At 42.2% G+C, this 71,138-nt stretch overlaps 2 protein-coding genes across 3 annotated transcripts in view; both read left to right on the forward strand.

Annotated features, from left to right (window-relative positions):
- The first annotated feature begins 2,186 nt into the window (after positions 1-2,186).
- On the forward strand, positions 2,187-57,610 carry LOC121340333 (neural-cadherin-like). Its single transcript, XM_041413026.1, has 34 exons — positions 2,187-2,918; positions 2,950-3,205; positions 16,185-16,379; positions 16,801-17,026; positions 18,334-18,538; positions 18,924-19,035; positions 22,127-22,376; positions 23,295-23,437; positions 23,781-23,953; positions 24,301-24,469; positions 26,198-26,368; positions 29,677-29,849; positions 29,953-30,120; positions 31,062-31,311; positions 32,548-32,675; positions 33,873-34,059; positions 34,196-34,339; positions 35,984-36,267; positions 37,203-38,820; positions 40,608-40,701; positions 41,470-41,654; positions 42,237-42,469; positions 43,448-43,725; positions 45,432-45,646; positions 45,936-46,063; positions 46,899-47,026; positions 47,250-47,382; positions 47,465-47,645; positions 50,483-50,649; positions 51,325-51,589; positions 52,448-52,628; positions 53,849-54,102; positions 54,993-55,147; positions 55,578-57,610. Exons 1-34 carry the CDS (start codon positions 2,238-2,240, stop codon positions 55,977-55,979), a joined length of 8,532 nt encoding a protein of 2,843 aa, XP_041268960.1. The 5' UTR covers positions 2,187-2,237; the 3' UTR covers positions 55,980-57,610.
- Positions 57,611-59,945: 2,335 nt separating this feature from the next.
- Positions 59,946-71,138, forward strand: part of INTS8 (integrator complex subunit 8) — a 21,729-nt gene continuing 10,536 nt past the window's right edge. Inside the window, exons 1-12 of one of the 2 annotated variants that reach the window (XM_041412653.1) lie at positions 59,946-60,151; positions 61,357-61,531; positions 63,506-63,646; positions 64,067-64,138; positions 65,323-65,374; positions 65,605-65,787; positions 66,352-66,459; positions 67,101-67,256; positions 67,761-67,861; positions 68,204-68,345; positions 70,120-70,190; positions 70,327-70,502. In XM_041412653.1, coding sequence (XP_041268587.1) covers positions 60,022-60,151; positions 61,357-61,531; positions 63,506-63,646; positions 64,067-64,138; positions 65,323-65,374; positions 65,605-65,787; positions 66,352-66,459; positions 67,101-67,256; positions 67,761-67,861; positions 68,204-68,345; positions 70,120-70,190; positions 70,327-70,502 — 1,507 coding nt within the window. In that variant the 5' untranslated portion in view covers positions 59,946-60,021. The remainder of the gene's footprint in view (positions 60,152-61,356; positions 61,532-63,505; positions 63,647-64,066; positions 64,139-65,322; positions 65,375-65,604; positions 65,788-66,351; positions 66,460-67,100; positions 67,257-67,760; positions 67,862-68,203; positions 68,346-70,119; positions 70,191-70,326; positions 70,503-71,138) is intronic. The other variant, XM_041412655.1, reaches the window with a different exon arrangement.

Below are 71,138 nucleotides of genomic sequence, written 5' to 3' on the forward strand. Positions count from 1 at the left end.
AAAACATGGCTACACTCAACTGTGTTTGCATTTCTTTAAATGGTAGATTAGGATCTGTGGCCATAAATATCTGTACATTTGTTTTGTTGTCACACAGGTTTTGTGTAATTGGGTGTCGAAAATAACACAGTTGTGCTAGTGAGTATCCACAAGGTGAGCTTGGCTCTGGTTCTGTTCTGTGAGGTGCCCTAAATTCTGGCAGTGGGAGTGACATGCAGGAGAAGCCTGAATTTCCATCACCAAAATGCTGTGTTAATGTAATAGGAATACATTAAGTTCATAGGTGTTCATAGGGTGGGAGGGAATACTGTGAATAAAATGTAGTTTATATCTTCCCAGGCTGTAGGGGAAACTGCTTGTTTCTTCTGAGTGCTTGAATAGAAGAGAATAGAAAAGGTAGTGTGTCCTTTAATGTAGGCTAAAAATGGGAAATTGATTTTGAGAGGATTTAATTGGCTTGTTGAAAGTTGTGTAAGGATGCAACACACTTCAGAAGAGGGAATGCTGTGCTGTGTCTCCGTACAGAGCTAAGCTTGTCCTAAACTGAACGCTTGTTTACATGGTCTAGCTAGCTCATTAAGTGTTTTAAATTAATGAGCCTTCTAGTGTCTTTGTGAAGGAAGGAATTAGGGCACAAAGAGCAACCATAGCATATTCAAAGCTTGCTACAGCACATTAACCAGGCATGGATCTCTGGGTGGTTACTTTCATGTTGTTACTGGTAAACCATTCTGTAAAACTCTGGTTTTACTTTTTGCCTTCCCAGTCTGAAATCTTGTATTGTGCCAGATTTTAGAAGCTATCATCCCTTCACCTTGAGGGGGTAAAAAAATAAAGGTTGACAGCTTGTAATAATGGGATGTGATCTCCCAACAATTACCTCTCCTTAAAACTGGTAATTCCCCGGCTGGCACAGGTGCAGGTCTAGCGGTTGGTTGTCACCTTTGGCTGTTGCCTGTAATATTTGACTAAAGACGAGTGAAATGGATTCTGGCTTTCTTGAGCAGAGCTTCACTTCCAGCCTAGATATGTCACCTCTGAAGTTACAACACAGCTGGCAACACCCCTTCCTTCCTAACAACCTTCTGGTAAAACTAGCGAGCCTGTTTGAAGCAGGAAGAGGGAGCATTTCTGATGCACAACACCTAACACAGTTTGACCAGCTGGATGTGGAGACTCCGCAGAAGGCTGAGTTCCTGCTGTTACCATCACTCTGTGAAGGGAGATACTCCTGTTTATTAACAAGAACATGCTGCTGGGAACTCATGCTTGGAGTGATGAGCAAATGAGTGCTGTTTGCTTTGATGAGCAGTGGTTGGCACTGGAGTGGTCTGGCTGTATTCACACTTCCATTGATCACAGACTAACCACAGCCGTGAGTTCCATGCCCAGATTGTTTTATGCATATTTAGTGGGACTGATGTGTTTGCTCAGTATGTTCAGAAGGACCATTTCAGTCTTGCTCTCAACAACAGCATGCACTGTTCTTGTCCCAAAAATATTGCATCTTTTCTGAAGGAGCAGCAACCTGAATGTGCACTTCTGAGAGGCTGTGCTTCCAAGACAAACCCAGCTTATGACCGAGAAGCGTGTCTGCTGGGTGAGAACTACTCTTATGACTCAAGTGTCCCAAGGTCCATTCTCCTTTATGCAACAGTGGTTTTTTCCTCTTTTATGGTGGTTCTTGTAGCTTGGCTGAGTGGATTTTTTCATGCAGGCTCAGGAGAGGGGGAGGAGATTGCCCATTTTCTCCCAAGTCACCCCCCCAGGAAGTGTAATTCATCCTGTGTCTTCTCAGCTTGCAGGAGACCTGGAGGGAGCAGCTGGATGCATGTGGTGGTTTGGCCCCTGCTGAATGCCAGGCACTCACCAAACCTGCTCTGTCACTCCTCTCTGCAACTGGACAGAGGAGAGAAAAAAAAACAAAAAGTTCACGAGTCGAAACAGGGACAGGGAGATATCATTCACAGATGCCCCTCCCGGCCAATGTGAAATGGGGGAAGATGAGGAATTTGCCAAGCAACATTGAGCACTGTGCCACAGAATAGGGGAAGGTGAGGAATTTGCACCTCAGTGCTGTGCACTTTGCCACGGGCGGGCTCCCTGCTCGACCACGCGGGGCGGGCTCGGTCCGTCCCCGCCCACGGCTCTGAGTGGCCGGGACGGGCCGGGGCTGCCGTGCCGTGTGTGCCCGCGGCGGGAGCGGCGCAGAGCCGGGCTGCGCTCCGCTCGGCGGGATGGGCAGGAGCGGCTGCGGGCAGCTCCCGGTCCTGCTGCTGCTGCCGCCGCTGCTCGGCGGGGCGGCGGGGCCGGGGTGCGGTGGCTCCCCCCGTCTGCTGCGCTTCTCCGGGCAGGTGCCCGAGAACAGCCCGGCGGGGACGCGGGTGCGGGGTTTGCGGGTGCCGCTGCGGAGGCTGCTGGGCCCCGGGGAGCCGGCCGGGGAGTGGGCGCTGGAAGGCGACGGCGCCTCCCGCTTCTCCCTGCAGCGGCGGCCGGGCAGCGGCGGGGGGCTGCTGCTTCTCCGCACCGCCGAGCCCCTGGACCGGGAGACGCAGCCCGAGTACGGGCTCCGGCTGCGGCGGCGGGCGGGACGGTCCTCCCGGGAGGCGCTGCTGCGGGTCCGGGTCCTGGACCGCAACGACCACCGGCCACGAATGCCGCCGGCGCGGCCGCTGGAGGTGGACGAGCTGGTCCCGCTGGGCACGGAGGTGGCCCGGCTCCGCGCCTCGGACGGCGACGAGGGCGCCAACGCGCGCCTCACCTACCGGCCCTGGCCGCCGGGCGCCGGCAGCCGCCTGCTCTTCGTGGTGCCCCGCAGCGGGCAGGTGCTGACCGTGGGCTCGCTGCTGGGGCTGCGCCGGCTCCGCCTCTGCGTGGCGGCTCTGGACCACGGGCGGCCGCGGCCGCTGCGCAGCCCCGCGCGGTGCCTGCGCCTGGCCGTGCGAGCCGCGCTCGCTGCAGCCGCCCGCGCCCGGTGCCCGGCGCTACACGGCCCGCCTGCCCCCCGGGGCGCGGGTGGGCGACACCGTCTTCACCGTCCCGAGGAGCCGAGACCGGGCGGCGGGCGGCTGGTTCGAGCTGGCCTCTCCCGGTGCCACCCCCGTGGGGGTCGACAGGACGTCGGGGCGGCTCTACCTGCGGCGGGAGCTGCGAGCGGGCGGCCGGGCGGAGGTGCTGGTCAAGGTGCACCGCGGCGGCGGAGGAGGTAGCGGTCCGGGACGGGACGGGGAGAGTGACGGGATGGGGTCGGTTCTCCCCGCGGCGCTGCCGCGAGTGGGTCGGGATGGCCGCAGAAGGAACGGATGGGCACGAAGGGCTGCCCCGAAAGAGGGGGATGCTGACCAGGCACAGGCGTGCCGGGCTTTTGCCATTCGAGGAGATGAAGCCGCGGTGATGCTGCCCTCCGTGGGGCGCGCAGAGCCTCAGGCGGCTGCGGGAGCTGCCCCCCGGGAGCTCGGTGGGTGGCGTGGGAATGTGCCGGCTCTTCGCCGGTACCGCCCGCAGAGCTTCTGCCTCTTGCCTTTGCAGGAGCAGCTGGAAATGCAGGGAATGGTGTTTTGTTTATGTTGTCTTGTAAGGAATTGCTGTCACAGTAGGTTCACTTTTGTGGGGCCAGAGGCGTCTGCTCAGGGGTTAACAGGCAATTAGGGCCCGGTAAAGAAGGGGCCACGCCACAACAGACAGCTGGTTTCATAGTGGGGGCAGCTAGCAGGGAGCCTCTCCTGCCGCTGTGGTTCTGCTGGAAGGAGCTGGGAAGGAAGAGGTGACCCTGTCCTGGGTGGGCACTTACGGACCTGCAGCTGCAGCCCACCCTGAACAGCACCGAATGATGCTGGGAGTCAGCCACAGCACGGGCAGAGCAGCGAACAGGAAAGGAAAGGACTCGTTACAAAACAGATGTCAACGAGCCTAGGACAAGAAAAAGAAAAAAAAATCTGAATCAGGAGTCCTAGGAGTTGGTGTAGAGAACTAAATGGAGATACTGTAGTTATACCTCAAGAGTTCATATACTGTTGTGTATGGTTTTCCTAATAGGACAGAAAAGAGAATGGCTAGACTTGATAAACTTCTTAAACCACAATGAGCTTGAGGTGTGTTATGGTTGCAAGAGCCATCCTCTCCACGTCTTACTTTCATCTTAGAGTAAGATTTAGAGTAAGCGTTTGTAAGTACAGCTCAGGTCGCTAATAGCATAACTGGTTATCATTTGCTTGGGTTTGTTTTGTATTGTTTGCTTTCTTTTCTTCGATGCTTGCAACTAAAAGAGGGAATACTTACCAATTTTCATCAATGAATTTTACAGTCTAGTTCTCAGGAAATGTGAAGCATAGAGCTGGGAGGAAAACCAATGTGTTGAAGCATGCCAGGGGCTGTGATCTTCACCAGACTGCTGTGTGCAGTCTGTGAGCCCGGAGCTGCCTGCCTGAGAAACTTACTCTTGCAGGAATGGGATGTGTTGTGCAAGTGACAAACATTTAACATTAGAAAAACTCTGCACAGTATTTCCAGCTACTAACTTTAAACAAATCACCTGATGTTTAAAGTAGAACTTCTCATTCAAGCTAAAGATGGAGCTGGAAAGGGGACACACAGCTTGACTGTCTTGCTAATTTATAATGAAAGCAAATAACCTTGCGAACAGTGTCCAACATATGATTGTGTTGTCCTCTCCAATGTGGCGGTGCACATCATGTTTTTACCACTGTCTGTGTGCTAATAATGTATTGACAACAGATGAGCCTCAGGGAGAAAGGAATTCAATGATCAAGTGGGACAAGGTCATTTAGGCACTCCTTTAAGCTACTTTGAAAACCAAAACTCTCTCATAACTTTGTACTGCAACAAACTTGGGATATTCTTCTGTCTGCTTATTTTACAAAAGTATGGTGAAATAGTGAAAGGATTAGAGCATCCATTTTTTTAATATGAAGAGACCTGATGAACTGTCAAAAGTCAAACAGAATTGACTTTGGTCTGCTCCTCATTTCTCCTCATGTCTCTTACTAAATGTAATTAAAAATCACTCACAAAGCAATCAATATTATGGAACATGTGCCAAACTTTTAATAACCTCCTTAATTGAAAAACAAAGCTATCAGACCTTTATTAATTGCCGTCTCTTATGTAAAAAACAGGAATGGACTTAGGCATTTCACAGGTGCTCCTTCTCCAGGGAAGTGTGTGTCTTGGGGTTTTGGATGCATTTGTCTTTTTTTTTTTTTTTCAATAAAAGAATAGCTTTTTAAAAAATAAGCTTAAAAAAATTAAAGAGTAGGTCAGATAGTATCTTAGAGCACAGTTTCCTGCAACAATAGTCCTAGGAAGACAAGGTATTTATTTCTGTGTGCAGTTGAAATACTGAAATAAACTGAGTGCAGAGTACAATAACCTTGTGAATCTTCCCAGTTGCTCAGTAGCACACAGAGCAGTGATAGGGAGGGAGCTGCCATCTGTTTTGGGGGGACCCTGTAGCAGGCACTGTGAAAACACAGCTGTTCTCCTGTTGAATATACACGTGGTACGTGGACTGTGCATCGTAAAGATGTTTGCACAATTTCTGTGGCTTGTCTTATTTACCTACACAGAGCAGTTTGCATCTTCTTTAGGAATCTGGCAGCCTCCATCTGTCTGTCAAAGCCTGGCTGTTCTGGGCTCTGTGCATGGAGAGTTATGGATTGGACCTGGAGTTTAAACAAGAAGTCCCCCCCTCCTAGATTGCTTTCTTCAATTCACCATTATTTACACTTTTTGGGTCTGAAGCTGCAATGGTGTCCTTTCTTCTCAGGCTGGAAAAGGATTGTTTTGTCTAACTAAACTGTGAGGAGAACTTGCTAACATTTATATGAAGTTCACAGTTACGCACTAAAGCCGTACGGAATCTGAAAAGTATGAAAGCTAAATCTTAAGGCATCAATACAAAGGTATGAGTTGCAGACCAACATTTCTCATCCACATTGTCTTTTGGGACATTTCACATCCTGGAAACACTGACAGCACCATCAGAACAGTGTGTGGCTGGAGCATGGAAAGGCTGGGGGTGGTGAGGAGGAGGTGAAGCTCCCTTTCTCTTCCATGTCTGCCTCTGTTCATGCACACCTACAAGCACCTACACAGGTTTTCATCCTCCTCATACCAACTTACACAGGGTAGGATGTACAGGTGCTGGTTCCTCTTCTGCCCTCTCTGGTGCTGGCAATAGCTACTGGTGCACTCTGTGTAGAAGTTTGAGATTTAGGACTTTGTCTATCATGCTTCAAAAAGCAATTTCTTACCCCTGTTCTCCAACTCTAGAAGACTTTTAGCTCTCTCTTTGATTTGTTTTGGGGTCTTTTCTGGTGTTTTGTTTTGTTTTTTGGTTTGTCTTTGTTTTTTGGGTTTTTGTTTGTTTGTTTGTTTTGATTTTTGTTTGTTTGGTTTGGGGTTTTTTGTTTCTTTAAATTTAAGAACCTGTCACAAAAGGCTTACAGGGTGCACACTGCCTCGGCTTGGAATAGTGAGACCCAGTGGGAGATGTCCATGTTCCTGCACACACTCACAGTGCAGATACACTCCACGTGCTGTCTAACTGAAAGCAATTGTGGAAGAAGTCATTCCATTATCTACAGAGGATAATTTTGTTTGGCAACAGCAGGAACTCAAAAAAAGCATGGCAAGAAAAATCTCTTCCCCTCCCATGTGTCTGCAGTGCTCTGAAGGGTTAAAGGGATGCCTCAGGACATCAGAGAGAGTGAACAGCAGCAGGTAGTTTTAGACTGGAGTGAGTAAAACAGTCACAAGGCTGTTCAGTATTGTCCTGGATTTGGAGGTGAGATGGATATCTCATTCCCTGCCCTCTTTCAGGTGGGATAACAACTGTTTACTACTGTAAGTGAATTCCTAGGAGATAGATCTTAACTCTGACTGAGGCTGTAGCATAGTGCAGTTCCTTCAGTGCAGTGTCTTATGGTAGAATATGATCAGTGTTGAACTCTTATGACTCAGTGGAAGCAAACTGCATTTTAAAAAGACATGTCAGATCTTGACATTCCTGTAAATACTGCACAAGGAAGGAATATGTGGTTTGAGTCCCTTCTACTTAAGAATCTTCCATGGGATGCCTGCTGGGAAGGGAAACATTTCAATCCAAGTAATACAGCTTTTGTAAAAGATGACAAGTAATTAATGTATGTTGCTGGCTGTGATTTCAAAACAAGACATAGCTTAGGTTTGGGTGTTTAATCTTTTTTTTTTTTTTTTTTTTTTTTTTTTTTTTTTTTTTTTTTTTTTTTTTAACAGAGCCAGAAATATCCCACTGCTTCCTGGCACCTCCTGCCATTTTTATAAAATAAGTCTCACTTCAGAAACAGAAACTTGACTTGATCAGTATTGAGGTCACATTATATGCTGCTTTTTTTTTTTTTTTTTTTTTTTCCTGGGTGAGGGGGGTGTTTCCTCCTGGTATCAGACTGATTAAAACCATCTGTGGATGCCATTTTTGTGCCTCCAGATTCAGGTACAGACAGAAAAAGCTTGTTTCACTTGACCCATGAAACCACTTTAATGGCCAGGGCTCACTGGATGAAAGAGCAAGCTCTGGGATGAAGGTTATTACTTTACCATGTCTGCAAATACCTTTGGAAAAGCCTTTGAAAAAAAAAAAAAAGTAAACACACATAATCATCCAGAGGCTATAAATTAGTCTTGAGAATCTCTGACAAAGTAGTTCATTTTGAGAGGCCTACAACAAGCTTAAAACTGAAGAGGTAAATGTAAAGCTTATGTTACAAGTATTCTTGTAAGTTACACAAGCTATTTAAACTCTGAGAAAACCTCTATCCTAACAAATATGAGAGAAAAGCAGTGGGAGACCTTAAAAATAGAACATTCAACTCTTTATTCTTAAGATTAGCATCTTGAATCCTTTTATATGGACTATGATTTAGTATTTCTGAGTTTTCATTACATTTCAACAGCAGGAAGGCATTTAAAAATCTGGTTTTAGACCCAGATCAAAGCTGCACCATGCCAGAAAGAGCCCTGCATGCTCCTGGTGCTGCCTCACCTCCAGGAGTGCCCAGCAGTGTTTGATTTTCATTTCCTGGCAGGAACTGCCTGACCTGGGGCTGCCTTTACACACCTGCCTTACACATGGGAGGCCCAAAATTCCCACATGCCACGTTTGTACAGGCAGTTTATTCATATCAGCTCCCCATGGCAGATGTGCACGAAGCCTTCTCTTTGGGACTGGGACTGAAGTGGAATTGAGCTTGCTCCTGCTCGTGACAATACAGGCTGATGGAAAGGACTTGGAATTCTGCTCCTGTCATGAATGTTGCTGATGGAATGCCCTAAAAGCAGTGCTTGATGATAACGAAGTGAGGAGCCATTGGTTCCTGTGGGTGGCTGAGCTTTTCCTGAGTAAGCAAGCCCAGTGTGTGACACAGACACTGGCCTGTGAGAGAAGCAACCGAGGGCTGTGCCTGTGGAAGAGGATCTGTTTAGGAATCTAGCACATAAGGAGAACTGGCAGGTAATCTAGCAGCTCTACCTTTTCATTCTCAGGGCCCAGCAGAGCAGCAGCAGCCAGCTCCCTTGGAGGCTGCTGCTCCAAGCCCCCCCTGGTGCTGCTGCCCAGCTTCACCAAAGGAGCCTGGGCTGCTGGATCTGAGCTGCTTCCCACAGCTGCACCCAGGGCTGAAAAGGGGCAAAGCTAAGATTGCTACAGTGCTTTTTGGCATCTTTTTGTACATATCAAACACATTTGCTGTCCTAAAATGATTGTATTTTGCTGGTGACATTAACTTTTAAAGTGTTGGGAAAGAAGCTAATGGACTCTAAGTATGGTCATAGGAGCAGCTCTTACTGCATGAAGCCTCAGCAAGAAACTTTTTATTTTAAAAATGTTTGAAAAACCTTCAGGGAGAAGAGACTTAATTATGTTAAAGGACAACTGATAAATGCCTGTAGTTTTTCCACAGAAAGAATGAAAATCAAAGCAAAGTAACTCCTAACCACTGAAGGAATCAGACTCCGCTACAGTCTCTCAGGAAAAAAAAATTATGTCCCACACAAACTACTTTAACCTTAATAAGTGCCACTTCAATGAGGAAGAGCAAGTGCTGTGCTGGGTAGGATGACAAGAAGACATGATTGTAGCTGTGTCTTACTGCACTTTCCTTCTTTAAAAGCCATAAAAAATCCCCCAAATGCCCTCTGTGCTGTTGACTCCTCAGCTACTCTTACTACATTGGTGTGATCTGACTTCCTCATCAACTGATGTGCCTGCAAATAACTATTTTTTGTATAGTATTTAATGACATTTTTACTGAGGATTAGTCAGCTGTTAACATGGCACACTGTAATAAAAACTTGTTTTATGTGGAATTCTGCTATATGGAGGCTTTTGAGATCCTGTAAATTGTTGTTCCTCCTACCTTCTCTGTGGTGCTGTGTTTCTAATTCCCCTGGTTGTGTGGTAAGGAGCAGCTGTTGGCAGATACAGTACATTTAAGGGTTGAGGCAGAAATGCTACTCCTATAATCGCAGGTCTGAGAGTGCTTCAGAGCTTTCCTCTGGAAACAGACAACACAAAAGTAAAACAGATTTTAAAAACTGCAGGAGAACGCCACAGGCAAAATGATGTGATAGCAGTGAAAATGTGATGGATTTCGAAGTCCTGTTCCTATAACTGCCTGAAGCTTTTCCTGTGGTGTGCAGTCATCTGCCTGAGGAAATGTTCTTTGCCGCCTAACAAATGCTGTGGTTCTCAGACACCCCGTGTGGCAGAGGTACCCACTGTAGCTGTGCATTCACACAGAAAGTGAAAGACTGGCTGAAGACTTTTCTTTGCTGTCCATGGGTGCAGTGGCACCTGCAGTTGCCTCTTAGCTCGATGGTCCCACTGGGTGAGTCCAGAGGTAGTACTGAGGAAAGCAAGACCTTGCCTCCTAAACCGTGCGAGGGTGTGTGTACATAGAAAATGAGTGCTGGTGTATATTAAGAAAAATGTAATAGATATAATGCAGAATGATCTCTGCAGGCTGCTTTTTCAAGCTTGTCTGTTGTGGTTAACTGAGGAGAGAAAATTGAAATTAGCAAAGATTTAGCTGAGGCAGTTGGCACTGTCACATTGCCCAGGTACACTGTGGCTGTGGGCTCTTTATCCCAAGCTGCTGCAGGGGTTTGTGGACTTCCAAGGGAGTAAAGAGGCCTATTTCCACAGCTGATGGTGAGGCTGTTACCTTGCCTTCAGGATGCTGTACTCACTGCTTGGTCCAGCATGAGTCCAGTCAGTGCCCTAGGATGTTGCAAAGGAATATGATACTCCTGGGCATTGTACCCAAACCTTAGGAGTATTTATGAGACACCAAATCTCTTAATTAATGAAAGCATCACACTCGGGAATCTCTCATCAATGTTTGAGCTGGAGCTGACCCATCATGTTCATGATAGCAGGCTAGCTGGACTAAAGGTGCTCCCACACAACTTTTCTTAAGGGAGTTGGAGAAAAGAAATTCATCAAAGTAAGCCTGCATTTTTGAAGGGGAGATCTGTGTTGTGAAGGCTGTCCCCACTGTAAGAGCTTCTTGATGCCCCTGCACTTGTCCCAGTGGGGGTGACAGCCCCTGCTCTAGCTGGGGCAGAGGCACGAGCATCGTAGGTGCTGCTGGCTGGATTAGTGCTCAAGACCAAGTTAAAGCTGCTTTCTCTTCTCCTTTACCTCATACCTTCATTGGGGGTGCTCATTTTCTGGCCAGCTGCTGATGTTCAAGCTTGCAGGAATAATTTACCATCAGATTCAAAAGCCCTTGGGCAGGACAGAGTGGCACAGTGGACAGCATGACTGTGTAAATATCACTAATGATATCATTAAAATGCAAAAAAAAGGCATTTCTGAAAGTGATGATGAACTCTGGTTAAAGATCAAGTACTGCCACAAGAAATTTGGTTTAAGTTTAAATATGCCCAAGTAGATTATGCCTATGGTCCTGAAGATGCCAAGGGGGGTTCAGCATTTAACCATTTCTCAGGTGTAGATTTCCTGGCTATGGTTCCAAAGCTCCTGATGTCCTGCCCTGCCCTGAGGCTGGCGGTGTGTCCTGGCAGCACAAAGAGGGGATTATAGCCATCCCACCTTGGTGTCCTATTTCAGGCTGGGTACTGCGGGCACTTCTTCACTTACCACACTCTCTTTTCAATTCAAGTGATTCCTTTTGCCTGAGGGGATAGAAACAAAACATAAACTACCATTTTTAATGCACATTTTTTAGTTTTTAATTTTCCAGCATTAGTCCCCTCAAACCCATATCAGCCAGTGCAGCTCTAATCCCAGTCTTAGGAAAAGATTCTCTTCTCTTATGTTTCTTCTTATGGTGAGGGAGGAAACTAAATGATGAAAGGAGTGAAATTGATACAGGCTTGCAAGAATAGCCACTTGCAGTTTCAAAACCCTCCCTTTCCAGTTCTTTCTTTGCTTTCATATTATTGTCCAAGGAAGGTGTGCGTGTAGGTGCTCTGATCTGCTGAAGAGTGTTAAGCCTTCCAAGACACAAACTTAGCATCTCTTCATTCCCCTCACTCTTGCACTTGCTGCATCCTAACAATTTTACTTAACATGCCCTCAACTGATTGCCATCCCTTTTGTTTACATGTCTTTTTGAGATGTAAACAGGAGGTAAAGCTGAAGCTTTGGCGATACACCAGTATCTCCAGGAAAATCAGCACTCCTTGATATTCTCTTCCAGACTGATCTTACCAAGACTCTTTCCAATGCGTGGTGCAGAGCTCGGACTGTCCTCTTGATAGTCTGGTTTCCTGATTTCGTTCCTTGCAGTGGATAATTCATATTGATAAAATTGAGTGAACTGCAACATCACTGGGTGAAGCTGCATTTTGATTTAATAGGATGCTGTGGTTGTGTCAGGAACAAAATAAACCACTATTGATTTCAGAGACTTGATCTGCTAATGCCTTTGCAGCTATGACAGTTGAAAACCCAAAGCATTCCTGGGGAAAAATTCTACTTTGTCAAGGCTGGTTTTGTTTCACCGACTCGTTTCAAGACAGTGTGATAATTTTACACTGTATCTGATTGCCATGTGTCTGTAACACCTTAAAATCCTTGAATTTCTCTCACCTGGTGTGTGTGCAAAGGGCAGTGACCAGAACAGAAATGTCCCTACTCATAGTGCTGCTTCTGAACAGCTCTTTCTGGATGATAGGGGAAATTAGTGCTGTTTGACTGACCTCCTGTTAGTCTCCAGACCATGTTCTACACTGCTTTTTTAGGGTTTTGGACTTGAATTGGTAAAATCTGTTCTTTGTATCTTTCCTTCCATTTATGCCTTGCTAGAATTAGAGCTCTGATCTATATAGACATAACCTGGACTGTTTTGTCAGCATGCTTGCAGGTTGCTTCAATTTAAATTTTGTTTACTTGTATGGAGAAAACAGCTTCAAGTCTGAAAATCTGAAATAAATGTTGAGGGCCTGAAGAAGTGAGCCAGTCTCAGCTGCAGAAAGATATTCCACCCTATAGTTGAAGTTTATTACCCCTGCTGCTGTACTACAGCCCTCCAAGTTTGGCTCCATCCCATGTTTTTCCTTTCATGTGTGGTGCTGGTTGTTTCTAGACTGCCATTCACTCCTTTTCTCCCTTCTTACCCTTAAGCAAACAGCAAAGATAAAACACAAAGCCCAAAGAATGTTTATGTTAGAAGTTCCTTGAAGCTGCAGGGGAATGAGTGACATGTGGACATATATGCCTCAAAAATCAATGAGATGCACAAGCTGAAGGGCAGGGAGATTAATGTGTGATGGAAAGGATTTAACAGTCTTGCTGGTTCCATGCCCCTGCCTAGAGGCAGCTTTTGTCACAACAAAGTGATTGCCAGCAGATATTTGTCTAGTCAGGTTTTAAAGATCTCAGTGGTGGAGGCTGTCTCACCTCTCTGGCCACTATCAAGGGCTCCATTGTCCTTACAATTAAAAAGGTGCTGAGGGATTCCACGCCCAACATCTAAGGCCAGTCTTTTCCTTCGCAATGAGAGTTAGTTATTTTTTGGTTTGCAGGTTACGGAACAGCTGACTGACTTCATACCTTAGTCCTTAAGCCTCTTATATCACTGTTTGCATGCCTCTTGCAGTCTCCTGAAAATCTCCAGGTCTTTTAACCTCTCTTGGAGGGCATTCTTTCTGGTTATGCTCTTGGTTTTTCTCTGGACAATTACCAGCTGGTCCATGTCTTTTTGAAATCCAGCCCCTAGAACTTTAGTTCACAGGATTGCCCAGGGAGGTTTTGGAGTCTCCCTCCTTGGAGACTTTCAAAAGCCTTGTGGACATTTTTCTGAGCAGCCAGCTCTAGGTAGCCCAGCTTGAGCTGTGTGCTTGGACCAGATGATCTCCAGAGGTCCTGCCACCCTCACCCATCCCATGAGTCTGTGATCTGAGGCTTTGCTGAGTGTCACAATTTTACCAAGGTTCAGTGAGGGCTGAGCATGAGCCAGTGTGTGCCCAGGTGGCCAAGAAGGCCAATGACATCCTGGCCTGTGTCAGCAGTAGTGTGGCCAGCAGGAGCAGGGCAGGGATTGTCCCCCTGGACTCAGCTATGGTGAAGCCACACTTCCAGTCCTGTGTCCAGTTCTGGGCCCCTCAGTACAAGAAGGACATTGAGGGGCTGGAGCATGTCCAGAGAAGGGCAACAGAGCTGGGGAAGGGTCTGGAGTACAAGTCCTCTGAGGAATGGCTGAGGAGCTGGGGGTGTTTAGCCTGGAGAAAAGGAGCCTCAGGGGTGATTTTATTGTTCTCTGCAACTGCCTGAAAGGAGGCTGTAGCCAGGAGGGGCTCCTCTCCCAAGTCTCCTCTCCCAAGTAACAAGGGATAGCACAAGAGAAAATGGCCCCAAGCTGTGCCAGGGGAGGGTTAGATTCGATATTAGGGAAACATTCCTCACAGAAAGGGCTGCCAAGCATTAGAACAGGCTGTCCAGGGAAGTGGTTGAGTCACCATCCTGGAGGTATTTGAAAGACATGTGGCTGTGGCATTTTTGGTTTCATGGAATTGTAGAATTCTTAAAGTTTGAAAAGACCCTTAATATGATCGAGTCTGACTGCCAGCCTAACACAAGCACCATGTTCACCATTAAATCATGTCCTCAAATGCCATGTCCACATGGCTTTTCAACATTGCCAGGGATGGTGAATCCCAGGTTTAGTTGTGAAGTTTGCAGTACCAGGTTAATGGTTGGACTTGATGATCTTAGAGTCTTTTCCAACTTAAAATCTTCTATGTTTCTATTTAAATACACCTCTCATAGAGAGGGAAGGTGAAGTGTTTGTAAAAGTCCTGAAAATTATGGCTAATTTGAACAACACTCATGTTTTCCCTATCATGCTGTCCTGAACTCAGTGAAATTTGTTAATTTGTCTGTCTTTTTTAAAACATAAATCTCTGTTTTACTGTTGACTTTTGGTGGGTTTTACAATATTTACAGCAGGATTAGGACCTCATTATTGATTGGTACTTAACAATTGGATCACCTACATAGAGCAATATTAGGAATAATCTGTGTAATTATAATTTCTTGAATCATTCTCCAGGTTTCACTAAATGGGAAAAATACTTGGCTAGATATTCAATCTCTGCAGAAATTAGAACTGCCTGAATTAGACCAATAAGTCAACAAAAATATCTTTAAATGCTCATGCCTACAAGTTTTTTCACTTTACTAGCAAAATAACACAGTCTGTAACTGTCTGAATTAGAACATGTATTTGTCAATTCTCCTTCTTGGCTATAGATAAAATAGCAACTGCTCCAGCTGCTCTTATGAGCTACTAACTCCTGCTGTGGGTTGTGCCTTGTCCTACACAGCAATACAGAGGGAAAAAAAAAAGTGAACCAATGTTCTCCTGTATGCAGTGCTGGTACATGAGAAAACCAGAAACCTTGTAATCTAAGAAAACTGAGGAAACCATGTCTTAAATGATTTTAAATACTTTAAAGCCCCACAAAACTTCAGTTAAGTTTTTTCCTTCGTGGGAATGATTATCTCTGGGAAATTTGTCTAGTGTGTATTTTTACTGCAGGTTAAGGCTGCTTGTAGGTACAGGTCTGGTGTGTCAGGAAATGTCTATCTGTGGGTAGTCTTTTATTTAGTATCACACCCCTGAGACACACACCTAAAATTGTTTGGAATTTCTTGCTTACTTCTTGCTTTTGGTGCTGGTTTTGTCCACATGCTCCTGTCTTCTTCCATCCTGTGTGAAATGGCCTTCTTGAAGGCAGAGTTGAAGGGTTTCCTGTATGAGACACACACACCTGGGTGGGTGTTCCATTTTGTAGGGGTGTAGCCCTTAACAGACCTGCAACCTCAGTGCAGTTTGTTGAAGTATATGATCATATTTTAACAGGCAGAAAACATGCATTTCTCCTATTTACCTTTCTACCCACCCCCTTTCTACATGTAGTTTCTCTTTTTATTCAACTTTATTCTTTAATTTGAAGTAGAATCTTAAGGCCGCTTTTAGAACACAAATGTGTGGCTGCATTTCTCTTCACAGAGAAAAGCAAGGCACAACTTTCCAAGGATATTTTCCGGGAATCGCAGCGAGGAACCTCAGAGAAAGAAAAAACAATTCTTATCTCAATTGCTGCACCTGTGTTTGTGCACAAGTGAAATACGTTGTAGAAGATTATTTACCTAAAAAAAATTAGTAATTAAATTCTAGTGTAAGTGTTTTAATTCATTAACCAATTGAATCCATGTGTGTGTGTCGGGACTGTCAGCTGACAGCCACGAGATTTTGTAAAGTTGAGTGCTTGTACAATTTCAGTTTAAATGTAGTGTAATATAATACAGAATAATATAGTATAATAAAGTAATTAATTAGCCTTCTGATATCAATGGAGTCCTTCTCATCATTTCTCCCTGCCATGGGGGTCACTTTGAATCCTATACAAATGTGCTTAGGAAAATTTCTTCAAGAAGCCCATATATACCTTTAGCATCTGTTAGTTGCTGTGAATTAAAAAGGCTGGAATATAGGTCTCCCTAGAGGTAAAAAATACTGTGATTAGATCTCTACATGTCCTTTGCAGTGGAAGCTTCCTTGTAAGTTTGTTTACAGATGCTAATGGATAAGATCTTAGCATCCCTGACTAAAGTTGGTGACCAAGCTGTCTAGAAGTCTGTGTGTCTTTTGCAGATGACGACTGGTACCTCTGCCACGTGACTCTCCTTGCCCCAGAAGAGGAGCTTCTGTCCTGGGGCATGTACCCGTACCCGTACCTGGCGCGTGTCGACCCCGATGCGCGCAAAGGCGCTCTCATCTACCAGCTGGTCGCACGTGGCAGCGGCCCTGAGAACACCACGGCTGGCATAACTTACACACTCATTGCAGGTAGGGCCAGTCTGAAAAAAAACCCTGAGATTCTGTTTAGTTGCTTACCAGGTTTCCAACTTCATGGGTAGATTTTTCCCTTGGGGAATCCTTAATGATACAGCAAGTACAGCAAGTAGAAGTGCTGTAAGTAAAAGTTACGTGGATGGGAATCTTGTTGCCATTTTCTTTGCTTATTTTGAAATTTATGGCAGCTTTACTTTTAGCTTAAGGCTCCATTTCTTACTCCTTCTTGTCTCTTTTACACTGCCGGTCAACAAAACAGTGTGAGTGAAAGATAAGGTGGACAACTGGAAACGTAAAAAGTAGTGATACAAGGACAGAGATGGATGTGTTGAGGATGGCTTACTTTGAAATGGTGAAGTGCAAATGTTCTTGCTGTGGGGCATGTCTCAGACCAGCTCTGTGCACATGTTGATAGGTGGTGAAGAGCGATTCCGAGTGGATAAGGACACTGGCATGATCATGACCACTGGCCTGCCTTTGACATGGAACAAGGAGTATGTGGTTACCGTGGAAGCCTCTGATGAGCACGGCAACAAAAGCCCCTACGCCTCCGTTTCCATCCTGGCCGGCTCCCGACCTCCACAGTTCACTAACATGTCCTACAGCGTGTTTGTCCCTGAAAACACTCCAGCAGGAGAAAAGTGAGTTGTACTTGCTTAGGTGACTCCCTCCCTGCAGTCTGAGAGGAGCTTCACAGAGCACAGCAGGGTGAAACTTTTGTGGTTTTGCTTCTTAGGGCCATGCATATGCATTTGTGTATCACACTTTAAAAATAATGTTGTGTTTTCTAAAAGAAATTATGCCTCTTTTGATGCTTTTCCAGTGTGACATGAGTCTCCATGTGTCACAGGTGGTCTGGGACGCTGGAATTATTTTAATGCTTTTGGGGTTTTAGTGCATTGCATCATGAATTAGAATAGCCAAACTACTGGCTATGCATCTCCTGGTGATTTAAACAAATGCTTGGAAAACAGTCTTTTAATTAACCAGATCTGGAGTTGTTTATGTCCTGTTTGACTTGTATTTAAATTTCTAGAAAGACAAGTCATTGCCAGACTCTTGAGATAACAGCACCAGTGTGAAGTACGAGTAGATAAAGCTCAGTCTCCGAGGGGCTCTGCTGTTGCATGAAGAGTGGCTAAGCCAAGCCACAGTGAGGAGATGCTCTGGGTTTATTGTCACTGTTCAGCTACTTGAGAGCAGAATGGGCTTTAAGGCCTCTGAGGAGCAGGTGGAACAGTGCCATAAGGCCTCTGAGGAGCAGGAAACCTCAAAATAAACTGATGACCTAGGATAAATTGCTGGAGATGTGCCACTAATCCTTAAGAGAGACTGAATGAGAAGGAGGAGGGAAATTTCTCTACTTCCCAGGAGCTTTCAGTGAGATGAGCTAAAAGTGTATTATGCTGGTGAAAGATTGGTGTGAGAGGTAGAACTTCAAAACAGGAGTCACAGTAGGGAGGCAAACATTCCTTTGATGTCCTGCCAAGGTGGACAGCAGGATCTGGAAAGCCCTGTGCTCCATGGGTTTCCTATCCATGTCTAAACCCATTTCTTTTCTAAATATACAACTACAGAGAAAATCAGAAGTATAGTAAGTAACTTATTCTGAATAACTGAGAAACTGGGGGTAGACCAGTAACTGCTGTCAAATATTTAAAAAGCTACAATAGGGAAGAAAAAATGTTTTAGTGTTAGTGGGGTTGAAATGGTTTTTTTTGTCAGCACTACTGTATCAATGAATAAGTTTGGTGAGAGGAGAGAAGAGAAGGTAGATGGGCTCCCTGTAGCAAAAGGGGTTTCCAGTCTGAATACAAAACTGAGCCAAGCATTGACAGAGAGTGAGCAAGACCCCTTTCCTCATCCTATCCCCTTCCTCTAGGTGCTGAGGAGACAGCTTTTATTGTTATTGTTTTGAAGCAAAGGGTTGTTCTCTCGTTCTTTGCAGAGTAGCAGTTGTTGAGGCTGTTTCTTTCCAGAGCCAGCCTCTTTCCTACACTCTCCTGACAAACCCCTCTGGGCTCTTCCGAGTGAGGCAAGAGAGTGGAGAGCTCAGCCTGACCCACCCCGTGGACTACGAGAGTGAGCACCACCTGTACCACCTCCTTCTGAAAGCCATGGAAGTTGAGAGCACTCTCAGCAGTGTGACTGAGGTACATGAATCTCTTCATGTCCTACCCATGGTCTGCAAAAACTTGGTCCGGGACCAGTTACACAGGGAGATAGCCCAGGACACTCGTGAGGATGCTGGGCAGGGAGGAGCCTTGTAGTACAGGCAGAAATCTGGGCTCTGATCTGGGTTCACATCTGGGCTCTGCAAATACCTCTTGTTACTAGATTTTGGCTTTGAGCCCCATCTTGGGAGTGGAGGAGAAAATACTTCTCTGTGTTAGAGCAGTAGTGTGAGAAGAATAGCATCAGAGTTGTAAGGACGGGACAGCAGCAAAAGCACTGACTGCCACTGCAGTGCCCAGAAAGAGGTGCTCTTTTAGCAGTGTAGAAGCTAAAATCCATTCTCAGTGTGTCCTTTTTCCTCAGGTCATGGTCCATATCACCGACGAAAACGACTGTTCTCCTGAATTCCAGCGCTCCATTTACAGCAGAGACAACGTTCCTGAAACCATTCCTGTTGGCACGTCTCTTCTGCAAGGTGGGGACCTTCCTGTCACCTCTCATTTCAGTCTTGCCACAGACCTGCTAGATCGTTCCCTTTTCATCTTCTGGAAGTGCTGTCTTCCACAGGCACTGCCTTGGTAAGATGTGGATGGCAGCTTTCTTGGCAGTCTGTGGATGACTTCTAGTTATCATGGAAGTAGAGCTGTGTGTGATGTGAGTGTCCTGTGCCCAAGGAGAGATCCTGTGGTATCCAAGGGCAGTTAAAGCAGCTGATAGGAAGTGGCTTCATTTCCTTTAAATGTTGTAGCTGTCTAACTCATCTTGATCATCTTTTTGTGTCTCAGAAGAAGCTGCAATTAGTTTTACTTTTCTTAATGTGTTAAGAAAAAACCTGGGCTTTTTCAAATGGGCAGCTAGTTTTGTCAAATAGGCATTAATGCTTTATAACTGACTTGCAAAGTGTTAAAGGAAAAGTATTTTGAAAGCCTGTGAACTTCTATTTAAGGCTGTGGCTTACCAGTCATCATCCCATGTTTGTTGTTTTTAACATGGCCATGTGTCACTTGCATATAAACCCTGACTGCACAGGTGACATTTTTAGAGGCTAAAACAGTATGCTGATAAAAGACTTCAGGGGGTATGAACCCTGAGAAATTAGTATGTGCCAAGGCAAGACTTAGCAAAAAGATGAAAATGTAGATTTCCCAAAGCTGGAGCTGAGCTCTGCAGGTTGCAGAGGAGATAAGAAGTTTAGCTTCCCTTGTGTAAGGGGGCTGCAGGGCCTGCTTTCGCTAAACAAGTGCTAAGAGAGTTCAGACCTTGTCATACTTAATTTTTAGATTTAATTGCTCTTGGGAAGAAAGAAATTGATCAGAATAACCAAATCCTAAAATTCCTAAGCATGTGATTTTCCTCAAAGACATGAATATTCTTCTGTCCAGAGGACCTGTAAAGCTCATCAAAATTCCACTTGTGGGGGAAGAAACATATGCCCCATGTCCAAAGAAAGCAGAATGTCAAAGCTGTGCAATTGCATCCCAGTTGTTGTCTTGCCACACGGTGTACATTTCAAGAGTAAGAGCCATCTTAGAAAAGAAAATGTGAGGTGGAAGTATAGTGACAGTCAGTAGAAATGGGTGTGTGAAGACTCACTTGCTGTGGAAGGGCTGAGCAGGGTTGTTAGTGGCTGCAAGGGAGCTGTACCTTGTTCAGGATGAGACCTGTGCCACTAACTCTGACTGCCAAGCCAAGTATCTCAGGAAAAAAAGACAAAGAGCTCTTACCCTCACTGTAGCTCCTTGAGGGATGGGATGTTGCAGCCTCAGAATGACCCGCAAACAAAAATACATGCAAATATGAGACAGCTTTTACCATTCTGGGCTTTCCTGGAGCTGTTTGTGGCAGTGAAAAAGGTGGTGTGGTAAATTCTTTTGTTACATCTGTGGATGATGCGAACATCGGTTTCAGTTTTCAGCTGCTTTTGTTTTAGCACACGAGAAGTCTGGAGCACGGAGGGTGCTCTCAGAAGGACGCTCAGCCTTCAGCTGCGTCGCTGTGCCAGCAGAACAAGGCTTGGAGCTGTAGCTGGCGGCTCAGCCAGAGTTAGCTTGCACTAAGCTAGCTCAGAACCTGTGCAAAGCCAGCACAGAGCTGCTTGTGGCTGGCTTATGATCCTTAAAATATCCTTTGCAATGCACACCAGTTTCCAGGGTGGAAGGAAATGGAAGGGAATAGAATTCCCAGGTGCTGTTGTGAAGTAAGGCACGTTTCTGTCATGTACAAGTAAGCGCCACATTCCTTATCTGCCAGAAAACATCTGGGGGAAAAGAAGCATATCGTTAAGCACATAGAATGTATTTCTGTGACTGGTTAAATGGCTCACTAATGGCTGTAGATTAAATCTGAATTTTTCAAATCAAAAAAGTTTTTCATGTTCTGCATGCCTTTCTAAAAACAATACTTAACCACTGTACTTGACAGATTTAAATCACTGTCATTTTAGTCTTTGAGTTTTTAATATATTTTGTCTGTCACTGCAGCAAGAAAGCGATTAATTCTAAAGCCCTTGATTTTGTAGTCTGTAAAACAAACATTTATTCACAGCACAATTTGGAGAGATTTAAAACAAAATGTTACAACCACTCTAAATATCCTTGTAAACAAGATGAGTAACTTTCCACAGACAGATGCAGTTGAAATTTTTTGCAGCTAAGTAGAACAGTTCTTCAGTGTACTTTTGAAATAATTCTCTGCTCCTTTCCTATTTTGAGTTAGTATTCTGATAGAGACAGGTTGTTTCTGTCCCCCACCCCTCTGTGGGTGATGCTGCAGCTTTTGCTGGGGTGTCCATGCACTGCAATCACTGTTCTGCTTCCACAAAGCTGTGTGCTACCACGGTGGCTGCATCTGGATCCTATTGGTAGAATAAGGAGTTTGTTTGTTACCAGTGTGGGTATGATGTGAAGCCTCATTGTTAGGCTAGAAAAATTGCAAGGTAATTGAGGAGGTGAGCTTCTGCTTTTAAAAATCACTTTTGATGCTTTGTTGTGCTGGTTTGCTGCTCCTGAGCAGATGGGACACTCAGTGTACTGAATAAACACTTACTGGGGAGGAATGTTTAATCACTCTTCGTACCTTGAAGCACCAGGTAATTGAAAAGTACATAACTAGCTGGGAGCTAATTAAATTTGAACATGGCATTCCTGGAAAGAGTGAGGAACCAGTTTATGACTGATAATGTTAACCAACGTGCCTACTGATCGTGTGCTAATTACCAGTGTTGACTGCTATTTGTACAGAGCATTTTGTGCAGTGCTGGGATCACAGCTCTCTTGCAAATTCAACTGGCTGAGATCACTCAGGCTGGGTTGGAGCAGAGGGAAGAGTTGTTTTGATTTTTCACTCCCAGCCCCCTGCTAAGTTCCCAGACTGTAACTACAAAAAACAACAACAACAATAAAACAAAAACAAAACAACAAAAAATCCCTTTTATGGATGAAACAGATTTAGGTGATGCCTGTTCTCAAAAACTAACAAAAAAACAGAGCTGGCTTGGTGGCAAACAGCATAAGCAAACCTCCTTTGCAGTATGATTATTCTGTTCTGTTAAATGTGTTCTCTAACAGTGCTTGCAACAGACTGCGACTCTGGCTCCAACTCTGAGATCTCTTACTTCATCCAGAGCACTGATTTTTCCATCACACGTCACGGGGTCGTCAATTCTAACCAGAGGCTGAACTTTGAGCGAGCCAACCACATGTACGAGTTTGTGGTGATCGCTGTGGATAGAGGACACCCCCCTCGCACGGGGACGGCGTCCGTGCGCATTCGGATGGCCAACGTCAACGACGAGGCGCCCGTCTTCTCCCAGGCCGTGTAAGGCACCCTGAGCACCTGCTCTGCTTTTTAAAGATACTGCTCTGACATGTAACCTTAATAGCACTGGGCCAAATGTTGTTTTGTGTGACTGTAAGTACCAGTGAAACTGAAGGGTAATTTCTGTACAGAAAGGTTTTAGGAGTTGGACTTTCATTTCTAGATTGTATATAAAAAATACATCATTTGTGATACCAGTGTATTGACTTTATAGAGAGAGAACAGAATGAATCAAAGACCTACCTATACAGGGAATGATTTTGACTGTGTTGGCACTCCTAGGTCTCAAAGTGATTATCCATGTATAAATTAGGTGACAAATAAATACATTAGTTAGCAAACTACTACTAAAATTTAATTTTAGCAACAACAGATTGTATTGTAAGCTAATTTCATGAGCCCCTCCTTGTTTAAGACTCCTCTTTCCTGTCCTCAATCAAGACAATTTCTATTCTTTGCACAACTTTGAAGTCTGAACATATTTTAAATACAAAACACACATATATTCATTTACAAAATTAAATACTTTTTTACATTCATCTCTGTAGTATCTGATGCTTTCCATTAACATATAGGGGCATAAGAAACACTGCATGGCAGATACTAGTCCTTTTTCTCAACTTTAGTAGATATATGATCCTGTTTTTCAGTACAATGTATTGTGGTGCATATTGTTATCCTCCAAAAGATCCTTCAAAATTATGTATACTGAAAGCACAGGATTACAATCCTAAAATAAGTACCAAATGTTGAACAAAGAAGACCTAAGTCATATCTTGAACCAGTTTAAGACTCCATGGTTGCATGCCCAAATCTTTTAAAAACCATTCATAAGGAGTCCATACTGTTGCTGATGGTTAACACGGTGATGGTGATTCTGATACTTTGTGTGTTGCCATTACTCCCTTATTCCATCAGTTACAGGACTTTCCTTTCGGAAGATGCCGGTCCCGGCACCTTGGTGGCTACTGTTCGGGCAGAGGACCCTGATGGAGATGGGCTGCTTTATCTGATTACTGGAGGCAATGAGGAGGGCAACTTTGAGCTGGATAGCCAGAAAGGTAAGGAAAGAGGGTTTAGAACTCAGTTGTTTGCTAATCTCTAGTGGCTCTGCTCCACCTGTATGTCAAGAACCATAAGAAAGCACCATATTAATATAATCTGCAAATGGGGATGCTTTGTATCAGTGAGGATTAGCTCTTTGATATGATGGTTGTTCTTCAACTATCAGCCAAAACTTGGGATCCTGGTCCAAGCCTGTGCAGACTAAGATGATACGTTACTGTGCTTTGCAACCAAAATACAAACTGAGCCAGCAATACCGTGACGGAGAAATGTGATGCTCACTTGATTTTGTGTGTTTACAGAGTAAATTAACATGACACTTTATGCTTCCAAATTCAGGTATCATTAAACTCCGCAGAAACCCACCACCCAGTCTGAAAGGGCCACAGTACACCCTGAATGTCACTGCAATAGATGACAATGCCTCGGGGGGACCCACTCCTCTCAGCAGTTTTGCTGAGGTTATTGTAGGAGTTAATGACATCAATAACAACAAGCCTGTCTTTAGAGAGGTAAGATGTCTTTCTGCAGATTTTTTTTCCCCATTTAAGTTATCTCTGGGGTAGTAGAGTCTCCATAGCTACTGGTGGCTGCTGGTGGGCTGAAGGGTCTGTGTGTGCAGAGCAGAATGAACTTGTAAGTGAACAGAAGACAGCTCTCTTCCTAGAGGAAGTGTAAAATCTTCATCCTCCTTTTTCCTTCCTCTCCCTTAGAGACTGATTTATTTGTGTGAATAAGTAATAGTAGTAATTTCCTTCCAAGTTTTTCCCAGACCTGCTGGAAAAAATATTGACACTGTGCAGCAGATTCACGTGACTCTGTGTAATATTTAGGGTCGGATGTTTGGGTGTATTTTTAGTGCACTTACTACAGTGACAGCAGCTGGGTTCTGGAGAACCAGCCTCCAGGCACGCGTGTGCTGCAGGTGGAAGCCTATGATGCAGACCTTGGCATCAATGGAGAGGTGAAGTATGGGCTCATGCACCGAGATGGAGCTTCCCTAGGCTTCAGCATTGACCCAGACACAGGTCAGTAGCTTCAGGTTACTGAGAAAAAATGAAAATTGTACATTGTATTGTAATGAAAATGCCACTGTATCAGTATGTTCATGTGGGCTCATGCTTAACCATGTAACTACAGAGTTAGCTGTGACAGACAGGAAAAACACTGGAAAATGCTCAGGGTATGTAAATACCCATGCACATAGATTAGATTAGATTAGATTAGATTAGATTAGATTAGATTAGATTTAATGAAGGTTGTAGTGATTCAAATCATAGTACCATAGAATGGTTTGGGTTGGAAAAGACCTAAAAGATTATTTATTTCCAACACCCCTGCTGTGGCAGGGACACCTTCCACTAGACCAGGTTGCCCAATGCCCCATCCAACCTGGCCTTGAACACTTCCAGGGATGGGGCTTCCACAGCTTCTCTGGGCAACTTGTGTCGGGCAGTGTCTCACCACCCTCACAGTGAAGAATTTCTTCCTAATCTAAACCTGTTCTCCCTCAGTTTAAAGCCATTACCCCTTGTCCTATCACTACATGCCCACAGCTACCCTCTCCAGCTCTTGTGTAAGCCACCTTTAGGTACTGGAAGGTGCTGTAAGGTCTCCCTGGAACCTTCTCTTCTCCAGGCTGAAAAATCCCAGCTCAGTCTGTGTTCACAGGAGAGGTTTCCAACCCTCTGATCATCTTCATGCCCCTCTTCTGGATTCACTCCAACAGATCCACATCCTTCTTATATCAGGGATCCCAAATGCAAATTAAATAGGAGAACAAATCCCAGTTCAATAAGATAAAAATGTGTTCTGTATCACTTACCTTCCTATTTGGATCAAGGGTAGCTATAAAAATGCAGAGCAGAAAATGAGATTTTTACAAGTTAAGTTTATTCTTCCCTATGATGTGACCACAGTTTATTTCTCATCTCATGCACAAATAGGAGATCCAGTGCACTGCAGGCAAAACCCTCATACCAGAACAGGGCAAAGATATCTTTACATAGGATTTATTTCAAATGAGAATGTTATGTAGTTGTTGATGTTTCTAGAGTCAAAATAGGAAACTGGGATATTGTTATGTCCAGGACTGTGCAGGAGATTGGAAAGGACTACAACAGAGCTGAAGAACTCTGAGCATAGGAGAGAAATAGGTCTAGAAGTGGCCTCAAGAAGGCCAGTGTGAAATCTGCTAACCAGAAGAAAATAGCTGAGGAAGGGAGAGACTTGATTAGTAGGGAGGAAACCTGAAGATTTGGAGAAAATTGTTTGATTTATCCACTATATGATTTTACCCAGTTTTAATCCGTTCAATGAGACAGCCTCCAACTCCTGTAGCAGAGGTTACTTTGGTCATATCACTTGTGTCTTCTGTGGTGTGACTCTTCCTCAAAGTAATAATGAGCTGATTCAGTTACTCGGACTGTCACTGGAGTGAACCTGGAGAGGCCCTTCAATGAGAAGGAGAAAGTCCTTCTGTGCTCCTTGAGCCATGAGATAACAAAATACTCAGACTGAGCTTCTTATCAGGGCAGCAGGAAAAAGGTGGCATGAGGCATGTGGGGAGAGGAGAGACAAGAGAACTGCAGTTGCTCTGGTCCAAGACACGCGTTGCAGGGTCGGTGAGGATCGATCTTCACGGCTGTGTTGCGCGCAGTCAGAGCTTCCTTTCGCGCAGGAGATGTGCAGATTGCTCTCTGCAAATTCAGTCCTGAGGCTGTGCCAGGCAGCACAGGAGGTGTCTGTGTTTGCAGGAGTCATCACCACCACGCGCAGTTTTGACCGGGAGAAGCAGAGGGAGTACACCCTGTCTGTCACTGCCACCGACCAGGCGCGGGAGCCGCTGATCGGCGTGTGCCAGCTCACCGTCCTCATCGCCGACGTCAACGACAACGATCCCAAGTTTGAGAACAGCCGCTATCAGTGTGAGTGTTGCTTAACTGCCTGTGCCGCTACTGCCACGGGAATCTCGTTAGAGGGTTATTCCTTGTAACAGTGCTCAGCTAGGTGACCGATCTTCCTTTGTTCCCCACTAAGCCAGTTACTGTGTAACCCATCATCAGTGGAAATGTGCAGAATTAACCAGTGCTCTTTACTCATTGTAGTTCTCTTAAAAACATTTACATACTTCACTCCCACAGATGAGGCAGATGCGATCCCTTCTCTTGGCAGCTTTTCTCTGCCCAGCTTTTTTCTGCACTGAATTTTTATTTGATGTCCCAAAACAAAACATGACATCCTAGCTGGCAAATCATCAACCCTGACCAGAAGTACAATTGTCCTCTGTGTCTCTGTAGCACAGTATCTCTCTTTGAATAGACTGAAGTGCATTTATGTCTTGTCAAACAGCACAGAATCCTTGGTTTCTAGGCTGCCTTTGGCTGGGAGCCAATGCCTGCTGTGTCTGTCCTGCTGAGCTAGCTTTTCCCATTTGACCTGGTGACATTCCCTTTTTCATCCCCACATGATATGCTTTACATCAGTCTTTTGTTTAATTTGACTTGATGCTTCTCCAGTAGAATCCTGCATTTCATTACACTTGGACTATCCACACGCAATGTCATCCACAAGTCATGTCATCCAACAATCTCTAGTTGTTGCACTGGAACAGGCCCTTCCTTGCATAATTGCTTGAAAATGGGGGAAAAAAATTGTTGCTGATGCATCTGCCAACAACTTCATTTTGGAGTTTTTTTGCCACTTGTGTGGAAATGTCATGGAGGGCAAAGCAATGACCAATGCCTTATTAAAATGAAGATGGTTTATAAGAAAATTGTCTTTAACATCACAGACGCCAGCATTTTAGAAGGAATCAAAAATAAGTTGGATGTTTATATTTTAGGACTTTAAGGAGTGACCTGCTGGGAAATATGTTAAATATACATCCACACTTCAGACTTATGTACAAGGGCAGAAGGAAAATTGTGTTGCACCTTTTGAAGTACCTTGTAGTGTGTATGTACGTGCCAAATTCATTAAAATGTGTAGATTTGGAATAGCTGTTTCTGTAGTCTTACCAGTGTCTTCTGCAAACCTGGCCAAAGCAGCACTGAGAAGTTGAGTAGGAATGATCTTTCTGGAGAGAAATATTTTTGAGCGGAACAGACAATCCCTGAGGGAGAGGTAATGGTTGTGCAAAGATGAACCTTTCTATTCTACCATCACACATGTCCTTCAGGTGAAACTGCCCAGGATTCTTCTTTTTCAAAAGCTGTGAAGCTGAGAGGTTGCATTTGTAATTATGGTGGCTTCAGCACTTTGAGGAACAGGCAGATTTTTTTTTCTTTTTTCATGAACAGAGGGTGCTGGCAAAGGTCCTGAAGCAAAGGCAGCTTTTTGAGATGGCAAACCTGCAGATAACGAGGTCACATTATGCCTAGCACTTTCCCAGCATCTCTACATAAGTAATCAATGCTTGAACGTCACAGAATTAAAAATAGCTTCTTCCCTAACAAGATCAAAGGCCATTAGTCATAGTTTTCTATTTATCCTGGAGACTGCTGGTTCTTTACTCTCAGCTCTAGGATGTTGGTTAAATTCCTGATTTAGCCATGCATCTTATCATCTGTCTGCAAAACAGACATTAAAGAAATGCCAAACTGTAGCAGGGATGGTACAGTAAACGTTAAAGTTGTGTCAGAAGCAAGCAAAGCACATGAAATGAGAGACTACCACCCTTCCAAGTATCTTTGGTTTTTTTTATTACAATGCAATTTAACAGTTTGGCTGCTAAAGACAGCATAAATATAAACACACACACACACACACACCCCCAAAAGCATAAACACAAAAAAGGAGAATTTTACAGCGGTTTATGGCAGTTAATTCAATTTTCATTAATCTATCTTAGTGCTGGTAAATCTCTTGTGAGATTAGCTTTGTCTGTTACTGACATACCAAACACAAGAATCCCAGGACAATTAAATGACACAGGGACAAGTGAAACCAATTAAATCTCAAATTACTGCTCATGGAGCAAATGGTTGCTGTTGTTTAAAGTTGTTCTGCTCCACTACTACACACTGTAGACATTAAAGGAGAGGACCTAAACAGAAAATATGACTGCTTCATAAGTAGTGTGCAGTTCTGATTACCCCACATCAAAAATGCTAAAGGACACACATATAAGGAAGATCAAAGATATGAAATAGTTTCTGAACAAGCCATGAATTAACAGACTGACTGGGTTGCCTAAACCCAACTGCAACAGCCTTCCCAATGTCAGTTTTAATACACTGAGCTGGTGGAGCCTTAGTACAACGAAACAGCTCAAAAACACAATCAGGCAAGCACAAGTAACTACTTGGAAGAGGAACTGGGACTGGATGGCCGAAGATCGAGGGAAGAGCTGGACCAAAAATCAGTGAAATGTAAAGAAGAGTGTGGAAGGAAGACAGCCGGCAGGGATGTGATAGTTTCATATGAAACTTGCCTCACAGAGTGGAGAGGAACAGGAAATGACTGCTCATGATTTCCCATCATTTTGTTGGTGTCCCTTCCAGAAATCAGGCTTTAGGAAGACAAAATTAATTATTCTTCTGTGCAGTGGGCTCTTCAAATGCATGATTTTGCCGCCAGATTTTTAGATGACAATTATGCGAGCAGGTTCAAAGGAGGATTGGCCTCTAGAACTATGGGCAGAAAGACACAATCTCTGACACAGGTGGATTTCTGGGAACAGGGAGTGAAACCTAAGGAAAGAGACATACATAACATAATCACTGTCCTTGCCCTGGGCAGCTTTTCCAAAACACTGGTGGGTTGGAGGCCTGTTTTCTGTGACCTGAGTCTTTATGCTTTGCAATTACCTAGTGCCTCCCACTGGCAGTGCTGCTGGCACCACTCATACTCAAGATTAATTCAATTCACACCAACCTGCTTTGATCATCAGCTGAGCCCAGCAGGCTGGGCTGTGATCCGAAGCAGTGGGCATGAGAGCCGCTGTGGGGTTTGCCAGCGCCGCCGTGGAGTGGCACCGTGCTGGCAGCAGCAGTGTCAGTAAATCTGCACCACCAGCAGCTCACTTAACAACCCAGCGTGGCAGGGGAGAGGGAAGGGGAAGCTAAAAGAGGACTACAGACACTGTTGGTGACAATACTTTACAACCTGCTTCAGTACAGAAACACTTAATCTCCCATGAAGGGAACAACGATGTTTTACAGGGGTATTTCTTTACAAATATAGCCTGCTAAACCAGAGCAGACCTGCTGACAGTACCTTTGTCTTTTCAAAGACTTTCTTAGTGAAGACACTCCGGTGGGGATGAGTTTCCTCCGAGTTGCAGCTCATGACAGTGACCAGGGTGTGAATGCTGCCGTCACGTACTCAATGTTAGAGCATCAGCTGGAATACTTCCAGATCAACCCCAGCACAGGCTGGGTTTATGTGAACTGCCCACTACCCCAGGTAATGTGAGACTCCAACCCCTCAAATCCATTGCAGAGGGTTAATTGCAATCTCTTGGTTTGTACAAAATAGTTTTCAAGTATCCTCTGCCTTTGTTTCCCAGACAATGCGCATCAGCCGCTATATTGTAGCGACAGATGGTGGGAACAGAAGCAGCACGGTGGAGCTGACGGTGACTGTCACCAGTGCACTGAGCCAGCCACCCCAGTGGGAGCAGAGCACATACTGGGTAACCATCCCCGAAAACACCCTTCGTGACACCAAGATTGTGGTATGTTAAAAGCTTGATTGCTTCCCTCCCTCTTCACTTCCACTGCTTCCTCTGTTATGCTCTAAGTCAGAAGTTCATGGGTGCCCGCTCTGCAGCCTTACTGCATTGCACTATGCCCTTATGAGCCTTCACTGCTGTGTACCCATTAAAGTTTGTCAGGTGTACCTGTCACAGAATAGGGTGGCATTTCAGCTGGCAGCAGTTTTCCCAGTGAATTCTTGCAGTAATGGCCCTCAAGGTGTGCTTCCACAGGAGCAAGACTTGTGCACTGCCAGAGAAGGAAATTCTTGTGTGTTCCCTCCAAGAGCCAGCTCCTCACTCCTCCATTCTCATCCTCAGTGGGCTGTGCTATCTGCTTGTGTCTTTCTGAAAGCTTTTCTAAGTTTAGCACAAGAGCATGGAGTGACATAGTTTGCTTTGGACTCTTGTGACTCAAACCAATTCCTTTTTAACCCATAGAGACTTAGTCTTTAAGGACAGAAGACTTAGTCTTCTATATATTGCCACATAATTCCTGCCTTCCTCCTCCTGCATGTAATATTGAAGCACTTGGAAACAATTTAGGGTTTGAGTTTTTATTCTGTAACTTGCTGGGTAAAATGTACAACTCAGTGGAGAAATGGTCTCCTTATGGATCAGTTTTGCTTTGGAAGGAGGAGAGAGGAGGGATTTCCTATAGCTGTGCTGCAATTCTGGCTTGGCACATTTACAGGCAGATAAATTTCTTGTTGATTTAACACCTGCATCAAACCTAGATATTGTAAAATAACACTCATCTCAGTAAATGTTTCTATTTTGTCTGTTACCTGAGTCATACAGGTGTGTATGTTCTTGGAGAACATACACATCTGTATGTTTGATGTTTCTGCCATCAAACTCAACATGTAACACTTCCAACCCCGTGCTTCATGAATGTATGTGGTGGCTCTTTTCTTCTTCAGACCATCAAAGCCACATCCCCTCTTGGTGATCCCAGGGTTACGTATAACCTGGAGGAGGGCCAAGTTCCAGAGACTAACATGCCAGTTCGTTTCTATCTGAAGCCAAACAGAGCTGATGGATCTGCTTCTCTTCTAGTCGCTGAACCACTTGACTTTGAGACTACTAAGTTTTTCACCCTGACAGTCCGGGCACAAAACGTAGCAATGACTCCTTTAGCTTCCTTTGCCACTGTTTGTGTGAATATAACAGGTAAGCTTTGCTGCAGCTCAGAAAAATATTCTCATTATTTTTAGTATAATGCCACGCATTAAGGTAACAACCATGAAATGCCAAGCCACCTCAATGCTTTGTACATTTCTATAGTGTAAAAAGTTCTGCAGTCATTAAACAGGTCTGTCTGAGACAATTCCTAAGTACAACTATCAAATGTGGAGATGTGATAGTGCAAAAATGGGCTGTTTGAATGTCTAGGCAGCACTGTGCCTGGTTTTGTAAAGGTAATTAGAAAGATTTTCTTTCAAAAGGAGGAGAAATCTAGTACTTGTTCCCAAGCTATTGAAAGGAGATGAGTATTACTGGAAATAGTCTGTTCTATAGAAAGAGAAACAGCTCAGATAGGGTGGGTTTGTGTTGAATATCTGTTTAGGGTTTTTGTTACATTCATATTTTCCTTTGCATACTGAAATTGCATCTAGAAACGAAATTGCAAGGATCCTTATGATAAGTGCAATTTTCAAAAATTGGATCCAAACCTCCTTATAGTAGGATCTTTTCATAAGGCTCTGTTCCAGTAGATCCACATAAACTATAAATCTGATATTAATCCCTGTTTTTTTGCAGGATTACTGGAGTTACTTTTGTTAGGCAGATATTCAGATGAAAATATGAATAAATTAAGTCTCCAGCAAAAACATTTTTCTTGCCCACCACCATGGAAATGAGAAGGGGGTAGTAATTTGAAAGGGAATCCAACTTTCCTGCTTCACTTTATCCCAGCATTGTCCTGTCTTTCGCAATCCACCAGTGCAAAACCCCTTCAGGCTGTAGAGCAGGGTCTGAGCCTCATTGTAGGCTATGGACCCTGTCCCAGAAGGTTTTCCCTGTAGTGAAGTTATTGGTACCAGAATTTGGCAGAAACTTCATTCTGCTCACAAGAAAAATTCCTTTTTCGGTAACTTAGGTGTGGATGAAAGTCCTCCTGGTCCTGGGATTCATGGACTTAGTATATCTCTGGTCAAATCATTAGCCACTATCTTGGCTGGCATTAGGCCACTGTCTCCTAGAAACTGCCCAGTGTCTATAAAATGTCTCCTGACTGCTACCATGAGAATGGGAAAACCCAGAGCAGGATTGCTTATTACTATAACCAATGTAAGTTCTTCCTCTAAGCAAAATACAACTGTGGGGAAAATATCAAAAAAAACAGTAAAGCAAAAAAGTTTTCAAATATATTTTTACCATGATCCTCATCACCTCCTTTTTCAGATGTCAATGACAATGTTCCATTCTTCATGTCTTCTAACTACGAGGTGTCTGTGCCAGAAGCAGCTGATGTTGGCACATCTGTGGTTCAGGTGTTAGCTATGGACTTGGATTCTGGCCTACATGGACAGGTTTGAACTTTAATCCAGCTCTTTTCCTCATAATACTCAGGTTGTAGTGCTGTAATTACTGAGAATGTGCAGTCAGTTGAAGGCAGGGCAATGAGCCACCAGCACTTCTTATAGCACTTTGTCCATCTTAGTGGTGTGCATCTCACGGGATGCAGGCGGAGGAGATGCGGTTCGTGACCTCAGGGTCCTGAAACGCATCCTGATCCAGCACCCATGACAGAGCACTGCTGCATGATTCTCAGGGTTGCTCCCATGACAAGACAAGTGGATGTAGCTGCAGGACATGTTTTCAAACTCCTGCCTCTTCAGCTTATTTTTAAATTGACCACCAGGGATTATTGTCAGTTATTCACAGCCTTTTAAATATGGTCGATTAAATACCATTGTTGGTCAAACCAACATTTGACCATCATAGTAATAATGACCCCACCCTAGGGAAAAGCAGAATTCTGAAGGGAATTGCTCATTTTCTTTGCATTTTCCTGAGCCAATCTAAAAATCCTACTAGCTCTTCTGTGAAGAAACTCTAGCTAGTGGAGACTCTGCTGTTCTGGAACTGTCATTTTTGTAGCTTCTGAAGAGCAACCTGAGTGGTAGAACAGTCAGGTGCTGCTCTGGGCATGACTTGAGGGTGGGGATGGAACTGATGTTTTTTTCAGAGAATGACCTTTATTACAGGGAAAAATGTGAATAGCTTTCATTGGTGGAGGTTTTCATTTACTCAGTCTTGTTGAACAGGACCCAAATTATTAGGGTGTTTTGGGGTTTTTTTGGTTTTTTTTTTGTTTGTTTTTGGTTTTGTTTTTTGGTGGTTTTTGGGTTTTTTTTTTTTTGTGGTTTTTTTTTTTTTTTTTTGAGATCAGAAGCACAGTGGATTACTAGAAGCTGAGCAGACACCTTCTGTTATTCATGATCTTTCTTAACTGCTCCTACTGGCCACTGTTGGAGATTAGATACTGGGCTTGATGGGCCTTGATATCACTGATACAGATGTTCTTCTGTTTGAGAATTCTGCAGTTTTTATATCAAAATAAACAAAATACTTAGAAAAAATATGTTCAGATGAACTGTCTTTCCTCAGAGTATTGCTACTTTGCAGAGAGAACCAGGAGGCCACTGAGGAAGGGGGAGGTCACAGCACCTGGACATAAAAATGAAAATTGAAAATGTAACCTCTTCTAACAATTTCTTTTTTAGGTTCACTACTTAATATTAAAAGATGCCAATGAAGATTATCAGTTCTTCACCATTGAACCTGAGACAGGAATTATTTACACCCAGGCATCTTTTGACAGAGAGAAAAGAGCCTCTTACTTGATTGAAGTCCAGTCTCAGGACTTATCAGAATCTGCTAGACCTGGTGTTCATGGGCAGCCCAACACAGGTAAAACTAAGAAGGAATTCTATATTGGGCTTTTAAACTTTCGCAGGCTTGTCAGGTATGTGAGCTGTTTGGAATAATGCAATATTCCACCACTGCCATTTCTATTCTGTGTGTTCCTCTTGCATCTCCTTCTTAGACACAGCCTACGTGAGGATTTTTGTCAGCGACGTGAACGACAATGCCCCGGCATTTCCTCGGTCAGTGTATGAGGTCAGCGTAGATGAGGACAGGGATGTGGGAAGTCCTGTTGTGACAGCAACAGCAGATGATGAAGATGAGGGTGAGTGGACCCTGCATGTCTTTTTAAGTCCTTTTCATGTTGATGTGTGCTTGTGTGTAGGGCTGCTTCCTACATGGACAAACAGCTCTCTGCATTCAGGAGACAATTTCACATTTCAAACATCTGTGAAAATGGGGAGAGAAGTTCTGGGAGCATATGAGTGTTTTCTTTAATTAGGTGCTCAGATTTGTAGTGCAACGGTTAAGTTAGCTGGCGATGTCTTTGGGGCAGAATGAAATTAGCTGGAATCACAATACTGCTGTAACTTTATACTCTCTTTCCAGAAGATGTGCTTGCTTTTTGCTGACTGCTGTGCTTTCAAGATGTCCCTAGGAGTCAGTTCTATTTACCACTATTGTAAAAAAATTAAATATGTGCTTTTTGGTGAGTTAGTGGGTTAAATATACTTGTGGAAGTGTCTGACGAACAGTGGAAAATGTGAGATGGCATGGCCAGAAATGAAGTCAGGAAGAAAGGGAAAGTCATACCTTCCATTTGGGCTCACACTGACACCAGCTCTGATGATGTGAAGCTGCCCTTACTGTGTGGTGAGACCAGATGTGCAGAGCCAGTCCAACAGCATGTACCACTAGTCAGTCCCGTTTTGTGAGCTGGTCCAGCTCAACTTGCTGAAGAGAAACAAATCTGTTGGTTAAAAGAAGGCAAGCTGGTGACAGAGCCCAAATGAGAGCGAGAGGGACGTGTTGCTGGGAGCAGGTGGGAGCTGGCCGTTCCTCTCTGGGACACTGCTGCAATGCCTGTGCCTCTTAGTGCCATGGGGGAGGTGTAAAGAGGCCTTTGGAACCAGCTGCTGCACTTGGGAGAATTTGACAAAAGCTGCTAGCAAGGGATGCTCAAGCTTTTATTGCAAAGGCAGCCAAGTGCTTCCAAGCACTAATGTTGAGCACAGCTTTTTCACTTTCTAGTCATCCATATTGCTCTAGTCTTGTCATCCACAGCTGACTCACAACTTAAAAAGCTGAATGTTCTTTTTGCTCCTAGCAGCTCACCTATTTAATTTAGGAAATGACTTTGTATACTGGAATGCAATGTATTTTTTACCTTTCCAAATAAGTAAACAGGAAGCACTAAAGTATTTGTTTTTGTTCCTAAAAGATTTTGTGTTGTTCCTAAAAGTTTTGCAGCAATCAAACAACTGCTGTTGCACAGGTAGATTGTTCTAAGATGAATTCTTGTTCAAAATAGAAGACTTCTGTTGTATTTTAGCACCACCCAGTGGTTTAAATAAAAGTTAAGGAATACTGGCATTTGAAGTGAGATGCTTAGGAAACATTGAGTAAAAATAGCTTCTTGTATTTCCATAGTATGTTACTTTTTTATTATTGGAAAATGAATGCAGAATAATTTAGAGGCACACCATTTTCTCCATTATCAATCAACAAGTGCTTGTCTGTGTCTGTAAATTATACTTGTAAATATAAATGCAAACCTAGCTTCCCATCTACTACACACAAAACCTTCAAATTACAACACAGATCATTCTGTAATGTTTTTATGTTTTATCACACACACACACCACAACAGCCTTGGAAAATAAGGTTTCTCTTGGATACATGTCCATTGTGCCTAGCTGGATTGAGCATTCACAGAGTGAACAGGGGCAACTGTTTCTTACTCTTATAGGTGCAAATGCCAAACTAAGGTATCAGATCACTTCAGGAAATGTGAAAGGGGTTTTTGATGTGGAACCTGAGATTGGAACTGTCTTCATTGCTCAGCCTCTGGATTATGAACAAGAACAACATTATGAGCTCCGGCTTGTAGCTTCTGATGGAAAATGGGAAAACCACACTCTTATCATCATCAATGTTGTCAATAAGAATGATGAAGCACCAGTCTTCACTCAGAATGAATACCAGGGCAGTGTCTTGGAGGAGCTCACTGATCTGCCCGTACTTGTCCTAAAGGTAAAGCAGTTTCCACAAAGCAGGGCAAAACCTGGCTTTGTGTTCAGCTCAGTCCCATCCATTCACACAAATCCAAAAGGATAGTACATTTAGGGTGGGGGAGGCCTGGTATTAGGACTTAGCTAGCAACTTTCTATAAAGAATAGAATAAAGTAAACCTGATAATTTTTCATGGCTCTCTTCACCTACATAAATAGCAGCTGATTTTGATCCTAAGAGTCTTTTCCAAACTGATTTTAAAATTATGTCATTTAAAGTATTGAAAACTGTGATAACTTTCTTTTACAAAGAAGATCTGGCACATTTTGAGTAACTGTATAAGCACAGAATGGTTGGCATGTGTACTTCATGCATGCAATGGTTAAATTTATGTTACCAAATAAACATTACCAGGGACTGTTCTTTGACTCCAGCTCAATCATCTTTGTTGTTTTGTTGTTAGAGCAGTTCTTGGTAGGCCCAACTAGCAATCTCCCAAACAAGCCCTGGATGCAAATCAGGAGCTGGGAGCTCTTTCTGCCCTATGCTGATCAGCAGCTTGGATATATGGCCTGTTTTCACAGCAGTCTGTAAACTCAGAGAGAATCAACCTCTGCTTGCCTTTGTATTCCAGCTCCAAAAATTTCACAATTTCACAAATATTTCACAAGAAATATTTGCTCAGCAGAACTATTATTATTTTCACTTGATTCTTCCTACAGTTTTTTCACTTTCCAAAATATACGGGGAAGTAGAATGTATTAGTCTGTGGAAATGTCCTCTTTTTGTTACTCTAGGCTGTACATGGTGTTTATTGAAAGAGTACTTGAATCACTCAAACCAACAGATGCTTGCTGTTAAAATTCACGCTCCGCACTGTAGCAGCTGCCATTGATAAGAGAACTGTGATTTCCCTTTTTTTAACGTAAACACTTGCCTGCTGTGGCTTGTTCCAGGTTTCTGCAATGGATCCCGACCAAGCAGCAGACCAAAATGCCATTAGCTACTCCCTGCACGGACAGGGAGCCAGCAGCGAATTCAGCATCGATGAGAGCACAGGTGAGATCAGCGCACACAAAAGGTTGGACCGGGAGAAGCGATCGACGTGGCGCTTTCTCGTTCTTGCAACGGATGAGGGCGGAGAGGGCCTGACTGGCTTTGCAGATGTGATCATAGAAGTGAGGGACGTGAACGACAACGCACCCCTTTTCCTCTGTGTGTCGGATGGATGTTTCACGGGCCACATCCCTGAGGACTCTCCGGCTGACACTCCTATCATGGAAATGACAGCAGTGGACCTCGATGACCCCAAGGCTGGTATAAATGCCGTGCTAACATACAGTATCATTCAGAACGTCAAAAACGAAATTAATTTGAACTTGTTCTCAATTGATTCAGTTAGTGGCACCATCTCTACAGTGCTTGGGTCCCTGGACCGTGAGAAGGACGACAAATACCTAGTGGTGGTTGAGGCCAGAGATGGAGGAGGGCTTACTGGGACAGGCACCGCCACTATTTTGGTGACTGACGTGAATGATCACGCTCCAGTCTTCCTGCAAAGGATTTACACAGCATTTGTCTCCGAGAACACGAGTATTAACACTGAGGTGGCAGTGGTGTCTGCTGTGGACAGAGATGAGGGAGAAAATGCCATGGTGACATTCAGCATCGTTGATGGGGACAACGACCGCAAGTTCTCCATAGAGACAGATGAAGTCAACAGCTGTGGGTTTATCCGACTACGCAAGCAGGTTGACTTTGAGAAGCCTCATGAGAGGGTATTCAATTTGACTGTGAAAGCAGAGGACATGGATTTCTTCAGCATCGCTCACTGTGTGATCTATGTGGAGGACTCAAATGATCATGCTCCTGTCTTCTATCCTCAGTTCTATGAAGTGGCTGCACTTGGGGAAGATGTACCAGTTGGCACCAAAATTATTCAGGTTTCTGCTGTTGACTTGGATTCTGGTCTGAATGGGAGGTTTTCTTTCCACCTGCTAAACAAGTCTGATCCAGGTGGCCAGTTCTCTTTGGCTAGTGATGGGTGGCTGATGGTTGCAGGATTGCTGGATTATGAGACGGTGGCTCAGTACCAACTCATTGTGATTGCCACTGATATGGGACAGCCCCCTCTGACTGGCAGTGCCACTGTTTTAGTGACTCTGCAGGATGTAAATGACAACGGGCCAGAGTTCGAGGCACATTATAACCCGGTGGTCTGGGAAAACACAGCTTCTCCACAGGTTGTCCAAATGAATGAGACCTCCACCCTGCTGTATGCCAAGGACAGAGACACTGCTGCGAACGGAGCCCCTTTCTCCTTTCGCCTCCTCAGCGATTTCGACAGCCTGAGCAGCTTCAGCCTGCAGGACTTCCACAACGGCAGTGCCGGGCTCACCGCACTGCGCACCTTTGACAGGGAGGTGCACAAGGCGTTCTACCTGCCCATCCTGATCACAGACAGCGGCATCCCACCCATGAGCTCCACCAACACACTCACCGTGAACATCGGGGACCAAAATGACCACCCGCATTCTGCTGGCTTCATGGAGTATCTCATTTACAGCTATGATGGTAAATCACTCCCTGATGGTTGCTTCCAAGCGTGACATTAGGCCAAAAGAGGCAGCTTTAAGTTTTACAGGAGGACTCTGTCCTCTTCCATGTAAACTGTTGGTTGAGGTGCTACTGAAGTTTGCTTAAACCCCAACAGGGAGCAGTAGGTATGTGGGGCACAGGTGTCTGGGCCACTTGATTTGTGGAAGAAAGTGAGCCAGCCTTGAAGAAGGAGCGTAACAGGCTGCTTTTCTTGGCACCTTTCTGTCAAACTTGAGTAATGGTCTCTTGGTTTCAGATACAGTTTTTCAGCAGCATTAATATATCAGGGGAGAAAAAAAAGTTCATTACTAAAGTTCATAATGTTGCTGAGAAATGATGAGTCTGAATGCTGAGAATCTTTTTTCTCCTCCTTAAACATTTTTCCTTCTCCAGATTGAATTGATTTTTAGTGAATACACTTAAACTGAACTCATATCTAAACTGTTGAAACAGTCATCTAAGTCTTCAGCTGAAAGATGCTGTTATGGGGGAATTTTCTGTGAATGCTGGCTGCATGCAGTGTGACAGAAGCCTTCTTTCCTTTCTTGCTTTGGCAATTAGGCAGCAGTATTCTTGTGATCTGATGCCCCCCATAATAAGCCCATCAGGAAAATAAAACACACAGGTAAAAATATTTTGGGATGCTTGCATCCTTGTTGGCTCAGGGCATTCCTTCCTTTTCTATTCTGCTCTGTGTCACACAGTTTGATAGCACATTAAATAGATTGTTTGTTGCAGCACATTAGGAACTACTGAGGAGATGCTGTTCACATTTATTTGTACTGAAACCTTGTACTGCCTGTTGTGTGATTACTCCAGTTCAGCTTATTGTTAAATTGAAACCAAATTTGTTTCTATTTGCTGAGAAACTCTGCCTGTAGCTAAAATACCAAACATTTTCATTAAGCCTGAATTCCATTTTAGTTGTTTTTTTCATCAGTACATCAGTTAATTTCTGGGAGGGACTATCGAAGACCTCAGATCTTTGATTAATTAAAATATAAAGGAGAGACAGAATCAAAAGGCTACTATTACATTGTATGCTACATTCATATCCTGTGGGAATTAAACACCAGGGCATCCTGTTTACTGTCTCCTGCAAAATATCCAGTGAATGTTGCCACAGTTGCCAGAGAGGCACAGTTTTCTCTCCTTGCATTCAGTTCCTTGCTTGTCAGGGTTTGTGCTGTTCCTCGTCATACATCCTTGTCCAGTAGCATTTATCCTTTTCGTGTATCCTTGATTCTTTACTCAGTAGGTTTATGAATTCAGAGAACTATTTTCTTCAGAAGTAAGTAACTTTCCTTCAGAAGTTTTGTAAATCCAGAAATTACATTTGTCATTTTTGCTGAGAGGATGCAAAACAAGCAGAATACATGCTGCTTTCCATCTCACCCCAGCCTCACCATTTACTCAAAATAAGCCTGGCCACTGTATTTTGGACATCCTCTCTATCTTGCTGTAAATTCTATCTTGCTGTTATTGCTACTGTTTTTGCCCTTTATAACCCCTTTTTCATTCCTATTGCTTTTCATTGCAGTCACCTGTAGAATGAAATATGTGTAGTCATACAGCAAACATGTGACAAGCATGGCACCATGTGGCATTTGCAAACCACAAATGCCTATCCCTCGACAGTGCATATCTCTCAAGAACTACCACAACTATTTTTGTAGCGGTCTTAGGCTTACGAGCCATGTACTCAGACCAGTCCATGTTTGTGTACATGTCAGAGGTCTGACTGTGCCACTATGTTGTTCCAGGTATTCTCCCCACGACTGTACTGGGCCAGGTCAGTGCCCCTGATGCTGATGACTGGGATCGCAAAATCTACCAATTTGAAGGGAAAACATCAAGGTATTTGGAGAGAAAAATGGGAGTTGCATAAATTTTATTGGAAAATTGAGCACACACAAAATCATAACAAGTATTTACACTGACTTTTTTTTGAAAACATGAGTACAAAAGCATTTTGTTAGACACTTTCGTGTGCAGATCTCCAAAAGCCCTTCTGAGTGTGAGGCTGCAGTAAATAACACTGCATGCCAAGCTAGTCTGCTGCCCATTGCCTCATGGGCTAGAATTCTAAATTCCTGTTCAGAGTCATACCCACAATCTGTATCAGTGAGCCGCTACAGGAAGCATACCTACCAACTTCTAAATTCCTCCATCCAAGCTCCTGGTGTTCCCATGTCACCACTGGTTTCAAGACCTTTTTTATACTAGATTTTTTATACTATATTTGGGAGTGTCTGGATTGTGACTGTGTTTGAGAGGTACATGTGCCACTCAGAGGTTTTGACAGAGGTGTCATTCTCAGTGAATATATCTACACTAGGAGTTTGCAGTGTTTCCAAAGTTATGGCTATTGCAGCTTCAGTCTTCCTATGCAGTTAATACAGCATAGCAGCAGGACAAAACCATCATGATACAGTGGTGAAGAGTCATTAGGAGCCAACAGGAGACAATGTAAAAAAGTTCTGTTCTGCTCTGTCCCTTCATGAGGGAACACATCTGCTTCCTTTGATAAATAGAAAGTGGTTCAGAAAAACCATCAGTGATGATATTTAGTACTTAGCTTTTGAACTTCTCATAGCTTGTTCCTTGGCTTAACTCTTATTACAGGTACTTTGTCCTTAATGATAACTCAGGTTTGCTGACTATTAAAGAAGGAACCCCACCAGGAACATACAACATAAGAGTTAGAGTCATTGATGGAGTCTGGCCAGATGTTATCTCCACTGTAAAGGTTATAGTGAAGGAAATCAAAGATGATGCCCTCCGTAATGCTGGTTCTGTACGAATAAAAGGTAAGCAATGTGCTCAAGTACAGTCTATCTCTGCAGTGTTACTGCTGTGATACTTAGAATTCTGCTTAGAATGCTCTTAGACATGGGATGAGAATTAATAGTTTTCTAGGTGCGGGTTTGAAAATGCATCTTTGCATGGTCCTCTGATGCTGCATGTGAAGGAACATCTATGGAGAAAACAAACAGCAAGGAAAAGTTGTCTAATTTCTATACCAACTTTTAAAAAAACCCAGCGACTTATATTTCAGAAGAAAAACTTTATTTGAACAAGTGTCTGCCTGAAAATCAGCAAATTCTTTCAACCTTTGTGGAAAAGTAAAATCTTCTTAAACATGTTTCTGATTTTAAAAAATAATTTTAAAATATATAAATTGGAAATTAATAAAACTCTAAAAAGTTTCAGAACACACAGGTTTAGCAGAAGCAAGCACAGAAAATTTCAGAGCCTAAAAATGAAAATACTCCTGAATTTGCAGTTGAGTCAATTTTCTGCAACCTCATGATTTATTCTGTGATGCTCCTCTCTTCTATTGCTACAACAGTTGCAAGAAATGTGTGTCAAGTTTTCAACTGCTGTTACAGGTATCACACCAGAGGAGTTCATATCCCAGTCCCCTGAAAAACAAAGTAAATACTACCAGATGAAGAAGCTGCTTTCAGAAATTATCTCAGTTCAACTGGAAAATGTTCACATTTTCAGTGTACTGAATAGCCCGAGTCCAATCCGAGGGGTTGATGTTTGGTTTGCAGTTTATGGTCCACCTTATTATAAAGCAGAAAAACTTAATGGCAATGTAGCAGCTTCCAGAGCCTGGGTAAGTATCCATCCTGTGTTTGAAACCACAGCACCTTCTCATTGTGTCTATTCAGGTAATGCTCACTGCCTAGTGAATGTGAACAATTAGAATGACTGAGGGAGTAATGTGTGATGGTTTTAAATAGAGAGTTTAAATCAGTAAAATCAAACAATCCTTTTGCACTTATACTAAAAGTTTAAATACTAATGTTCTGAAAGCCAGACTCTAAATACATATTAAGTGACCTCAACACAATATGCTTTTAGGACTGTAAACATGTTTTTTTCTGTTGAAAAGACTGTAAAATACTGTATAAAGAACGTGTTTGGCTGTTGCCTTTCTACATGATGCCTTAATGTTTCAATTTTTAGTTCTCTAGTTGAAACTCCCAAAACAGCCAAACATTTCAATGTTCTAGACTTAAAAGAGCAAAGTAGTAAAAGAGCCACTCTCCAGTACAAAACCAGGTTGGAAATATGTGTTTAAAATGTAGCAAATTTCCTTTCTCTCTAGGAAAAAAAACAAAACAACCAACCAAACAAAAAACAAACAAAACAAACAAACAAACAAAACCCCAAACCAAACAACAAAACCACCATTGAAAACAGTTAAATTATTTGCTCTGTTGGAAACATGTTGGTGCAGAGCTGTACCAACTCATTTTTGCCAGAAAAGATATTTCTTCACTATCCAGTGCCAATTCCCAGTATCTTTACGTCAGAAGTTCAGATTAAAAATATAGTTTAGAAGCTGTGTAAATAATGCATCAGAACCATTACTGATAATAAATTTATCCACTCAGTCTCTAATTTTGCCCTTGAAATGCTTATTCATGCTGTAATTGACTTATACCAAGGTTTGGCCTTAAGAGATGCCAGACTGAGCTGCCTTTGGCCGTGTAGAGTGAGGCAGACATTGGAAGGAATTGGCACAGCAACCAGTTTTGAAAATAAATAAGACTTGGACTTTCCACTAATTATTCTTCTTCTTCTTCAGCTGGAAAGCATTCTGGACATAAATATCACCCAGGCTGGCATTGATGAATGTGTGACTGCAGACTGCACTCACAGCAGCGGATGCATCAGTAAGCACGAACAGAACCATGTACCAACCATCACCAGAGCTGGAAGATTTTCACTGGTGTCTGTGACGGTCCTGAGTCATGCTGTGTGTGGCTGTGCTGCTAGGGAGAATCCTCATCTTTCCTGCTCCTCGTACCAGACAAACCCTTGTCTCAATGGTGGCACATGTGTGGATACTGATTTGGGCTACAGGTTGGTAAAGCTTCATAAGGTGTGCAGACACAATGCATGTAGTGCAGACTGTAAGGAGGATGAGTCGAAGCTTCAGGAACCATCACTTCATGTCTTCCCACTGTGGCAAATCTAAGTTTTGTTACACTTCACACACAGGTCTTGCAAAAGAACCTCTGTTCTCAGGTACATATATTTTACGTTCAACATAGTCTTGAGGAAAACCTTGGGAACATTCCAGGCTGCACCAGTTCCATTAATGGCACCCTGCAAAATGCTCTTAGTTTGTGCAGCCTGCCTTAAACATTTTAATGCTGTTAAATGTTTTAATCACATCTCTTACGTCACTTAATAACCTCTTCCCCTCACTTCTTGCCTTATTTGCTTCTCCAAAAATGAGATCTCATAGATAATATAGTATAAAGATGAAAAAAAATTATAGAACTGTACTAGCTCAGAATTAGCTCAATCCTATTCCAGAATGTGGCTTCCAGCATGTTTGTTTAAAAATAATCATCCCAATATAGGAAAGCAGAAACACTGGCCAGTGTCTTCATAGCACCCTTGGTAGGGGTGACAGGACTCAGACTGAAGCTGCAGAAGCTCTTGTCATGCTAGAGCTCTTATTGCTACTCAGGTATAATCAGACAGGGAAATTTTGCTGCCTAGAAACTCTAGGTAGGCTCTGTCACCTATCATTTGTTCAGCTCTGAGGTTTCTGTGCTTTTGCTCCATTTTCAGTAGTTTTGTGTGTCATCTTTTCCTGCATCCTACCCCCATCATTCTGCTCTCAAAGGTACGAGCAATCTACAGGAAACAGAAACTGAGAAACAGGAAGCCCAGCTGATTTCCCTTCCTGTCCCTCTGCCCATTTCTGTTGTTCCTTTGGTTTCCCACTTACAGGTTCTCTTACTCTCATACTGTGGCTACTTTTTTCTACAGAGAAAAAACTTGGAAAGAACTCTGAGTCTTTCGTTTGATAGTGTAAAAGAAATAAACTAGCAAGTATCTTGCAATAAGAGTGAAGAGGTCAAGGCCTATGACTGCCATACCCCACTTTTTCTAGGTGATATGACCTTCCCACCCCCTTCCTGCAGAGACTCTGATTGGACACAAGCAGAATTTCTTTCCCAATGAGAATAATCAACCATTGTATTAATCTCCCCAGGGAGGCTTGTTGGTTGGTTGGTTGGTTCGTTGGTTGGTTGGTTGGTTGGTTGGCTGGCTGGGAGGTCATTTATCCAACAATGGACATATCAGGATGCCAGGCCATCCTGCCTAAATCATTCTTTTGCCAAGAAAAGTTGGACCAAATTATACTTGAGGCCCATTCCACCTGGGATTCTGTGATTCTGTGATTCCTTTGCTTTTCCTGTCACCATTACAAAGTCTTCAGACAAGCTGATAACTTAGCCTAGTGAAAAACATGTTTTTCTTTTTTTATGCTGAAGATGTAAGAGGTTTTCATGGGCTTTATATATTACAACAGGTCCATCATTCTGTGGAATATCCTTGCATAGACGTATCATAATTTAGACTAAATTTATATTGTGTTCATACAAACAAGTCAAAACATTTTTGACAGAAGTTTTGCTAGTACTTTACCTGTACTATGGCCTAGGGAACATGGAGTCCCGTGTTCAAAGCAATGAGTCCTGTTCTCAGAAGAGAACTTTGCATTTTCTGTTTGCATGGTGGATATCTGCTTTTATTTTTTTGTTAAATAGATGCAAATGTGCTGCAAATTTTCATGGCCCAGACTGCCAGCAGACAAAACACACCTTCAGAGGCCACGGTTATGCCTGGTTCCCTCCTCTTCAGCCTTGCTTTGAGAGCCGCATCTCCTTAGAGTTTGTCACTGAAGTTGTTGATGGCCTTCTGTTGTACCATGGACCAGCAGCACAAGGGCAGCCTGGAGAACAGGAAAACTTCCTTGCTTTAGGTTAGCACCTTATAAAGTATTTGTATTTATGTGTTTATTCTACTTAATTCATAGCTTTGGGATTTTTATTTTTAAAAAGGCTCAGAAAGTTACTTTTGAAGAATAAGGAGAATGCACAATAGTTTGCCAGTATGCCTAATTCATATCTTTGTGTCACTGTTAGAATCTGGACTTTTTTTAAGCTGTCTAAATATCTTCTCCAACTAAGATTTAACTGCAATAGTAATTTCAACTTCATTTGAATGGGAACATGGTTACTGCATATCCAATAAGAGTCTTTCCTTTGCAGAACTCTCTGGTGGTGTCCCGTCGCTGACCGTGAGCCACAGCTCTGGTGAGCTTTTCCTGCAGCTGTCACAAAAAGTTAATGTTGCAGATCGCCGCTGGCACAATATTAAAATTATAAATGATGGAAAGGCAAGTGTAAATATGGCACAGGCAGTCCTGTGTAAGCGTTAATTCATGTACCGAGCTACTCCTTCCAAATCCTTCCTCCCCTCTGTAGAACTCAGTCAATCAATTTTCCATCATCTCTGAAACGGCAGGGGTAGAAGTTTGTTACTTTGGACATCCTCTTAGTCTTGAAGCAGTGAAGCAAAACAAGGCCTGGAGAAGTCTGATCCAGTTATGAAACTGGCCATGCTATTTCCTTTCTTTAGTTATCCTGCCTGCTGCTTAGACAACAAATTAGTGATAATCCAGGGGCTAAATGCTTCCTGATGTGATTGAGTGAAATATTCGTACTTCATCTGAGTGAGAAGCCCTGCCCCACCAAGAGACTTTATATGTGTAGCACAAAGGAGGTAGATGCACTCTTGTGTACAGGGAATATCTTGCTGATATAACACTGCTGAAGGCATCTGCTAGGCTCCCCCTTCTCTCCCACATAAGACAAGCTGAAGGGCAGGTCAGGATTTGGAATGCAGCCTGACAGACCTTCTGCTCTGCTAGGTTATCTCTCTGTGTTGTGATCTTGTAGAAAACTCCAAGAATGTCCTATGCTCCCTCTACCATGTCAATGACTTGGCATGGTCATGGTAGAGTCAGATCTTTCTTTTGTGTGGCTCTTTAGTTACATGCCATGAGCAATAACTTTCTAGACTAGTGTGTAGAGTATTTTATTATTTGAACAAAGTTTCCTGCACTGTAATTTCTAGTTACTATTCTATCTTCTGCTAAGTGAAAGAAAACATGTAATTAAAATATATGCACATCTCTTGATATAATTGTTTTAAATAATAACTTTTTCTAGGAAGTGAAGCTGATTCTTGACAACTGCATGAATGTCTCAGTTAGAGACAACGGCAGTGTCACTAAGAAGGCTTCCCAAATGGATCTGTCTGCCTGTGAAGCCTCTGGAGAGATTGTGGGATCTCAAAGGTAAACAAAAAAAAACCCAAACAAAACAAAACAGCAAAACAAAAAAAAACCCACAACAAACAAACAAACCCAACAAAAAACATTAACAACAACAAAAAATTGAAACACAACTACTCAAAAGAGCTGCAGAAAAAGGTGGGAGTGGGGTGGTGAATTCAGGCAAGCTGATATATTTTGCATGGCACTAATTCTTTCTTTCTTTCCCTCCCTCCCTCCTCTTCAGCATGGGAAAGCTCTTCAGTGGCCATCAGCCCCTGCAGCTGGGTGGAGTTAAGAAGACCTTGCCTTACCGTGACTCCCAAAGGCACTTCAGAGGGTTTGTGGGCTGCATACGCAACGTCATCGTTGACAGCAAGGTAGGGCCACAAAGAGGACTTTTGGGTTTACTGCTGATAATTGTAAGCACCTGCTGTGATGGTTTTCTTTGACCTTTTCCAGGTCTATGATTTAGAGCACCCTGCAGAGTCCCTGAACAGTGCTCCTGGCTGTGTCCTTATGGATGAGATGTGTCAGAGTGGTGGGATGGCCTCCTGTGGCACCCATGGCAAATGTGTTGGTGGCTGGGATTTCTTCCGCTGTGACTGTTCCCCAGGATATGCTGGATTAGCATGTGAAAAAGGTACTGCAAGTTCTAGGGAGAAATTTGTGGTGAGGATCTGTGGGAACAGCATCAGACACTCTGTTCCGGTGTTCAAAGTCATACTGCCATGACTTTGAACTGAATAGAATAACAACAGCATGCTGTGCTCTGGGAATGATTTAGATCTTCAAAGATGTAAAGATCCTACTAACTCTTGTTAAATAAAGATAATGGCACAGATGAGGGTTATGTTTAGAGCCGCTTTATTTTGCAGGGTAGGGAAGTGGTCAGACAGGTTGTTTTGTCCTTTTTGTCACCATCTTATTTCTCAGTGGTGAATTCTGCATTGTGCCTTTTTCCTCTGCTCAGGCTGATCACAAAATAAAGTTTAATGAACATGTGAAACCTGTGGGCATAACCCTCTTGTTATCTTCAGACCCCATTTCCCATTTGTAAAATGGTGAAAATTGCATTTGCATCTGACATTAGAATGAATTGCAAGTTGAGCAATGCCCCTAGACCACAGCAGTGGGTGTATGTGGGGGGTAATATCAGGCTGCCTGCAACAAATGTGTTATCCTGTACAAAGTCAACATGAAATATGTATCAGAGAACAAAAGCTTCCCATGGTGGATAATGAAAACCTCAGCAATGTTGTAAGAAATTGGAAAATTTTAGCACAATTCAAAAACTTAGAAAATAAATTATTTAACTCTTAGTAGCCCACACCCATGTTCAGGGTACAGGGGAAATACACTTGAAGTTGTCTTTGTCCCCTATATCTTAAAATCTTCATCAGCCAAGCAGGAATCAGAAGTGAGTGACAGATGTTTATGGAGACTTCACCTGGCTCTAGGTACAAGGTACAAATGATGTGGTTGATCATAACAGCCTGTAAAGAGCACCAATGCATCATAACTCTGGGGGTTTTTGTTGCAAGAGAATTGTCCCCCTCAGTCCTGTAGTTTGAGTGAGCTACAGGTGAGGATGAGCAGCAGAGAGCAGCTGGAAAGCCATGCTTGCAAGCTAGTGTTGGATCAGTATGTTGGAATTCATGAACAGGACATATCCTTTCAGCTCAATGCACCCAATTTTCCTTCTTGTATCCAGAACAATAATACCCTATGCTGGCAGCCAGACCCTCTCTTCTTTCTCCATCTGCCACACAAGACTTAAAAAGTGTGACAGTAAATTACTCAGTGGAAGCCTTGTCTGTCCAATGAGGGGGAGGACTGTAATTATAACTGGCATGGTCTAGGCCTGGAGCATTCACTGTTTAAGGTGTTCATAATGACCAAAAAATTGTTACTATAGTTAAGCTATTTGTATTACAGACAGATATACTGGTTTATAAACATCTGCCTGGATTAAAATCCCACTCTGTTTTGCATTATTTTTAAATGTTACTTCACAAGCCCAGCTGCTGTATTGGTTCTACCCCTCATTACTGTGGGACAAACCAAGGGCTCAGCAAATAATTGTTCAAAATCTGTAAGTCATATCCTGATGTAACAGAAAAAATTTGATCGGCACCAGCTTCTTCTATATATTGGGCTACAAAATGCTGGTGTGCAGCTGGTGCTTTATGAATGATTGTGACATGCTCACAGCAAGGAGCAGACAGCTGAGGACAGGAGTCACTGGAGCATCCCAGGAAAACCTATGCCTGCTCATCAGGTAGAACCTGTAGCTGCAGAGACAGTGAACAAGAAAGAACAGGGTTAAGAAAAATAATGTGGGGGGAAAAACATAGAGGAGAAAAGAAAACATGCCTCAAGAAAGGAAAGAGAGAAGACAGTGAAAGGAGAAGAGAGTGCAGAAATTAAGTCTCTTGATCAGTTGATGTTTCATGTCCTGGAACCAAACTAAACACCCCAGGATGAGCTGGGTACTCTTTGGATTTCTACTTGCATGACACTGACATCTGATGAGCTGTTGGTGACCCAGTGTCTGTCCTGTCTGTTAACTAACTGGAACTATCTCTTTATTTAGTGAAATTTCTTTTTTTCGACTAAGCCTGGCCCAAAACAGATCTAGAACTGCTGTTAGCTAATGAGACTGAAATAGGTGCCTTTTCTGCAAGAGCATCAGGCCCTGAGTAGTTTAGTGGTGTTTGATTTCCATGGAAGTGTGCAGTGCAACGTCGTCAAACTCTGCGCTGGACCCTGGGTTCCTCAGAGGAATAGGAAAACAAATTTCAGTGCATTTTCCCCAGTTGAAATAGTAAACATTATTACACTTAGTAATATTTTAATTATTAGCAAACACTAAATACTTAAAATAGTAAACACTAAATACTTAAAATAGTAAACACTAACTTAATCTCCCTTTGTAGTTAAAAAATCCTCTGCCTTCCCTGAGGCTTTCTCTTGTGCCAACTGAAATGGGAAGTAAAGTGCATATTTTCTAACAGTGGGGGTTTTAACCACGGGACTAAATTATTGAAGGAAATATTTGATTCTTTTCTTTGGTTGGTTTTTTTGGGAGTTGTTTGGTTTTTCTATTTTTCAGATCAATATAAGCTACTTTACTGGAAAATATGCTTCAGATTTAAAAAAAAAAAACAAAAACCAAAGTGATTTGGGCACAGTGTAGGAGTGATTGGGTAGAACACATAGCTTGTAACAGGCAGACTACAAGAGACAGTATCTAATTGTCCCTTTCCTGCCTAAATTCTGAATCCTCGATTTGTTGGTTTTCTCTTAATTGCCTTTGAAGTGGGACAGAGGTTGCTTTCCACGATGCTTCATTGTATTGCCAAAATTCCTTAAGATCTAAAACTCTGACATTCAGAGCTAGTAAATTCTCAAAGAGCAGAAATCTGAAGGAGCAGCCATTTCTGAGGTTTTCACTTTGATTTTGTGTGCTGTGCTCAGTTCTTCCAGAATGGGCTTTTGGAAGGGACAGCTGGATCCATTATGAGCCAAGGAGCATCCTCAGCACTCGAAGCACACGGATCCAGCTGCTGGTGCGCACCCGGATCTCCCACAGCACCCTTCTCAGCTTGGCCTCTGTGGATGGGAACGGCTACATCCGACTGGAGGTGAGCAGAGCTGCTCTGCTTGAGTGCTCTCAATTTGTCATGGAGCACCTCAGCAAGAGAAAAACATGCAGTTTCTGATTAAAGACACTTGTTCTGTCCTGTAATAAAGAGCAAGAATTTTCCATATGAGGGTAACTACTCGCATTTGTATTGTCCTTCTCAGTATTACTCTTTCATGGCATAAATTCTAGTATGCACTGCCAGTAAAATATCCATGTGATGCATGCGAATGAAGAACATTGTTCTGCTTGTCCTGCTTCCTTTGCCAAGGGAAAAACCTTGGCGTCTATCTCTCACTGTCTGTGAAACTTGCCTCTACATTTTTGTTGCTGTTGAAAAAAGCTGTGTGGACTATACTAGCCAGAGAGAGGCTAATTATTCGCAACACCAAATGAAACAGGAGGGTCACCTGGGAAGACTTGGAGGTAGATATCAGTAGGGAGAAGACTGATTAAAGAGTTCATGTGAGGTAGAAGAGCAGCCTGTAAAAAAAAAGAGTTCATAATTCCTGCACCTGAAGTTTTCTTGTGGTAACTTTTATCTGGGAATAAAGCACTTAAAAAAAAGAGTGCCATTTCCATTATAAAAACTCACATCCATTTCTTGAGGCAGGATTGTGTAATAACATTTAAAAGTGCATTTCTGTTATTAAAGGTCTTTATCATCTTCTTTTAGGTGGTTGAGGGTTTCTTTAGTGTTAACTTCAGTTTGGGGGACAAAAATCACTCTTTGAGAATGAGAACATTACGTATAAACAATGGCCAGTGGGTTCTTCTGACCATGGAGCGCTACAACAATGAATTTACCCTGCGTGTTAACGGTGGTGGAGGGGATCAAGAAGTCACCTCTGTCTTGGGTGTGAATAGATGGTTTGAAATGGATTGGGCAAGCATCGTGCTAGGAAACCGCCTTCCCAGTCATTCAGAGAGTGATTTCCAAGGTAAGTGATATGATGGATTCTTAATAGGGGGAATTAAAGCCTGAAAGTGGCCATCTTTGAGTGTATTGGATAGTCTAAAATCCAAGTAACAATTCCCATATGGACTACTATGCCCTTCCTTTACTGGAGAATTCAATGTTCAACCCTATGTGCCATTGTATCTGGTTCTAGTGAAGACATGAGATTTCCTGTAAATATTTTTAAAAATAGCACTTCAATTTTTTGTTTAATTGAACCATAGAATGGGTTGGAAGAGGTCCTAAAGATCATCTTGTTCCAAACCCTCTGGCAGGGGCATGTCTACTACATCAGGGTTTCTCATGCCTCAAGCAGTGTACTCATGGTGTGATCTTCACTCCTGTTTTTGTCTTGGAAGGATTTAAGGAACAGGCAACACAACTTTTGGCAGGAGGAAAAAGAATTACAAGGCAATTTGTGGTGCTCTCTCCATTTCCAGGGGTTGAGTGCTGAGACTTTGAGATTGTCGTTCAACAAGAAAACAGCTTTTCCCATTCTGTTGCTTTTTATTCAGCCCCACTTTTAAGATTATATCTTAAATCTAGATGAATTTAGTGGAGCTGTTCTGACTCATAGCACCGTTCTGCTGAACTGTGGTATTGGTACAGTGCAGCTCTCCTGGAGAAGTACTGTCAATCTGTAGATTGACCAGAGAACAATAGACATACGTTCTGTAGCTCACCTAAAATAAACCTAGAGGAGTATAAGGATATTTTTAAACAATGTTTTAAGTTTCCTTCAATGCTCTAAGTTCTCTCACTTATATGCTGGGGGCAAGGCTGAGGTGGGGAGGTAGCTAAGTGAATGTGCTGCTGTGCATGCTCCGCTGCTTTGCTGCAGGCTGTATGCGCGATGTCCAGCTGGATGGTCAGCCGCTCCTCGTGGAGGGCAGGAGCACAGAGTTCGGATTAATTTTGAGACGGCAAGGGGTCACCATGGGGTGCCATTCCAGTGCCTGCAGCAGCCAGCCCTGTTACAGCCCCTTCCTTTGTGTAGACCTTTGGAGAAAATACGAGTGCCGGTACGTGAAGCTTTTGTTTCCATCCAGGGATGGCTGGGAAGCTCTTTCTTTCCACTTTTGACCAGACAACTTGCTTCTAACAGTGAAATTCCCTGTGGCTGATGGCCAGAGAGGGCCATTCTGAGGTCAAATTCTTCTTTCCATCTCATCTCTTGTCATGGACTAGACTTGCCTTTCTCTGCAAGTCTGATATGCAAAAAAATTACTAATTACTCCGCCTTTTTTTCCATGGTGAGAAGATCACCAGAAGGCCAGTGAGAAAATTAAATGTCCTTTGATAAAAGGTGGATTGCAAAAGCTTTGGTCTGTCCTCTGTATGACAATACTAATATAGTGTATATATACACTTATAGTGTATATAAACAGTGTGTGTGTGTATATACACATAGATATGTACATATATGTATGTAAAATTATATATATTTATAAATATATATGTATATTACAAATACAATACATATTTACATATATTTCCTGTAAAGTTTAAATTAATCATTATTTGTATGAAACAATGAGACTTTCAAAATTAGTTTTTCACAAAACTGGATTCTAAAATTGGCTTCCCAGGGCCAGAGCCAAAGCCCAACAGCAGTTATCCTACACAGTTAGTTTCTTGGAGAAGATCTGCTATTTAAAGAAAAATTTCAAAATATTTATTAAAATATGCAAATCAAAATACAGGCATCTCTGTTAAAAAAAAAAACAAAAAACTAAACATAAATACACACAGGACTGAAAGGAGGAGTCACTTGAATTCTTGGAATTCAGACAAAATTTGGCACTCGTGAAATCTGGTGATCCTTTGAGGAGGTCAATGATATTTCTCCCCAGAGTCCAACATTACTAAACTTACACCACGTCCTCGCTAGCTCTTTTCCTATTGATCTCAGCTGTCCATTTTCTTTCAGGGGCTTTGGTTAGACCATGGATGTAGAAAAAGAGTTAGTCAGAAAGTGATGGCTCTCTCTTTTAAGGAAGAGTGAAGCTCTTCTGCATATCTTCTGGCTCAGGAAACCAGAACATGTGTTCATGTTTTCCTAAGTCTACTAGCTCACTAAGTTAGATTTCCCAAGTATTTCAAACTTTCAATGTGGATTTGTGGTTGGCTTGAGAATAATTAAACTTTACTTTAAAGAAACAGTAACAAACTTTGCACAAAATGACATACAGTTCCCGATGCTTTTCTTGCCTATAAGATATTATCTGCTTCGGTTGTTCAGGTGCCCAGCTGGGAAAGTAGAAGTGACTGACACCCTTACAGGGCTCAGACACTGTACCTCATCCCCTTGTGGACACTGGACCTGTAGGAATGGGGGTACCTGCGTGGCTCAATCCCAAGACAAGACTATCTGCCAGTGCCCTGAAGGTTACAAGGGAAGATGGTGTGAAATTAGCCAGGTGAAGGCTGGAAGACCTGTTGGACTAAGCTCTGGCTCTATTCTGGCAATCAGCATGTGCCTCCTTGTCTTCCTAGGTAGGAGATCATGTACCCTTTTTTCTTATTTTTAATCTTGTACCTTGTTCCACTCAATTAAGTGTGCTTTACTTTTGAGTGTTGTGATCAGTATTTCACCTTTTCTGAAGATCACTATTTGAGGAAGCTAAGAGACAGACATCAGCACATTGTTACAGTTTGCTTGCTTCGAAGACTGTTCTAGCAAAGTTAGGACTTTTCCAGAGTCACTTACTTTCAGTCCTTCTTAAGTAAGAGCTTTCCATCTTTGTGTGCAACTCTGTGTGCAGCCACATCCATTTGAAACTCCACCTGCCCTGAACCCTTACATTTATAGTAGGTAGGACATACAGCTGCATATGCTGTTCACATATTAGAAAGGAAGAGATCTAGAAAGTTTATGGTCTTAAAAGGCAAGCCTTATTAAAAGTGTGGGCAGAGAGAGATGTTCACAATGCGTCCTTTTTCAGCTGCACTTTGGCTGAAAAATTAATAACACCGTAAAACTGTGTTCATGTTGATAAACTGCACTGACATCTCATAATAGCAAAGACTCCATGATTATATTACACTTGTAATCTTCATTAAAACAGTGGTTTACTTACTTTGGGTATCTTATTTACTCAGGATTGGTGAAAGGCCAGAGATTGGCCAAAATGCCTTCTATTTAAATGGATTCCTTTAGGTAAGTAAAATACCCTTTTAATGAAGTTTATGATGTAATATACATAGATTATTCTTTACATTCATGAATTTTGTTTATATATTAATAATACTCATTTCTTACCTGCAAATTTATTTGTCAAATTAAGAGTTGATTTAATATCTCAGAAATCATATAACTACTTGTTTATCAAGCAACATACTTTGTCATATGTCATATAACAAATATGTGTCTTTATTTCTTCCAGCACTCTTGGTTTCCTACACAGTGTGGAGTCAGTGGGGAAGTTCAGGGTTTCGGAAAGGAGGAATTTACCACATTCCTGAAGAGCGTGAAAGCTGGGAGGATGTTAGAGAAAATGTCTTCAATTATAATGAAGAAGGAGGTGGAGAACGTGACCAGGTATGATGCAGCTTCAATCCAGCTTTGCAAATCCAACATCTCCTCACTTTCCTTTCCCAGATCTTTTAGTTAACTTATTTTCAAACTGGCTTTTTTCTTTTTCTTTTTTTTTTTTTTTTTTAACCTGAAGTCCTCTTAAGTGGGAGGCTTCTATTTCAGCCCCATCTGTACCTTTAATGATGATGGTCGTGTGTGCCCACTTTCAAGGGAGATGCTTTGGACACATAATTGTTGATTTAGCTGAAAATTATCATTACACAAAGGGATTTGGTATGATCTGAACTTAGTCCTCTGAACTAGGCACTCCCTTCTTCAGCTTGTAGAAAAATCACAGAATTCAGTCTTGTGTTGCCTTGTGTTGTAAAACATTTTTTGAATCAGTTTCCTTTTGAGTTGTTTCTCTCTGATATTTGCTTCTCTTTGTTTCCAGAATGCTTACGATATAGATGAACTGAAGAAACCTCTCCATAAAATTCCCTGCTCCTCCTGGCGAGCAGCTGCTCCACACTCCAGGACACCAACTGGCCCAAAAAGAGACTCACTCCCAAAACATGCACATCAAAAGCAATCAATATCAGCTGTTACCAGCATCCCTGACTTCAAGGAATATGTTTCTCAAATCATACGGGATGCAGACAATGATCTAAAGAGTCTTCCAGCTGACACTATTCATTTTTACTGCTTGGAAGGGCAGTGCTCTCTAGCAGGGAGCCTTAGCTCATTAGATTCCATCAGTGGGGATGAAGATCTAAATTACGATTGCCTCCAAGAGTGGGGGTCAAAGTTTGAGAAGCTTAAAGAACTCTGTGCAGTCTCAAATGAAAATTTATAACCAGAGTTAAAAGAACTTGACACATTGTCATGACATATGAACGCTACTTTTAAAAATGCCCTTTTTTATATATAAGTTACATCAAGTAACTTACATGATGCAAGTTTTTAGTACAATAGCATGATATACTCACTTTTCCCAGGAGTGATAATCTGAATAATCTTTTTATATGCACTGTACAAAGTTACTTCATTATATAAGTGCAAAAACTTTTAAAGCATGAATTTTCTTGAAAACTTTGGAAGGTAGGACAGCTATAGAATAGTATTATAACATCCTTTTTTATTTGTGTAGACCACAGTGACTTACTAGAATTATCCTGGATGCAAGAACTTGAATTATTTTCTCCCTAGTATTAATGTGAAACCTATCAGGCGGGTAACATGCATAACACATTCTTTTTTAAAATTGAATTAATTTTAGACTGTGAAATAATTATTACCAATGTTAAATATAAAACATTTACAATATCTAGTTTCTTGTCAGCTTTTATTGTATTCTCCTAAACTCTGCTCTTCCATGACATGACACACAACACCTCACTCAAAGGCTGCCCAACTCTGTGGGACTTTTTCTGTCTGATCCTTTTTCTAACTACCTGTACCAAGGGGAAAAGAGTAGCAAGATCCCATCTGTGAAGAGATGATTTCGTGACAATTTTAAACTCTTAAAGGCAGTTGTGAGACCTGGAAAAAGTTTCTGTTCAGTAAACTTTTATGTCCAACTTTGCTTTTCACACGGAACCCTTCTTCAAAGTGTGCAGCTGGAAAACAGAAGAGCTGATAGCAAGTGTGAAGACAAGCTAGAAGGGCACCCAGGCAAAAGCTGGAATTGAATTATTTCAGTCAGGACAGTCATTGTAAAAATTGGGATCCCCAAAACAGAAAGCATGGGAAACCTAGCTTCTACTCCTTTGCCTCCTCCTGCTCTCCAAAAAACAGCTGCTTTTAGTATGGAAAAAAGGGAAACAGAAGCTTCTGAAATCTGATACTGACTTGAACACTCACCTCTGTGACCAGGAGCAAATCACCTTGCTATTTCCCTTTCTCTCTTAACCTCTCTGAAGGTGGAGCTCCCCTCTTGGGCAGCTCCCAATGCATGGGGTGATGTGTGAATGTTAATAGGTGCTTACAGAGTGCTTGTAAACTCTGAAGCACCAAGGGTTTTTTAACTGTTTTTAACTCAGTGGGATTTTTTAATTACCATGATACTCAATTTTTGGTTTTTTTATCAAAGTCCTGACACTTGCTTTGATTTATTATTAATGTTTTAAAATTAGATCTTTCATTACTCTTCATCATTTTACTTGGCATAAAGAATGCAAATGTAAATTAGTTTTGTACCTAGAGGGAAGATTTTGATACCATTTTGAACAAATAGTTTATATCAAAAATTGATTGAACAGAAGTACCATGTTAAGTGAATGAAACAATTTGCATTCATTTAATAAAATTATTTGTGTAAATGATGCTAAATTAGTAATAGTTATTAGAAAGATTTGGAGAACAAGACACCATGAGCCACTCCTTCATGCCAGAACCTCATATGGCTGGGCACTGATTGTTCGTACGATGTCATAAAAAATAAATATGGTGGATGTATTAGAATATAGCCACATCTTGTTTAATGTAAATTTTTCCTCCTTTCTAAAGATATATGTGTAGTGTGGTAAGAAATGACAACATTTTTTACACCAAGGGATATTACATATGTGATTGCTGCAAATGAAACCTGCTGAGCCACAGAACTTCAGTAAGGTGACTCTTCCAAGTTTGAATTCTTACAACATTTTCATGAAGTGGATATACATTTTTATTGTTCTTTATTAAGTTGCCTCTTCTGAACTTGGTATCAAGTAAAGCTTAGCATAATTATTGGTAAACTGTCTCTTCCAAAAGAGACCAATTTGAACAATGTGCTACAAATCATGCTAACAGACTATGATCTCCCTGAGGGTTATTTTGTAATTCATATTCTGAAACTGAACGTTGTACATTTGGATGCATTAAATAACTCAGGAAAGCTGAAGCAGTACTTAATTTTTTCCCTCAAACAACTGAGCACACAAAGTAACATGCACAACAGAAGATAAACTGCATTCAACTCAGGACATGTAATGGACTTCTCTCCTCATGGAAGGTGAGAAAGAAGAACTTTCCTCTATCTCCTTGGGTCACTTACAGCAAGATGCAGAATGCTTATAGCTGAGAGCTGCACGTGATAGCCCCAAAAGTCACGCCATTTGCCTGAAAGCATGGAACAAACACTTCTTGAATTGCTAGGCTTGGTGCTGAAACCACTTCCCTGGGTAACCCATTCCACTGCCCAACCACTCTCCCGGTGAAAAAGTTTTCTAGTACTGTAATATTATTGTATGTAATCATATATCTACATTGCAAACCTCCTGTGCAGCCTTTGTGAACTCTTCTCTAGTAAAATATTAGAGAAACTCAGCCAAATTACTGAAATAGATAAAAGCTTCTGCTAGTCAACCTGCTTCTCCGCAGGACATATATGTTCTAAGAACAGGGATACCTGAAAAGCTTCAGAACCAGATCCTGGCTAGTTGCAGTTGAGAGAGTGGCACAGTCGCACATGGACTGTCAGGCAAATACTGACACCTTAATAACACTGGAAGCTGTAACTGCTAAGATGGACATGGAGCAAGTCCAGAGGAGGGCCATGAGGTTGATAAGAGAACAGGAGCATCCCCACTGAGCTGAGAAAGTTGGAGCTGTTCAGCCTGGAGAAGAGAAGGTTGTGTGGGGACCTCATAGCAGCCTTTCAGTATCTGAAGTGAGCCTGCAGGAAAGCTGGAGAGAGATTCTGTCAGGAACTGTAGTGATAGCATGAGGAGTGGGTACAAATGGAAAGAAGGGAAATTTAGGTTAAATATTGGGAAAAAATTCTTAACTGTGCACACAAAAGCCATACTATGAAAAGCTAATGTCCAAAAAGGAGGCAGAGGAATCCTGCAATTTTATTCTAATGAAGGGAGAGAGTCCACTAGGCCATTCCCCTGTGGGGTCTCTCTTGAGGTTTTGGAGGACGCAGCCTCCTTTTATCCTAAACTCCTGACCACATGTTGCCCTCTTTGTTTTCCCACTGGCTGAGGTACTAGGAAGGTACAGCCTTCCCAAACCACCTACCACATATTCCCCCAAAAACATGTATTGTCATTTTCCTCTGAAGTTGGGAAGTTCAGACCATCTGGGCTCTGCAATAGACTTTGCACAGATGCATTTCTCCTAATATTCTAAAGTTCAGGAATTCAAAATGTCTGGTCAAAATGCCTGGGTTCTGTCACAAACCCGTGCAGCTTGATGTTCCTAGAGACCGGTTTCAAAGACAGTAACACCCATTTCTCCTAAATCTCCTAAATCATCTTCTCATCAAATAATTTGTAAAGACATTAGCACCCATCCTTCCTATCAGCTATGAGGATGGTGAAACCCTGGAACAGGTTGCCCAGGGAGGTTGAGCATGTCCCAACGCTGGAAGTGTTCAAGGCCAGGCTGGACCAGGCTCTGAGCAACCTCTGCTGGGAGGTGTCTGTCCACGGCAGGAATGGTTGGACCTAGGTCTGTTCCAACCCCTTAACGTTCTACAATTCCTTTATTTAAATCTGCCTCCATGGATCTAAGTCCTAATTTCTTTACCCTTTCATGAGGCATTAGAGTGTGCATGGGCAGGAGCATGGAGGGTGAGCCATTTATCGGCCTGAGGGCTCACAGGGAGCACTGCGGGGACAGGACCTCGGTGGCTGCAAAGGCACAGGGACTGCAGCGGGGACAGGCAGGGGACACGGACCGAACTAGTGACTTCGGAAAGAAAACCACCGATTTCCTAAAGTGGCCAGGCTGCTCTGCCGACAGGCCCACCCAGCCACAGCCACGCTCCGCAGGGCCGCCCCACGGCCGCCGCGGCGGGCGGGCCCTGCGCGGGCCGCCTCCGAGGGGGCGCGGCCGGCGGCCATCTTGTGCAGCCGTCGGTGGCTGCGGTGCCGGGGTGTTTGTGCGGAGCTCCCTGCCCAGCGGCCAGCATGAGCGCGGAGGCGGCGGACCGGGAAGCCGCCACCTCCAGCCGGCCATGCACGCCGCCGCAGACGTCGTGGTTCGAGTTCGTGCTGGAGGAGGCGCTGCTGGAGCAGCACCTGCAGAAGCCCTCTCCCGGTGCGTGCCCTGCTGGCCGCCGCCTCCCCGCGGCCTCGGGTTCGGCCCGGCCCCGCTCCCCGGCCCCTCCTGCGGCAGGGTCGCTCCGGGCGCTGTGAGGCGGCAGTGCGGGGGCTCTGCTGCGGGGCTGGGGAGTGGGGGGCACTGCCCGCGGCCGTGCGGCGGCATTTACCGCCGGCGGTAACGCGGTTTTTCTCATTTCGCTTTATCTTTCCTATTTAATAACTTTCATTTCTCTGTCTTTCTTGTCCGGTAGGTCGTTTTTCCTTTCGCGTATGTGAATGTTGTGTGCGGAAGTGTAGTTTGTTTGGTGGGAGGTGCTGCTCGTGCACATCATTGCAGTTGGCAGCTGCTTTTCTGCCATTGGAGTCCTGTTGGTGGCAGGAGCTGACGTCCTCCGAAGGGTTCAGTGCTGAATTTGCTCTCTGGACCTGGAATAAATGGAAATATCATCTGATGTATTATAAGAAAGTGGCCATATTTAAAATCGCCTGATCTTTTGACAGTCATAAGTGGCGAGGAGGTGGAGGGAACAGGAAAACCTGGGCCTGTGTTGCCTCTACAGAAAGTCAATTTAAGCAGAATCTGTCTGAGATCTTATGCTTAGATCTTCACTTAGATTTTATACTCTCTTTTGTAATGAGTTAAGTAAATTGATAATACTTTCTTTATGTTTCACATAGTTCAGTGAGAATATAATAGCTACGGTTTGGCCTCTTTTTTTCAAAAGAATTAAAAGGTATTGGCTGTCTTATTGTAAGGGAGAGATTGGGTGCTTTTTTTGATGCTGTTCTTTAACCGGTCTGAAAGTATTTTCTAAATGTATTCAGAAGTACCAGCAATTGCTTGTAAATATACATAATGTGCAGAGGATAGTTACAAGTAGATGTATAGTTTTTATATCTTGTCATTTCATTAGGCATAATTTATTTTCACTAGATGCAAGTATCAAAACTTAATTAATACTAAATAGTGAAAATAAATAAAAGTGTGAGAGTGTGGTTACCATGGTCAGGTGAACTTTAACGTTAAGCAAAGATATGTTGGTAGTCTGATTTGAGTCAGCACATGGAGGACACCATTTGGGATTAGAATCTACCAGGTAACAATGTCACCAAGGATGAAAGAACCATGTTCATAGCTGGGGAAAAAAAATTAATTTCTGGGCTTATAAAGAATTTGAGGAGTGACTGGTTTTTTTGCAGACCCGCCACCTGTGCAGCTGATTGTTCAGTTCTTGGAACAAGCTTCAAAACCATCAGTGAATGAACAGAACCAAGTCCAACCACCACCTGATAACAAAAGAAACCGCATTCTAAAACTTCTTGCTCTCAAAGTTGCTGCTCATCTGAAGTGGGATTTGGATGTATTAGAAAAAAGGTATAGTCTTCATGCTAAGTTTACTAAATATAAATCTTCATGCCAAGTTTACTAAATTGAAGTGGCTTGAGATACTTATTTTAAAAAATGGAAATCTGTCTTGCTCCCTTTTGGGTGTGATAATTGAAATCGGGTTTTATTTTAGCTGTAAGATAGAAAACTCTTTTGATAAAGGCAGTGTGTCTGAACGAATCAACAGTGTTTAGAGAGGAAAAACAGCATGTGTTAGACGTTAAGATATGTACATGTGAGTTTCATAAAGATGAATTTGAGGTTATGTTTTCTTCAGTGACAAAACTAGTGTGAGTTTCCTCATTCTGACATGCTTGAGATTGGAGGTCTTGCTCCAGTGTTGTTAATGTGAATAACTCCATGTGTCTGTGAACTAGGTCACTGAAATGACTGTGGTTGAAATAGACAAACCCCAGCTTGGCAATTTTCCTTTGGAAATTTCAGCTGAAAAATGGTCTGATGAGCTAGAACAGTCGAGAACTACTTCACTTTGGCAGTGGTATGCATGTTAGGGAGCTGCACTTAACAGAATCACAGGATGGGTATGGTTGGAAAGAACCACAGTGGGTCATATGATCCAACCTCCCTACTCCAGCAGGGTCATCCCAAAACACATGGCACAGGGCTGTGTCCAGGTGATTCTTGTTTACACTTGGCTTCCTGTTTACACTTAAGTAATGGCAGAAGTTTCTTATTCACCCAGGTCTCTTGCCCCCTTTGTCTGTAATTTAATGTAAAATCTTAAGGGGACAATAATTGCCCTGGTTCTAACTTGCGTGGGATTGTGGAATCATTTAGGCTGGAAAGGAGCTTTAGGATCACTGAGGCCAACTGTTAATTTGACACTGCCAAGCCTACCACTAAGCCATGTCCCTAGGTGCCACATCTGCATATAATTTAAATACCTTCAGGGTAGGATAGTGACTCAACCCCTTCCCTAGGCAGCTTGTTCCAATGGCTGACCACCCGTTTGGTGAAAAACTTTTCATAAAATTCAATCTAAACCTCCCCTGGCACAACTTGAGGCCGTTTCCTTTCATCCTGTCACTTGCCTGGGAGAAGAGACTGACCACCCACTTGCTACAACCTCCTTTTGGGGAGTTATAGAGAGCAATAAGGTCCCTTCTGAGCCTTCTTTTCTTCTGGCTAAACACTCCCAGTTCTCTCAGCCACTGCTTGTAGAATGCTTCTGATAGAACATAAGACCTAAAAGTGGTTAAACAGAAGTCCTGGCTTCAGCTGCTAGAAGTGTAGTTTCACTGGTTGTTTTCAGTACTTGCTGCAAAGAATACAAATTTTTCACAAGATCAAAGGTACTTTTGGCAGTAGCTGATCTTACTTCAAATAAGGTCCAAATTAGTAATAGTATTTTAGCTGTGTTAAATTATACCACAAAAACTTGGGGCAGTGCAGTCCAGCCTGCATGTCTTCTCATTTTATTAGAGAGAGTTCTGTCCCAGCTAATGTATCTTGTACTTAACATTATTCAAAAATTCCTAGTCTTAACTTCACTTTATGTGAGTGAAATTTCATTTGTGATGGAAATGGGGTTGCTTACCTTCAGGGAGTATGATCTGGGGCTGCTTTCAAAGAACTTCTTGTTAGCTGGGTCGTGCTGTTACAGGTGACTGGATTATTCTGGTACAGTGCCTGTGTGGGGAGTGCAGTGGTGCAGAGTAGCAGTGCAGCTGTCAGGGCATCTGGACTACTGCTTGGGCCCATCCTCTTGGGCTTAATTTATGCAGCTAATACTGGTAACTGCTTTACATACCTGATCTCAAATGCTGAATAAACATCCATGTGATGTAAAGTACTGCATAGTACTTAACAGTACTTAATACTTAGAGTGTTGAATACTTACAGTATTCAGTAACCAGTACTGAATAGTGGTGTACATTGTTTAACATTCCATAAGGAGATTTACTCTATGAAGTATCTGATTCTGTCTTCTATATTTTATAGCTTGTCTGTTCCTGTATTGAACATGCTGTTGAATGAGCTTCTGTGTATCAGCAAAGTTCCCCCAGGAACTAAACATGTGGATGTAGATCTGTCCAGCTTACCCCCAACCACTGCAATGGCAATACTTCTCTACAACAGATGGTAAACTACTACATGGCAATAGTATAAAATCATTATACAACAAAGCAGTGTTTTCTTCTATCTGTATAATTGTATGTAGAAGGAGAAAGAATCCTAAAGTGCTAATATAAAGTATTGTGATCTGTTGCTAGGTTATAGTGATGGAGCTGAGTCTGAAAAGCTATTTTAGAGCTGGTTTTCTTCTCTAAAAATAGTCAAGATAGTGGTTTGAACTCTTATAAATATAAAAGTCTTCGTCTTTCAGCTTTTTATAGACATAAGAACATTTCTTAGCTGCTAGATGTGCTCTTGAGTAAAGGATGTGTTCTAATGGTGTAATGCTTCTGAAATGGTAAACTGCTATTATCAAGAGGCCTGTAATCTGCTTATTACACTTCTGAGGCTAATACCATTCTTTGCTTATTTTTTCCCCCTATGTAGGGCCATAAGGACCATTGTTCAAAGTAGTTTTCCTGTAAAGCAAGTGAAACCTGGTCCACCACAGTTAAATGTGTAAGTTACAGATATAATTAATTTGGATGTATTTTATAATCAGGAATGTAATTTCTAAGTGGATTAAATCATGTTAATAACATACAGTTTCTTAAAGTGTCTAGTTGTTACATGGAAAACTTGGATTTATTTCAAGTATATTCTCACTTTACTGTCAGACACACTTGATACGTATACTTGTCTGTTGTTCCACTCTGTCAGTGTTATAACCTTTGTGACTTTGTCAGGGTATGAAAATCATGAGAGGAAGAGAGATGACAATTTGCCTTGGCAGAATGCTTATGCTCTAGTTTAGATGGGGTACATTTCTTGCATTCTTTTGCATCCCTAACTTACAGTAGCTTGCTTAATATGGTTGTTTTATTACACCACTTGGAAGCATTGTGTATGATAACCTTAGAAATAATGAAGTATTTGCTTCATTAGGCAATAATTTGTAATTTAAAATCAGTTTTGCATTTTGCCTTCTAGAAGCTGTGAGGCTTTAGTAACAACTTGTTCATGACTTCTATGTTACAGATTTCTCCAAAAGTTGGAAGTATCTAAGTGTTTTCATATGTTTTATGTTAATTTTACACTTAAGCATTATACCTTACTTGTTTGAGAGAGTCTGTTAAATATGTTGATTAAACATACTCCTCTTCCTCCTCCTTATTTTACTGTAGATCTTATATTGTCCTATATGTATCAGAGTCTGATCCTGAATAAAAAAAAAAAAATCAGTGTTTCAAATAATTGAAAAATAATTGAAAATAATTGAATTTCAAATAATTGAAAAATACTTCTAATTTTTACGTAAACAAGTGAACACGCTTCTGCCCCTGGCATGTTTGAGAAGATTTAAATGTTGAAGCTTCATGAGACTTGGGGCTGTGGATGCTTTCTTCATTATTGTGTTGCTGTTGAATTGGTATTAGCAATCTGATCTTAAAAAAGGCAATGGTAGTTTTGCAACTTTTTGTTTTATTGAACCACATTCTCATACAAAACTATCTTTTCATTATAAAGTTCTGTATTTCAGATATAGATAGATAAGAGCAGTCAGTGGTCCTGCATTATGATGTTCAAAATGTAGTTAAGCAAAACCAAGCATGAATGAGTTATTGTGATCTAGAATGTGAAATAAAATAATGTGAAGATCTGCCTTATAACTGAACTCTTGACCTCTTGTGTCTAACTTGCAGTATGAATCATATTCAGCAAGAAAAGGAACTAACTGAAAATATTTTGAAAGTGGTGAGACTCTTTTCCCTTCATATTTTTGCTTGAATTTACATGTAAATATGAATTTCTTTATTGTACAAGAAATACAAAAACCAATTCTACATTGCATAGAATTTTTAAAGGATTTTTTTAAAAACTATCCTTTTACTGAGCTGTTAAAAATGTAGCATTAACTTAAGCCCAGAGTTAAGCTCAAGACCAAGAGGTTAATTCTTTTAACAAGAATGTAATTCTTATTACAGTTGAAGGAGCAGGCTGCTGATTCCATCCTGGTCCTGGAAGGAGCACTTAAATTAAACAAAGATCTTTATGTCCATACTATAAGAACTCTGGATTTATTGGCCATGGAACCTGGTATGGTGAATGGAGAAACAGAGAGTTCCACAGCTGGACTGAAAATCAGTGCAGAGGAGATACAGTGCCAGGTAGCTCACATTTTGTACTAAAGCTTTCAGTTCATATCTGTTTCTTTAGAAAAAGTGTTAAGTAATAAGCTTGAGGTAAATCACAGGGTTTTTTTTCTGTTAATGTTCCCTGTGTTGTTTTGGGTTGGTTTTTTTTTGTTTGTTTTTGTTTGTCTGTTGCTTTCTTTTGTAATGCAATTAAATAATACTGGCTTCATTTTTACATTAATAGAACTTTTAAAAATCATTGTAACTATTGTTACTTCCCACTAACCTCTCACTTTAGCCTTCTCAATCCTCTGAAATAACCCATGATATGACAAGGACAACTTATTGCATTGTTTTCAATGATTATGGAGAAATCATTCTTTCATTTTGTAATGCTTGTGCAGAATCACTCAGACTGAGATTGCAGTTAAAGGGGAAGCAATTGACGTATGTGGGGTAAGGTGTGCAGTGTATGTTGGTAAATTAGATAAAAGTAGGAATAGTTTAAAGTACATGCAACATTTGAGCTGAAATACTTCATCTTGACTTGGAACATGATGTCCAAGACTGTGTGTTTGATATCAGTGCTGTTTGCAGGTTTGCTATGATTTGGGTGCAATCTATTTCCAACAAGGATCTACAAATGCAGCTGTTCATGAAAAGGCTAAGGAAAAGTTTTTCAAAACCAAGGAGTTGATTGCAAAGGTAACAAGTGTTCTTTTAGCATGTGTATTCAACTCTTCTGTAAAAAAAACCCTTGCCTAAATGATTGCTACCTTCTTTAGCAGTTTAATAACTCTTAATGTACACAGTTTTTAAAGAAACTTTCTGAAGTTTTGAGAGTAATTTTTTTTCACGTTGTGCCTAGTTTGAAATTATATTAATCAGTTGCAGTATATTGCTGCTTTGTTCTACATTGTGTAATGAATAGTCTTTTACACAAATTGTATTGATGCAGAAAATGCAGGAATAACATCTCCAGTGCTAATAGTAACTCAACTGAACAGTACATCCTGTGTCCATGGTGATGATGGGTTTTTGAGGAAGGTAACCATATATCACTTCCTTTTTTTTTTTTAATCTAACTTTCCCTTGGAAATCGGATTGTCTATGTTCTAACCTTTCAAAAAAGTACATCTTTATTTATAAGTATGGTATGCTTCCTTTTTTATCTTGCTTTGTATTCATATTTCCAAAACCACAGAACTCCAATTTTTATTTAAATAGAGTGTGTACATGTGCGTTCTTTTGCTGTTATTTGTGGAAATTGTGAGTCTGTGTCTGAATTAAGCATATATTTCATAATACTTCAGCTACTAAGATCTGCTGTAACTTTTACTTTTCAGAATGGCTCATCATCACTTCATTTCACCATAGATGAAGAACGGTTAGCTGGGTATTGTCAAGCTTGCGAAGTTCTTACCTCATCTTCTGATGATGCATCTCAACAGGCAACTCCATACAGTCAAATCCACAGCTGTATGAAATCTGGCAAATACCAGGTAGAATGCCTAAACAAACCCATGTATGTTTGAGGGGGTTTTTATCATTCTTTGTGGAGGATTCCATTTGAACTGGTATGGATTTTAAGAAATGTTAAATGGCAGTTTCACCATTTACATACTGGTTTAAGTCCTGTGTGTTTAGGGATATAACATAATCTGGTATATATTAGATTAAAATATGTTGGATTCCATACGATGGTAAATAATTCCTGCCAGCTGAGATAAGGGCTTTTCAGGTAGACTTTAATTCCTTGGGTTTCAGGGATTGTTGCTACTTAGATGTGCAAGTTTGTTTTGGGGTTTTTTGGTTTTTTCTTTGATTTTTCTGATTATAAAGAAATTCTTTTGTTACTTGATTCCTTTCTGATTGTTCAATGAATTTTAGTATTAAATATGGATGTGAGCTGCTTCTCTTAGTTTCCTCATTTTTACCAGATAAAATAATTTTCTGTCGGGTTCTTTTGCGTTATGCATTGACTATTCCAACTGTTCTTGTTACAGGACTTAGTGAAGATATTCCTTGAAGATAACCTAACTCTGAGTTTACCTGAACAGTTCAGACAATCAGTGCTGAGAGAACTCTTCCAAAAAGCTCAGCAAGGGTGAGGCATTAAATAATGATAAATGTTCAATGACAATGAAGAGCAATTTTCAATAATTATGTATTTTGTGGAAAGTATGTAAAATCTTTTATCAACAAACTACTTAAATCCAAGAAACTTCAGCCATCATTTCTGTTAGCAGTAGTTTAAACTATATTTTACATCACACTGCAGCTCTTTGGTTGTATCTCACTGTGGCCATAGATGGAAAAAAATGTAATGAGCATTAACAGTTGATTTTATCACTTGACTGAGTTTTTAAAAAAATCATTTCCACCTGCTGTGATACCACTCTTTGTGTGTCAGAGCTATCCTGTGATCTTCAGTTTTGTGTTCATGCAGGAATGACGCTCTGGATGAAGTCTGTTTCAAAGTCTGCGTGTGTAACACAGTCTGCGACGTATTACAAGGTCGAATAATTGATATTCAGTTTTGCCAACTGTTCCTGAAGCCCAGCAAAGAGAAAATAGACTTCCTTCTTGAGGTAAAGCATTAATGTAAAATTGCAAGTGTAAATGGTATTAGTGAGAGATTTCTTTCCCCACATAACTTTTATTATTGCAAGTGATGCTCTGCTTTTTGAAGCAGGGAAAGGTAACTTCTCAAACATTATTCAGCTTGTTTGCAGTTAGTGCAGCTCCACTCGGTGATCAGTTCTGCATCTGTTGTTGATAGCTCTGTTTCCATCTGCAGGAATGTGGTGAGCTGTTGCTTCAGGTTGTATTTGAAATCGCTGCTATTCCTGACTTTGTTAAATTATATAGAGATATTGCTGAATATTTGTTCTAGTGGAACAAAGAATCAAATTCTCCAGGACAGAGAGAATGAGTAGAAAAAGTACCTGTGGAAGAGGACCACTTTTCCCTTATCAGCTTTGTTGTAGAAATTAGCATGTGGTAAAGTGATCCTGACTTACTGTTACATATGAGACCTACACTGTTACCCTTAGTGAAGCTTTTTAGGAAACTGATATTGCCTAAACTAAACTTAATCCTTTTATTGCTTTGCCATTATTTGAATGTCTTTTATTAATTTGAGCCTAATTCTTTCGCTTGTCTCTTCAAGCATGTGGCAAAAATTAAATTATGGTACTCTCTACTGCAGAGTAAAGTCCTGTCTGTGCAAGTAAAAACTTACATCACCTGCTCACATTGGGACTGAAACATACTTCTAAAAAATTTATTGCAAGCTGACAAATTCAATTATCTAGTTATTTTCAACTGCTGGTTAAAAAAAAAATCCTAATGAATCTTAATGCTTCATTTTTAAACTCATGTGCTAAATGATCTTGTGTGGCAGTCAGTGGCAGTGCTTCTGTATACCAGAGGAGTAGGAAAAAAGAATGTGGATTATGTCTGACAGAAGATGACAGTTGTCTGAAACATCCTATCTTGTGTACAGGTTGAAGGATCCATATGTGATGGCAATAGCTTTTATCAGGTTTACTTCAGAGACAGTCTTATTTCACACAGTTGTACTGAGATTCCTTTATCAAGCTTTGTCAGTCAAATCTTATCTTTCTTTGGCTTACAAGAAGCCCTTGAGAGCTGGTCTGAAGGAGAGTAGTATACGATGCATTAGAGTAACCTAGTCATGATAGGGTTACAGAACAAACAGAGCAAAACAGAAATACTGGCTTGATTCCAGATGAATTAGTGTAACCACCCAGCAATGCTGCACTTCGTTCCCACCCAACAGCACTTGAGCAGATTCAAAAATTGCTCTACAAAGTAAAAACAACTGACAGGCCAAAAGAGTTGGAATTGTTCAGTGTGGAGAAGCAAAGCCTCCAAGGGGACCTTGGAGCACCTTCAGGTTCCTAAAGGGGACTAGAAGAAAGCTGTTTTGCATTTTGTTGTGGGGCAGGACAGGGGTAATAGTTCAAACTCAAAATGGCAGATTAAATATTACAGAGAAATCCTTTACAGTGAGGGTGGTGAGGCACTTGAACAAGTTTCCCAGAGAAGCTGTGGATGCTCCGTCCCTGGAAGTGTTCAAGGCCAGGCTGCATGGGGCTTTGAGCAGTCTGGCCTAGTGAAAGGTGTCCTGCCCATGGCAGGGCTTTTAGAATTGGATGATCTTTAAGGTCTCTTCCAACTGAAACCATTCCATGATTATATAACTTTGTTGCCTCACTTGAGATGGAGGTTTACTGGCTGTTACTATTTGTGAGACGGAAACCTGGTCATTAACACTGGCTGTAACTAAATATAAATGTTCAAGGGGGCTGCTTAGTTATTTTCTACTTTCTTTTCCAGGTTTGTTCAGGGTCAATAAATTTGGAAAGTGCTTCTGAAGAATTGAAGAGAAGAATGGCAGCGTTTCTTAAGTATGTACCCATATTAAGATAACATGAACTTGCACTACGTAAGCAATGTAATACAGCACAATAAATATTTCAAGAAGTTACAACTGGAAGAATAAGCTTTTTTCCTGCTTATGTACTAACATTTTTATTTGTTTAGAAACTTGTGTTTGGGCATGGAAGATCTTCAGTTTGTCTTCATGATTTCATCTCATGAGCTTTTCATAAAACTGCTGAAAGATGATGAACGGAAGCTGCTCATTGACCAAATGAGGAAGAGATCTCCTCGAATCAATCTGTGCACAAAACCTGTGACTTCTTTTTATGATATCCCAGGTAATTTTCACAGCATTTTCATTAACTTATGAGCAGACAGCGCCCTGTTTCCACAATGAAAACCTTGACGTTACGAAGTGCAGGTCTGTTCTCAAAAAAGTTTGAAATGTTTTTAGAGAGAGTACTTCCTGTTGTTAGTTGGTGCATGTTCAAGAAGGTGCCTGTTACTTGCTTGTATCTCAAGTGAGTGTCATAGATAAGCTCAAATGAGTCCTAGGTGACAGAGTGAGAGAGTGTGGCATCGGTTTGAGCAAAATGTGGCTGTGGCAGCTGTTCCCAGAAAGGGAGCCCTACCTCTGGACTTACGTACATTAATGGTGACGTGACTGTGTGGTAAGCTGGACCAGGAGTGCCATCTGAATGAAATTGTAACCTACCAGAGTAAACCACAGATCTTTTCAATCAGTTAAATTCCCCAATACAGCTGGCTGGCTGTGCAGCTGCACAAGTCAAAGCTAACAAGAGGTGCCAGATGATGGCTGGAGCTGGAAAGGCCTTACCTTTTCTGCTCTAATGCAGTCCTGCAGTAACTTAAAGCCAGTTAAGACAATGTGTATTTTCACTAGAGCAGCATAGGAACACACTTTTAATGAAGATGTTGAATCTATTGCTTTGCTATAGCAAGAGTGATCAGAG

This window comes from Onychostruthus taczanowskii, unplaced genomic scaffold, assembly GCF_017590055.1.
Source record: "Onychostruthus taczanowskii isolate IOZ18803 unplaced genomic scaffold, ASM1759005v1 scaffold4, whole genome shotgun sequence".
In the NCBI taxonomy this organism is placed as follows: Eukaryota; Metazoa; Chordata; class Aves; order Passeriformes; family Passeridae; genus Onychostruthus; species Onychostruthus taczanowskii.

Bases quoted from the DNA above. Each gene is read 5' to 3' on its own strand.
- LOC121340333 (XM_041413026.1), top strand. From the start codon at position 2,238: ATGGGCAGGAGCGGCTGCGGGCAGCTCCCGGTCCTGCTGCTGCTGCCG. The intron at 42,470-43,447 runs GTAAGTATCCAT...CTTCTTCTTCAG, and splicing joins TAGCAGCTTCCAGAGCCTGG to CTGGAAAGCATTCTGGACAT. The intron at 51,590-52,447 runs GTAAGTGATATG...GCTTTGCTGCAG, and splicing joins TTCAGAGAGTGATTTCCAAG to GCTGTATGCGCGATGTCCAG.